At 41.3% G+C, this 72,089-nt stretch overlaps 1 protein-coding gene across 1 annotated transcript; it reads right to left on the bottom strand.

Annotated features, from left to right (window-relative positions):
• Window positions 1-38,751: 38,751 nt before the first annotated feature.
• Window positions 38,752-42,423, bottom strand: SNAI2 (snail family transcriptional repressor 2). Its single transcript, XM_079796374.1, has 3 exons — window positions 42,178-42,423; window positions 40,851-41,396; window positions 38,752-39,961 (listed from the first exon to the last, which is right to left on the bottom strand). Exons 1-3 carry the CDS (start codon window positions 42,254-42,256, stop codon window positions 39,780-39,782), a joined length of 807 nt encoding a protein of 268 aa, XP_079652500.1. The 5' UTR covers window positions 42,257-42,423; the 3' UTR covers window positions 38,752-39,779.
• Between the last annotated feature and the right edge of the window lie 29,666 nt (window positions 42,424-72,089).

Here is a 72,089-nt window from a genome sequence, read left to right as displayed (position 1 = left end):
TAATGAGCTTTTTCATATTTGAGTTAAATGTTTCCCCTTATTCAACTTTTATTGTCACTTTTAAATGATTGTCCCGCTTAACACTGTCAAAACTGTAAATTTAGAACTTTGCCATCATATTATTCTATTTTCTAACTAATCTTCATTTCAGCAAGCTGTAGACTTTCAGGTCATGTGCTTATAGTTCTTGAAGATTTTTAACCCCTAAGTTATTCTTTCTAACACAAAAGCAGTCATCAAGACTGTTGGTTTCAGAATCCATATAGATGGTGACTCAGATATTCTAGTTTCTCAGCTCTTCCAGTGATTCTGTTTCCACTCTTAATATGCCACTGGCACCCATATCTAGATACAGGCCTTGTCAATACCTCCCATTATCTCAAGTTCCATTATTTACTTTGCATCTACCTGTTAAACCATTCTAGTACATGATGCCTACAAATCCCCATTCTGACAATTCTTTGATCTCACTAGGATCTAAAATTCATTGATCTTTTCTTTCACTTTAACTCACTTTCCTAATGCCTTATCCTCCTTTCATACCAGCTAAAATGCAATAATCCATCATTATAATTCCTCATTTTTATCATCTATTATCCCCCCTTGCTTTTCTTTGCCATTTTCATACACCTTTGATAAAACTCTAAGCCTGGTCATATCCAACTCATACCAGGGCATCTGAGTATGGCAGGATAAAAACATACAGTCAACAACTTTAGGCGGGCCTTACTAACTAGAAATCATATTACATTTATTCAGATTAATATTTTCACCTTTTTCTCTTTCTTCAAATTCTCAATAACTCAGTCTCAGATGATGTCTTTTTTTATTGTACCAAGAAAACTTCCTATTCTTCAAACACTATATCTACCAATCTACCTACACATTTGTCCATCTTCCCACCTTGCCTTCTTGTTACTATAAATGAATGACCTTATGTAACAATAACCCTTCTGCTTCTGCACTAGATCATGTCCCTTCTCACAAACTCAATAAAATAATTCCAATTTTCCCCACTAACATGTTAAGAACATCTTAAAAGTCAAACCCTCCCTTGACTTTATATCACCTTTTGGCTGCTGTTTAGCTCCCTTTTTCTGTGTGTGTGTGTGTGTGTGTGTGTGTGTGTGTGTGTGTGTGTGTTAAGAAAAGTTATTGACAGAGTTGTCCAATTTCTCTCCTCTTATGACTTCTTTTGGCTATTCCTCTAAGTTACCAAAAACATCACTCAGCAAATTTCAATAATTAAGTCTCAATTACCTCTGAGCAAGCCTAACAGTGACATTTAACACAGGTGATTATTGCCTCCTACTTGAGACTCATTCTTTCCTTAGCTTTCTGAAAAATACTCATGACAGACTAAATTTTCCAAAGGTACCAACACAATATTTTCCCAACTTATGGACTATTTCATAATGTAACCTTGACACTTTCTATTGAGAGATGGGGGTCTATGTTCCCTCTTTGTGAATCTGGGCAAGCTTGAGATTGTTCTGACCATGGCATAAGATTGAAGTGGCACTATGTAAATTCTTAAGATAGATCATAAAAGGTCATGCAGCTGTGACCTAGCCATTGGAAGAATGGAGGGAAAAACTAGGCATGGACCACAGAGTTTTTCCCTTTAGGTAGCTATTGCATGCTTACCCTTCCTGACACAAAACTATTACTTTTACTACTCTGGGATGTACCGTTATTTTCCCTACCAATTAAATGTAGATTGGACTTTTAAGCACCCAAAATCAAATGCTTTTTTGATGCTATACTGCTTTTTTATTGAGGCAATGGAAATATACAGTAGAAGATAAATAAAGCAAAACTACTTTCAAAGAATACATTGAAGATAAGTGATTATAAATGAAGCCATTTTGTCTTACTACTGTGCTCCTTCTCATTTTCCATCTCTTCTCTTATTTTTCCCACGTTTCCAAATTTTATAGTCAATTCTGTGCCTTTTCACTCTGGATCTGAATATTGGTGCACATATATCCTCTCCCTTCTATGCTCTTTTCTATTTACTCCTTAATCTTAAAAGCTCACTAGTTATCTTCCAGGAACTTAGACATATTCAGGTACTTAGAAAAAAATTAATATCTGTTTTTTTACCATTTTCCTCAAAGAGTTTATAATCTAGTTGCAGGGAAAAGATGGATGTAGATGAAGCAATTGAAGGACATAGACGCTCTTCTTCATCATTCTCCTGTGTAGTCTTTACTCTCAAATACAGTGTATCAAGCAAACTATGAACTTCATCAAGTTGAAAGCAAGAGTCAGATAAAATGTCCTGGTGGGAGAACAAAACCATCACAAAGTACATTGGCCCACCAAAGTCTTGTCAGAATATTATTAGTGAGGAGCAGATTTTTAGTTAGAAGGGACTAGAGTACAAAGGCAAGAAACTAGCTAATCAAGGGAAAGAGTACATTTATTTAAAATCTATGCTTCTGAGATTTGGAAACAGCCTAGGTGCCCATCAGCAGATGACTGGATCAGAAAACTGTGGTACATCTACACAATGGAATACTATGCTGCCATAAAAAAGGAATTCTCATCATTTGCAGCAACCTGGATGGAATTGGAGAACATTATGTTAAGTGAAATAAGCCAGTCAATGAAAGAAAAATACCACATGATCTCACTCATTTATGGATAATAAAGAACATTATAAACTTGAACAAAAAGATAGATACAGAGACAGTAAAGCATCAAACAGACTGTCAAATTACAGGGGGAAGGTTAGGGAGAGGTGTGGGAGATAAGAGATCAATCAAAGGACTTGTATGCATGCATATAAGCATAACCAATGGATGCAAAACTCGGGGGGGTGAGGGCATATATGGGAGTGGGGTGGGGGGAGCAATGGTAAGATATGTACACATATAATACCTTAATAAAAAAATTGAAAAAAAATCTATGCTTCTGGGGAAATATGATAAATATATGTATAAAATCTAAAATTTGAGAACCAAGATGGTAGTAGAGATTAACGCTGATACTCGCTGCCTCCCACAACCATATCAAGATTAAAACTAAAAGACAGAACAACCATCATTCAGAACTTTCTGACATCTGGCTGAATGGAAGTCCTACAACGAGAGAAGTAAAGAAGAAAGTACATCGAGACTGGTAGGAGGGGCAGAGGCTCAGAACAGACTGGTCCTACACCTATGTGTGACTTTTTTTTTTTAATTGGGAGGGATATCTCTGCTGCAGAAGCCTTCTTTGAGAAGCAAGGGGTCCCAGCCCCACACCAGACTCCTAGCCCAGGGTTCCAGAGCTAGGAAGAGATGTCTCAGCAACTTTTGGCCATAAAATCCAGCGGGGATTGTGGCTGAATGACAGGGAGGGTGCTAGAGACCCAGGCAGTCCATCTTAAAGGGCTGGCACAAGAACTTACATGGTCCCGCACTTTCTGAGCTCCAGCACTGGGTAGCAGCTTTGGGGGAACTAGGGACATATGAGGAGAAATTGGATTGTCAGGCATCGGGGCAGGAACTTGAGGGCAGCTTTCTCCCAGATGGAGTTGCTCACAGGGCTCATTGTTCCTGTGCTGTGACCTCTCCTGTCACAGAGCTGACTGGCAACCATATCTGAATATCCATCAGCCTGGCTCACACTGTTTGCTCCATTCTGGTGATTCCCTGAGACCCTGCAGCCCCACCCAAGCAGTTTGCAGCAGCTTTTCCATATGAATGGCCTGTCCTGACAGAGTCTTCAGAGTTTCCTAAAATATCTCAAACAAGCAGTATCTGGACTCAGTGTGCCCCATACCTATCAATAAAAGACCAAGACCCAGCACTAGCACTAGCCTGCCTTGCTTCACAGATTGGCCTTGCCTGGGCATTTCCAAGCCCAATACAAATAGTGGCCATCTGCAAATCACTCAGCAGCAATCAACTCTTCCCAGTGATGCCAACAGCAATCAAGACTCAATTACAACAAGACTGTGCACACAGCCCCCACAGGGGCACACCTAGAATGCCCAGCTCAGGTGACTGGGAAGGCTGAGCCACTGGGCCCTACAAGACACCTACTACACAAGGTCACTCTCCTAATTCCAGGAGACATAGAAGCTCTACCTAATATATAGAAGCAAACCTAGGAAAGCAGCCAAATTATGGAGACAAAGAAACATGTCACCAATGAAAGAACAGAAGAAAGAACAGCTGAGATTGAATAAGGCAATGCTCTGTCTTCTATTGCCTACTTTCATTATGCAAACAACCATCGTTTTTGCAGTCTACTCAGTACCACATTTTTAACATTTTTGTGGGTTTTTTGTTGTTGAAGATTTTGATTTTTAATATGGCCCACAACCATACCAGTGTTAAAGTGCTGTCTAAGGTCCCTAAAAGAACAGCTGTGAAGTGCCTTGTGCAGAAAAAACATGTATTAGGTAAGCTTTGTTTGTGCATGAGTTATAGTGCTGTGGGCCAGGAGTTTAATGTTAATGAGTCAATAATATCTACACTAATAAAAGAGAATCATGCAAATTGACCATCACTTTGCTATGCCCACAAGCCAATCAGGAGTGAGTATGCAAATTAACCCAACAAAGCTGGCAGTGGCCCCACCTGCTGCTCTGGGCCTCTGTGCAGCATGCATGCAGGCTCAGAGTGGCCGGGAGGGGCAGGATGCCTGCTATGAGTGGGAGGGCAGGGGGTGAAGAGAGCTACAGGAGGGGTGCTCCGCCTGGAGCGAAGACTGAAGGCAGCAACCAGAGCGAAGCCTGGGTCTGGGTGCTGGAGGAAAACCAGTGCTGGCAGCCAGGGGAAGAAAGGCCTATTGCACGAATCTCTTTGTGCAATGGGCCTCTAGTATATTCAATAAGTTGTTTAAACAGAAACACATAAAACAGTTATATGTTAATTGGTTGAGAAAATATTGTGACCAGAGACTCAAAGAACCCTAATCCTGTATTTTCCCTAGAAGCAAGGGTTCAGTATTCACTATTTTAGTGTTCACCATGTTTTTATACAACACAACTACTACAAATAACAAAAACATTACACACACACTAGAGGCTTGGTGCACAAATTCATGCATGGGTGGGGTCTCTCAGCCTGGCTGGCGATCGGGGCCAATCGGGGCCATCTCACCCAGTCCTGATTGGGGCTGATTGGAGCTGGCTGGCTGGGGGAGGAACCTCGGGAGGTTGGCTGTGGGAGTGCACTGACCACCAGGGGGCAGCTCCTACATTGAGCGTCATAGCTACTGGCCGGTCGTCCGGTCATCCAATCGTCCGGTCAACCTGTCGTAATGGTCGCTTAGGCTTTTATATATATAGATAATATATATAATATTTATTTAAAATTCGGGTTTATAATAAACTGTTTTACTGTACACTGTATTCAGCACCCAGGGTCACTTTCAGAACTTAGTCTGGTGCTTAGCAGTGTCTTTACTTGCCTATATAAGTGGTTGTGTGGAACTTCAAAGTAAGTTATAACTAGAAAGAATGATCACTTTCTTGATCTAGTTTAGGTTTCTTCATTGACTAATACTTTAGATAACTGATAAGTGCAGTTTTTGATGTCTGTAAGCAAAGCACGGGTTATAGCTGTAATCTGTATCTTTATTTCTCAGTCTTTTAAACAGACCTGAACTTTACTCCAAGAGGATGCATAAAAATTAGTCTTATACAAGTGCCCACGTCTCAAGTGTTTCCCTGGATGTCCTCCTAACTCTGCTGAAAATTCATGCTCTCCATCTGCCTCCTGGACTCTTTGATCACGCAATTTTGACTTCTGTTGCCATGGTCCACTCAGATGTTTCCCTTGAGTCTTCTGTCCCCTGGGGAATATTGCTCTGGATTGACAGTCCTCCTGCACCACTTCTCACTGGGGATGCCCTTTAGTGTTCCTGCACCCAGATTTTTGGGTGAGGGATCTATGTGCTCCCAGACCCTGCCCTTCAGTTCCCTCCTGATCTCCTAAAAAATCACCACATTGCATTAATTACCAATGCTTAAATGTCATTCTAAAAATTCTTACAGTCATTTTAATGACTGGCCACGTAGCACATTTGCTCTTGGTCATTTGATTTCAAAATTGGGGAAGGAGTCATCACAGTGAGGATTCAACATTACGTCTGTTCTCCGTGTAACCTTTATCACCAGAGATGTTTCATATACCTGTATGGCTGAGAAAAATATGTCAAGGCTTTTCCTGTAAACACTTGTCTCTCACAGGTGGAAGTATGAACAATAAATCAAGTTTTTGGAAAGAGTTGGACCTGTGTTTACACCAAATGTATAATTACTAGTATAGAAGCACTTCAAGTGCATTCCTTACTTAAGAGTATTTTACTCCCACTTATTTGCTGCCAAATAGAAGTTTCAGTTGCTAAAGGAATGATGCTAACAAGGCTCATGAACTCACATAGTATGACAAGGTGAATCATAAGTAGTCACATGTTTTATGGAACAGAGTTTTCCCAGAATAATATGCTTCACCTTCATTTTCTCAGAAGGTAGGAAGAACACACCGGTGTTCTAATTATGCTCAGCTCTGCATCGTGTGCAGATCCTTCCAATGCCCTGGGCTTGCCCAGAGCCTTAATGAGGAAAGACAAGTGACCATTCCATGGCCACATGCAGTATCATGTGCCAGGTTCTCTGAGTGCATGATCTGTTTATACAGAGAGAATTTTGACCTTTTAATTACAAGGATTCTAGCAAAGAACTGAGACATTGTACTGCGAATGGTATAGACTCCTAATGTCTTGTGTAATATAGAGTGGCTTCCACAAGTTCTCAATTTCCAACTCCTGCAGCATCTTTCCGGGAAAAGCTTGTTTACTAAAATGACTTTATTTGCCATTCTTTTTGCAGGTTGTCACCTTAATTTTTCCTTCCCCCATGTCATGTACCTGAACAATTGAAATCTTTCGTGATGGCACTAAAGCATTCAGTCTATAAGTAATGTTTGTTATTGAAATAGAAAAGATTCTGCTACCCTTCCTGAAGGTGAGGACAATTGATTTTACATCATCCAGAATATAGATCACCAGAGACATGAAAATAATGTTACTATACAGCATCTCATTAAAAATAGTAATAATGGTAATACTTTTTATTGTATGCAAGTCACTTTACACACATCTCTGATTCTTAAAACTCTGCAAAAATGGTCACTTTTATGCTTATTATACAAATACGGAAACAATGTTTAAGGGAGATTTAATTGTTTGATAGCTAATGAGTGTTTAAAACTAGAATTCAAATGCATGCATTTCTGACTCAACTTTCCACTATTCAACACCCAAATTAGCTCCTTCAATTCCTTTTTCTTCTTACATTCCCTCTTTTCCATCAAATCAATCAAAATTCTTTTTATTAAACTGTTAATGTGATCCAAACACCATGACACACTCTTGAGATAAAAACAATGAATACAACTTCATTTTATCTCTCTATAAACTTCTACTCCAATAGAGGACACAGGCATGAAATATAATAATTTGATTAAAATATACAATTTTAAAAAGGTAAGTATAAAGCACAGTGGTGGCCCAAAGAGGGTCCAAGATGTATAAAATAGGACCTTGAGAAGGATGCCAGTGGGAATGCCTGCCAGGAGAAGAACTAAAATGTGCACAGGTTGAAGCGAGGGACAGAGTAGGAAGTCTGGAAGCCCGATAACAAAGCATAGCTGCCGAGTGCTAGGAGGGCAGAGCGGTGGGACAGGCAGACATATGGTAACTGAAAGCCGGGCCCCAGAATCCAATGGGCTGGGTATGCCCTCCTGCAGGTGTGACGGAAAGCAAGGCATTTCCTCCTTGTATTTTAATTTTCTCATCTGTAAAAAAATGTGTGTATAAATAATGGGGCCTATCTCACTTAACAAAGATTAAGTGAGATAATATTTGTAACTCAGAAGAGTGCCAGGCACATAGCATTTTATACAGTGAACTTTGGATAAAAACAGTCTTGGCTATGCATGTGGAAGACAAGTTGTAGAGGTTTTGAGGGCTGGGCAAATGTGCTCAGACTTGGACCTGGATGAAGGGAAGCCATTGAAAGGCTTTATCCAGTGGAGTAATGGGATTCGCTTTGCTTTTTAGAAGATCACTGTGGTGGCTGCGTGGCGGGTGCTTGGAAGGTGGAGAGGTGAGCTGCAGGGAGGTGTTTGAGGCCAGCCATTCCCAGTCCTCGCATGGGGACAGTACATGCCACATCGTTTAACTGATGCTCTCCTCCTTTTGTAAATGCCCAAGTTTCCCAAAGTGGCCAGTTTAAAGGAACAGCAATCATTTGGATATGTAAACTTAAGTTGAGTCTCATTACCAAAGTCATATCTCATACTAATGTGGTTTTAATTATTTCTCTGAAACTTGAGAAAAGAAAGTTTGCCATAAAACATAATTTGCTCTATAAGAAACCTCTCAAGGACTTTCGAGTTTAGCAGAGAATTCAATTGCACCCACATTGTGAAACTAGAAAATTCTGTTTATAAAATATCTTTTTTAGTGATACATTTCAATGAGAAACTATATTAGGGAATAAAATTTTGTTTCTTAAGTTAATTACTCTCATATTAGGTTCTTAAGTAAGCTACTCTCAAGTTATATATCTGGCTCTGTGTGTCTGTAAGCCATGAGTTGCTCAGCATTTTACCTTTGAATAGGGGCCACTTGGGGTAAAAGTTTGGCATTACTTACAAAAACTCAGAAATGTCTTTCTTTGGCACATGTACCCCAGAGCAATGCACACATGCGGCACTAAGAGATCTGTTCAAGAATATCCATAGCAACATTATTCATAATAGCTCCCAATTGGAAATGACTCAAATGTCCATTAGAGCAAAATGGGTATGTATTTCATGGTGCATGCATGCAATGAGTTCTAAAAAGCATTCAATAAAATGAACAAGAGGTACATTCAGCAGTAGGATGACTCACAAACTTAATGTTGAAATAAAGAAGCCAAACAAAAGAGAATATATACAGTATGATTCTATTTAAATAAAGTTTTAAAGAAGCAAATAAACTGGTGTTATAAATCTGCATTGTGGTTACTTTCCTTGAGAAGGGAGTTCATAATGATTGGGAAAATCATAATGGGTGTGTCTGGGCTCTTAGCATTTTACTGGTTCTTGATTTAGGTAGTGGTTGCATAGATTTTCATTCTGCTGTTCGTTCTCTCTCTCTCTCTCTCTCTCTCTCTCTCTCTCTCTCTCTCTTTCTCTCTCTTTCTGTCCCCAGCTTCATTTTCATCTTCACCTCCACATTCATATCTGTATCTATATCTATCTGTGTTTTCACTTATCTGTGCTTTGTTTCAACATGTTAAAAATAATATTCTAGTGTTTCATGCATATTTTGAGGTCATAAAGACACAACCTGTATATAAAATGTTAGACTTACAAGTTTAGAAAAATAATCATAATTATTGAGTTAAAAGAATCTTTTAACATCATAGTGTAATAGGAATTTTTAGTTCTAGAATTGGTCATAATGTTCTATAATTATACTAGAATTTTAGACTTATAATACTAGAGTATTAACTCCCACCTCTTTTATTTCTTAGGCAACATTCCTTAAATAGAAAGTAAATATAGTTAACTGCTAGTGAATTAAATTTTAAGTAAACAGACTTGGAAAAATTTCAGTGTTCAGAGCTGAGTCAGACTGAACTCTTTCAATGTATGAAAGTCCTAAATGACATGTTAACATAGATGTCTATGATGCATACAATGTGATAACAAGGTCAATGTTTTGTGCTGCTCAAGTAATAATTATATCAATGATGCATGCTTATCAGCAAGTTTTGGTTTAGCCTATAAGGTTGTGGTTGAGGCCAAGTTAGTCATATCTAGAAAAGGATATGCTTTTTTGTGTGCCCAGTTTTACATACACACACATGAATATAATCTCCAAATAAATGCACACATGATTTAAACATGAACATTTGTCAAGACATGCAAAATTTTAGGCTGTGGAATACATAATAAACCCATAGTTTCTATCCAGTTCATGTTTGAAAAAATGTAGGCTCGCTATAAAGAACGTTGGTCTTCTAATCTGATTTTGTTTTGTTTGAGAGTTCTCAGAGCTCCACGTCCTAGATCCACTACAGTTGGTTTCCTCAGTCTTTTTATAGCCATTCTGATGGTGGTTAATAGTATCTCATTGAGTGGTTAGGGTTTTTGTTTTGTTTTGTGTTTTTTATTTGTAAAATATTCATTATGGAATTCTTTAAACATACACAAAAGTAGAGAGGATAGTATAATGAACCCGATTTTCCCAACATGTAGCTTTAACAATCTTTAATACATGGCAGATTGTATGTCCCCACTTACTTGCCTCTCCTTCTTCCCCTGTGCAGGTTATTGGAAGCATATCCCAGACATCAGAAATGGCACCCTTTTGTTATGGTGTACAAGTACTATATATGGGCTGGAGGGTGTGTTTTTGTTATATTTCCTAAACAATCAAATTTTCTTTGAAAATTCTCCAATGTAAACAATTTCATATCTCTAGCCATTTATAGAAAAAATAAATTATAAAACTTTAGACACCTTTAAAAATATTGGGTTCTTAATTTTTTTCATACTAATAAAAATATTTTTTAAATTTTGCTTGGTAACTTCAGTGCTAAATTCAGAATGTTACTTGTAATGCCATAATGTCATTTATAATGGAATTTGTATATATCACATATAGCTGATATATTTTTAAAGTTTACTTTCTTCCCTAGTACAAAGGTAAAAAAGTAAACTTATAGCATGAACATTAACATGGCTCCCTCTGGAAATATCCAATGTTAAATATTAATTATGTTTATTTTCATTTTTTATGTGGATCTATTTTATATAGTTAAGTTCACGCCTGGTGTTCTAATATTTTTAAAAACTTTTATAATATCCAACTTTTTAAAAAAATAAAAATGTGAGCAACCTATGGTTTGCCAACCCACTAGGTACCAGGAACACAATGACTTGGAAAAAAACAAATTTGACAGCAATTTGCTTACAACTAAATTTTTATTCTATAAATTTATCTTTCAAGTTAAAATCTAACTATGACAGGAAAGTTTTTATAACATAAAATATTTTTTTAGATTATAACCAAAAGTGAAATACATTAAAGTGTTCCAGAACTCACAGTTCCTAGGGATCAACAAAGCCCATTTCATAAAACAGTAAATTACCCAATTGATCATTCATAATCACAGATAATTAAAGTTACTTCAAACTTGAATTTAACCTTCTTCTCAAGTAAACTCTAACCAGAAGCTTTCCCAGGGCAGAAAGATCTTTCTTAGCAGCCTGTGGTGGTCGTACCCCTCTTCCTGTTTTTTCGTTTGTTTGTTTGTTTTTCTTTTCAGTCAGAGGAGTCTCAGGGCTCCCTAAGCCCAGCTGGCTGTTCTCTGTTGAGGCATTACCACAGGTGCACAGCTTATACGAGGGCAGCTCTGCATGCGGTGGGGCGGGCAAAGGAGACAGCTACTCTCTGGCCTTCTCTCAGGTGGTTGGATTTGCCCGGGGAAGGCAGAGCAGTGTGTCCAGCCCTTTCTGTGAACACGTTCCTTTTTGGTAAAGATCCCAGCTTCACACCCAGCCAGATGCTGCTGTGGCCTCTGAGGGCCCCACTCTCTTCTGCCTGTCATGGGACCCCAAGAGCTTTATTTTTGGTCGTTTCTTAACGTTGCACCTGCTTTTACAAGTCAAACATGAAGACCAGGAGAGAGGAAAGTGCCTGGGTGTACCTGGGTCTGGTGAGGAAAGGTGAAAGCGGGAGATGCTGGCACTGAACAGCCAGCCTCTCTCCACGGGGCTCACAGCAGCAGGTAAGAAGGAAGCTCTGGCCAGAATTCCTGTGTCTCCCAAGGTCATGAAGCAAGCGGGGCTCTAGCTCTGCTACTTCTGTCTGTCCTAGCTCTAATGACCTGGCAAATGATTTAGTCTATGCTCAGTTTCCCCCTCTGTATAATGGAAATAATAGCAGCTCCATATCTTAGGACTCTCATGAGGATAATAAAACAGATTGTTGGGTTAAAGTGTTTTGAACAGTGTTTGACAATCGATGCATTTAATTCTTTATTATTATGTAGCCACTTGACACATACTTGTTGGATAAGTATTTGATGAATAGGTGAATAACTGAGTAAATGATAGAAACATGGTGTCAAGTTACAGTTTGCATACGGCTTAGTTATGGTCCATAACTGCCCAGGCTGGCACACCTTATCGCTACATGGCATAGAGACAGACACGCACTCTCACCCCCACACACACACACCACGTGCACTTACACCACACACAGACTCACAATCAATGCACACACTCTCTCACACACACATCCTGCTAGAAGCGATGAGATTACTAACCTGGTGGATAATTGAGCGTTCTGCCTCTTTCTGACTGCTGTTATTTGCTGCCCTGTGCCTTTGTTCCTACGTTGAGTTCATGATGGGGATGCTCCCAGCGTTACTCCTCACTATGAAAAGTGCTGGTACAGACCACGTACAGTACTCACGCAAGGTCGATTTGGAGAGTCCTGAGGATTGTAGAGATTGGTTTCAGTCACATAAACCTGGCATGTGTGCATCTGGGGGGGGGGGGGGATAGAGTCAGATTTGCTTATCATACATGCATCTTGTGGTTGAATAAATTGAGATCTGTCTGTGTAGAATGTCCTGCTGGCACTGGGTTGCGGATGTGGCCTGCTTCCCAGCCACGGTCCCTTAAGGCAAGATGCTTGAGAGTCAATACACAGGTAAGCACTCAGGAAAACAGGTGTTTGGCGTGTAAACTCAGAAAAAGAAAAGCTTCCAATGACCCTAAGGACAGTGACTGTGCCTGGGCTGAGGGGAGGGGCAGGGAGGGGGCCAGGGCAGAGCTCTCCCCTTTGAGGCAGGTTACTATAGCACTTCTAAATGAGGCAGGGGCCGCATCCGGGCCTGCCACGTGTAGGGCTGAAGAATGAGCAGTTTACTTTATGCAACTAGATTACCACATCATGTAGAGAGTTAGGCCCTTCATCATTGCTGGGCTTTGGGATCCAGCAATGAGTTCTCCTATCACTGGCGCTGGAGACAGGTTTCTTCATCTCTCAGGGGAACAAAAGTCCTAGTTTGAACACCGAATTTCTAATTATATTCAAGGTGTTTGCCTTTGGAGACTTTAAAAAGACCTTCTGTGAGATTATCTGGGTAATTTGATGTAAACATGGCGTAACTAGAATCAGTAGGGTGGCTTCATTCTCTCCATGAGTAGCTCTCCTAAAGGGAGTGAAAGAAGAACCTGGAAAACAAGGTGGTCATTGTAAGCAGGGCCTCCTTCAGGGCCCGCTGGGACCGCACAGTGGGAGAGGAGAGGACTGTGGTCACAGGATGGTATTGCATTAGTTCCACTCGCTGGTCACAGTGGCACATGCTGGTAATCATGCTCCAGCCAGCAGACCCTGGAAGTTCCTCCTCCTTTTCTCCACACCCATACCAGCACTTGTTATCTCGTCTTTTTGATAATGGTCATTCTAACAGTGGGGTTAGAAATTGGTGCTGTGAAAAACAATATGAAGGATCCTCACACAATTGAAAATAGAATTGCCATATGATCCAGCACTTTCACTTTTGAGAATATATCCAAAGGAAACAAAAACACTAACTCAGAAAGATATCTGAACATTTACAGTAGCATTATTTCCAACAGTCAAGACGGGAAAACAACCTAAGTGTTCATCAATTGTTGAATGGATAAGGAAAGAGTAATATATATGTGTGTGTGTGTGTGTGTGTGTGTGTGTGTGTGTGTGTGTGTGTGTGTAATGTCATACAACCATAAAAGAGGAAATAATACCATTTGAAACAACATAGATGGATCTTGAAGGCATTATGCTAAGTGAAATAAAGCAGACAGAGAAGGACAAATACTGTACTTACATGTGGAATCTAAAAAACAAACAAAAAAACTAATAGAAAAAGAGATGAGATTGCGGACACCAGAGATAGAGGATGGGAGAGGGAATTGGAGGAAATGATCAAAAGGTACACGTTTCCAGTTATAAATAAGTACTAAGGATGGAGTGCACAACATGGCGACTATAGCTAACATTAACACTGCTCTGATATATAGGAGAGTTGTTAAGAGAGTAAACCCTGAGAATGCTCATAACAAGGAGAAAATCTTTTTTTAAAATATATTTTCATTGATTTCAGAGAGGAAAGAAGAGGAAGAGAGAGACAGAAACATCAATAATGAGAGAGAATCATCAATCGGCTGCCTCCTGCACGCCCCACACTGGGGCTCAAGCCCACAACCTGGGCATGTGCCCTCACCGAGAATCAAACTGTGACTTCCTGGTTCATAGCTCAATGCTCCACCCCTGAGCCATGCTGGCCCGGCTCTTTTCTTTTTATTGTATCTACATGGGTGTTAGCTAAACCTATTTTGGTAATGATTTCACAATATATGTAAATTAAACCATCATGTATACCTTAAACTTATACAGAAATGTTTGCCAATTACTAATCAGTAAAACTGGAGAGAAAAAAGAACCCCTGTATCATAAAATCTCTGAGATGACATGTGGTGAGCAAAGGCACAACCATCTTGGAGATACTACACATGCCACAGCCCTCGGATTTCCACAGCACCCACTGTCAAGTATGTATGGTGTGGGACAGAAAATAGCGTTCTCTGCCCTCAAGGCTCTTTGGATTGGCTTAATAATTAAAAGACATGAGACAGATTAGCAAGATAAAATAACCAAATATGGGAACCCCACATAAATGAAAGTTTCAGAGACAGAACAGAAAATTGAGGTATATAAGACATTCTGAGCTAGGGATGGTCAGTAATTATTAGCTTCCCTACCATATACTTAGGTAAAAAGTCATTTCTGGTTTTAGTTCTTATTGTGGGCCAGGCTTCTAATATAAATTATTGTAGATAGTTAAGGAGCTGGGGTGGGGGGTGGTTAAGGACAACAGAGATCCTGCTGGTGGGGTCTCTGTTGCCGTTAGCTCAAAATAATCCGCACATCTTGGGGTGGCTCCTCCTGAGCCTCTGCAGGTGGAAAGAAGGGCTCTTCTGATGTTTCAGTCCATCACGGTTGAGAAGAAAACAAGGCCCGCAGAATACAAGCACAGATTCGATCTAGATTGCAGAATCTAGTCAGGGAAATCTCTGGAGACTTGGATGTTATTATCAGAAAAAATCTTTTATACAGAGGTATTATGTGAAGGCATTTAATGCTTACAAATGTATGATCTTATGTAATCCCATCTGGGTTTTTTTGTTTGTTTGTTTGTTTGTGTTTTGTTTTGTGTTGTTTTTTGTCAATAAAGAGGTTTAAGCTGCTTGTTATTTGAGATGTATAACTCAAAATTAAATGAAAAAGACAAAGTATAAGAACAGGTTCTCTATTTTTTGGTATCTGTGTGCAAAGGAACTTCACTACCAAATATTATTTTTTTAAGTATTTATATTAAAATGAACATTATAAAGAATAAAATTAGCCATGACAAATTTTTTTTTCTATTAGGTAAATGGTAAGTCACATTTAGAGTGAAAATGTCAGGATGGACATAGTGGTCCGTTTTTATAGAAAAAAATAATAATTTACAGATACAGAAATCCAATTGTTACATTGTTATATTAAGTTTTGATGGTATGATTGCTTGGGGAGTTATGAATTAATCCAGGTTACATGTGACTCCACGTAGGAAAAATGACAGGCTCTTGAAGCACTTCGGCACAGCAGGCTCACACTGCCAGGGTTTCAGACAGAGCCCACTCTGAAGATGATAAATAAGATGGAGGACAGCCTCTAAGCTCCTAATGGCTGGTGAAAATTACATTAGTAAAACTTTCAGGGAATTACTTAAATGTTTTCTCACAATTAGAATGTAGAAAGGAGAAAGGGGTGTGGTGATAACGATGATAGATTATTTCTGAAGTTCAGTTTTGCTGTTTTGGATATGAAGTTGGCTATAGGCACATTCTCAAGCAAGCTCTACGTGGTTTCCACATTAACATGTTAATAACAGGAGTTCCTGTCAAAGTTAAGGGTTACAGAGATAATTGTACCCCCCTTCTACTCTGTTAATATAGATAGCTGGGAAGATAGTAAGGTTAGTCTATTTCATGACTAACAATTTCTTAAAAGAAAGGAGCTGTATTAGTGTGTAAGAACAGTGACCCCATTCAAAATAGTGATAGCAACAGGAATTTTCAGAAAATAAATTGTAATTTTGTCAAATAGCTGTGAGCGGCTGTAAGTACATCATTCATTTTTGAACACTTTTCTCAAAATAAAATTTAGACTCTAAAGAAGGTATCTACTAGATTTGAGGGGTATTGAACGGATTCTGGAAATTCCCCATTACACATAAGTTTGAAACAGTAGTGGTAAACCTCCTATGAAGGACATCATTAAAATATGAATATAAATTCATATTTTAGCATGTTTATATCTGGCTCAGATGTTTTGTTTTGTGTTGGTTTTTTTTTTGTTTGTTTGCTTGTTTTTAGAGAGTAAAAATACATTCCTTAAGTGAATCCAAGTGCAGGGGTACACAGTTGTTCCTCTGGAAAAAGACTTGCAAGTTGTGGTTATTACAATAGCCTTATTAACTCACAAGAATGTTACTCATAACTATAAGCCTACTTTCGCCCACCCTTGTATGCACCAGTATATTTCTAGTTCTAAAATGTTATCAGATTTCTTATATACTTATAAATATAAGCATATACTGAAATTATTTATTCATCTTTTTATCGTTTACCTTCCATAAACAATACCCGATGAGCAAAGGAAATGGTTAGTGAAGCCATCTCCATCTGCATCTGAGGAAAAGCTTTGGTGCATAATTCCTTTCCCTTTAAGAGTTTCTCAGAGGCAGTTGCTCATCCTCCAGCCCAGCTTGTGCGGAGGGCAGCCATGCCTCCGGACTCACGTCCTCCCTCCAGCTCTGTGCTGCCCGGGACAGGAGCCAGGAGACTCCAGGCAGGTGTCGGGCTCACTCCCTGTCTTCGGTGGTGTCCCAAACTCCACAGGGTACAGAGGTTCAGCAGGAAAATGTGCAATTAGCCACCCAAGTCAAATGGAAAATTTCAAGATGTTAGAAAATATGGGGACAGCTGATGGCTGAGGTCATGGCTCGAAATGATTTTCTGGTTTACCTGTTTACCCAAAGCATTTCACCCATTCCTTAAAAAAAATAATAATAAATAAATAAAAAGAGAACTCACAAGAAGAAGGAAAAACACAGTTGTTAATCTTTTTTGACAAGCAGGGTAAAAAGTATCATTTAAGTTGATATTCATAGATTTAGCATGATCTGTGTGTGCTATATGACAAAATTCTTTAGGCATTTTTTTACTCCTTGTTCTTGGTGTCATTTCTCAGAACTCATTTAAGTATACATATTTACAAGGAAATAGAAGCCATTGTAGAACTAGAAATAGACTAATGGGTGAGGTGAATATTTAGATTTACTTGGGAATTTTTGTTTTCCTGAGAGAAAGACAATCCCATCATTTGGTTGTGTCTATGCTTTAGGGTTTTAAAAGAGGCTGAGGAGGGATTCTGGAAGAAATGGAAGAATGTTAGGAGAGGGTGCTCCATGGGATTCTTGGTCTATATAGAAAGAAAGAGGATATGCTATTTACTCAACTGACTTTATTGTTGGAAACTTGACCCAATATAAATGCTGGCCCTTGTGTTCTTTACAGTCTCCACTACCCATACGTGGGCCCCACTGAATTACTTACATTTCTCATCACCTTCCCAGTCCCTGCTCAGCACTCCTTTCCCTACAGCAAGTAATCAAATAGGTGAGGTAAATGTTCTCCCCAAGGGGCTTTCCCTTGTGTGTTTGGGGGGGCACGTGGGGAAATGCAAGGGGCTGATAATCTACAGAATATATGGCAGTGTTTATGACCTACAAATTCCATGGGATATTGAATTCTTTAGTTTAAGAACTTCCAGGACTCTTCCAATATGTTAAAGTAAACTTTGAAACAAAGTTTGCAAAAACAAAACAAAACAGGGTATGCAGCATGTGACAGACTTCTAACCAGAGGGCTCTTTGCAAAACATCTGAAAAGACTCACATTTTCTGGAGCACATTTTGGGAACCGCACACTGGTTTTCAACCTCCCTCAGTGAGCTCCTTGCAGGAGCTTTGAAAGGATTCAGAGAGGCAGGATTCAGGCCTATTTCAAGAAGAGTCTTTCTTACTCATTTCTTTTCATATCTGGCTCTCTCAATGACTAAGCTTTTCTTTGAAGAAATTTTTCCTTGACCAGAGAAAGGATTCTAGAAATATTTGTGGATGCTGAAGACTGGATCTCAATGTCAGCTATTTCCCCCCCCTGGCTTTGCTACTCCTTAGACTTTCTGATGATATTTTTGGAATGAAACCACATTCAAACTAGAGTATGAAATCCAAAAGCCAAAAATGTCTGATATTTTTTCCCACAAGTGCGTTAGAACCATGAGCAAATAAAATGACTCCCTCTTAGTGGGAGATCACTGATGAGCTGAACAGAAAGTAAGAAAGATGAAGGCAATTTGATGGATTTATGTATAAATTCTCCATGTAATTTATTAGCTGGAAACTCAAGTGAGCACCAGGTCGTCCTGGACAAAGGTCATGAGTCACCGAGTCAAGGGCAATGGGTGCCTTCAGGATAGAGGGTTGCACACCAGAGGCCTGCTCCAGTTAGATGGATGCCACAGAAATGTATCACTGTCTCTTGATAAGGGGACAAATTAAAAATTGTGGGTTTTAATCACAGGCTTGAAGAAAAAACAAAAATGTGTGAAATAGAAAAGATGATTCTTAAACATCAACCTGAGATATTTTGTTTATACTGCATTTTCCTAAATGTCAATATACATGCATTATTAGGCATGAGTCTAAATTATTTTTTAAAGTGAGAAGATGAAATTCAACAAAGGCTGATAAAGGCAATTGTTTAGTGTCCTACGGCTACGCTGGACCCTACTGTCTACAGCTCAAGTTGTCCCAGGAGCCCACTCATTGGGATGAAGCAAGCATATTTAGGGGGATAGTTAAGGAAACCCCTGGTAGATGCTACAAAATCAGTTTTCTAACCTCTTGGGTTTTTTCTTTCTTTTTAATTTAATTTTTTTGTTTTTAGTTACATACTTAATAACTTGTTCTGGACAAAATCCTCTCATCAGGCTGTGGGATAAGTTAAAAATGAGTAGCAGAAATGACAACTTATCTTTATTTCAACATGGAAATGTGGTTTCTCCAGATGTTTCTAATGTTCCCAATAGGGTTTTCAAAGAATGAACATTGAATCAAGGCTGCCAGCCTAAAAGACTCTATACAATGATGGTGCTTCTGTAACACACACACACACACACACACACGCACACACACACAACACACACACACACACACACACACACACACACACACACACACACACCAGAAATGTTGCCAGTGTCTTAAATTGATGCACAAGTAAAAATTATTTGAGGTGAAGACCAATTTTTCTACCTCAACAGAATGACAGATGACGGTTAGACAGATAGTAGGCAACTGCTATTTGTAGAACCGTTAAAGGTACAAAAGATTCTTAAACAGTCCAGAGGATTGAGTGAAGGGTGAATCATTCTGAAGGCTGGTTTTGAAGACCACAAGAATCAGGGACATAACTTATAAGAAACATCAAGAGCACAGACCACACCATTAGAAAATCACATATATTGCTCCTCCTTAACATATAAGGAGAAAGCAAAAGAGATGGCGAGAATAGTTTGTTTATTAGTTTCCACATATGAGTGAAATCAGATGGCACTTGTCTTTCTCTGGCTGATTGTTTCACTTAGCATAATGTTCTAACAAACAAAAGAGAGACAGACTCGTAGATAGAAACCAGGCTGATAGCTTTGGGGGCCGGGGGTGGGGTTGGGTAGTGGTGGAGGGATTGAGCAACAAAGAAAAAAAGAGAAAGAACTCATGGACATGGACAACAGTGTGGTGATTGTTTGGGAAGGAGGTGGAGGAAGGTATGGGGGATAAATGGTGATAGAAAAAAAAGAAAAGAAAATAGAGAAAAAATAGATGGTGCGAGAGAGACAAAAACAGAGACAAAGAAGTCTCACAAAGTTGAAAATATGGCTTTTGTTAGAATTGTTGCTTTCTCATCAGGTCTTTAAGTTTTCTATGAGGGAAATATGGAAATGGTGGTTAGAACACAAGGATTTGAGAAATGCATTAATGTAGTGAAAGCTTGCTTAGGTATTGCTGCATGAAGAAACAATTATTTGATTATTCATAGGTGTATGTCTGTGCTTTGTATTATTTCAGCTTTAAGGTGTTTTATGATATCATTAAAGTTTGACATTGAGAAGTTAAGTCATTCCCACAATCAACTAGATTATGTCTACTTTATGACAAAGTTATTATTCATGCAATAAAAAATTTCTGCTCATCTCTTAGGTCCCAGGAATATATAAGTATTGGGAAGTAAAAATGTGATCTCAGTCTCTACTCTTAAAGAATTCATAGTCTAGTGAGGAGATAGGCACATAGGCAAATGATTATAACATAAATTATGTATGATGCATAGTAGCAATATAGATAAGAAACCATATGTAGGTCTGGGAAAGTCAGGGTAGGTTTCTTAGAGGAGGCAACAGTTGAACTAAGATTCCAAGGGAATATAGAAATCATTCAGCTACAGAAAAGTAGAATGGGTGCTAGGAATGGTAGGCACATGATGTATAAGAGTTTAGTTTGTTTAGAAAATTATAAATGTTCAATATTTCTGGAGTGTGCAAATATATAAAATAAAACAAATTAGATATTTTTGAAGGATCAACAAAAGCTTGTAACAGCAATTTTCAACCGGTATGCCACAAGAATTTTTAAAACATGCAATGCCTAACTGTGTAGTCAGGGGCACTGACCTCTTTTCCCTTAGATTGTCAAGTTTAAAAAATGACAACAGCTAAGACAACAATAGCCAGCCAGAGTGAATGCCCTGTCTTGAACCATATATATATATGTAGGTCATATAATAGAATAGTATCTTCTTGGTCATATCATATAATAAGGTTGCAGCTGATTGGTTAATTCTTGGTACCAGAAATCCTTATATACAGTATAGGCATCTGAATTTTTAAAGTCACTCTGGAGCAAAAAGGGTAGGTAATTGCTATTATTATTTTGTAAATCATAAAAATTATACCCATTTTTTTCAGATCAGCAAAAATTATAATATAGTTTGTATGATACAGAATTTTAGTAATTAGTTTGTGTGTGCCATGAGATTAAAAAGGAAGAAAATCACTGGCATATACTAGGTTTGGGTAATGTCTTAATACGTATAAAAGTTGCCTTTGGAATCATGTGCTAAGAAAATATTTTTTCTTAAATTGCTTTAGTTAGGAAGCCAAAACTCTGCTTTATGTTATCTACCATCTTTTATCTTGGTTACAAGACTGGGATAATTCCATGAAAGAACTGCAAAGCACTGCACATTACTGCTTATCCAATAACCTTATGTTTCCCTTGAAACTTGAACCAGTGGGTCAGAAATTCTCTCCTACTAATTTTTCCTTATTCATCAAGGACTGAGCCTAGAGCCACAGCTATAGAAGATATTCCTATTTACAGAGGTCTAGCTTGAAACCAAAGTTATTTGAATTTATTTTCATGATCCCCAAAATAAGCATTTTCTGAATTTTCTAAGAGAGTTCCAATCCTCCAATACAGCCTCTCTCATCCTTTCTCCATGTGCTGGTCTTTGAGTGGCCTAGCAATATGACTAATAAATTATTATTAATATTCAATATGGCTAATAAATTGGCCATGCTGTTTTTGTGGTAACAAAAGTCAAGTTCCTGGATTTTTCTTACATATATGTAGGGAAAAGATTGTTTAAATATGTTTTTATTGATCTCAGAGAGGATGGGAGAGGGAGAGAGAAATAGAAACATCAATGAGAATCATTGATCAACTGACTCCTGCACGACCCCTACTGGGGATTGAGCCCACAACCCAGGCATGTGTCCTTGACCGAAATCGAACCCGGGACCCTTCAGTCCACAGCTGACGCTCTATCCACTGAGCCAAACCGGCTAAGGCAAAATATTTTTTTATGATAGGAAGTGAATTATACAGAAATATCAGATCTTAACAACTTTGTAGCCTTCTGAGTGTTTACTTATTACTTGACAAAATATAATTTTGTGATTACTAGATATTAAAAAGCTCTTTTGGCCAATAAAAATGTTAAAATTTTGATATGATTTACTGAGTTTTCTTTTTTATCTGATGATCTCCATAGATGAGTTAGCTGAGTTAAGTTGGGGTTTGAATCCCACTCCGTTTGGTGGGATCCATGGTTGATAATGTTGAGCAGTGGTTAACCTAAATCTAAAAACCCAATGATTGCTTAATTTTTTTCTTTTTATATTTTTACTTGTATGGGAAAGAGTAAAACAAGGTACCTGATTAAGTACTAGTTAAATTTTTCTCTTGCTTTTTGTAAATGATAAGGATGGGTACTTTGTTACTTCACTGAATGAACCGAGTTAACTTGTAGGAAAGAGCCAAGGTGGACATTGAGGGTCATTGGATGTCAGACTTTCCGTGGGTTTTCTGTCAATATTCAGCTCACTTTTTTAAAGATTTTTATTTTAGTTTTAGTGTATCTTTAATTTCTTATTTTAAGTTGAGTTAATTTGAAGGCATTGGAGAGTTGTCTTGGTTTAAAAACAAATTTGATTACTGTTCTTTCTTTGGAGAGTTGTAACACCTGTGTGGTTGAGTCATTCACACAGGTGGTAAAGAACTTTCATAATAAAAACTATATGCTCAACACCAATAAAACACCAGCTTCCGAACCCAGCTTCCACTCAGGTTGTTCAACCTGAAAACTATCTATAGTCTATTTGAATATTAAATAGTATTTCAAGAAAATACTATATTTTGTTTTAGAACTTATATTTTTCAACTTCCTAGATTAAAAGTTACTAATTTAGAATTGTAAGTGCTGTGATTCATATAGGGGTAAGAATATGCTTATGAAAAACAAAGTCTATCATTGTATCTTAAAAGGTCTTAATTGTGACCTTTTGATTTTAAATGACCTTAAATGTTCTGGTTTTGAAGTGTATGGGTGACTTGGGAGAAAGTTAGAGTAAATCACGTGGTGTATTGGTGGCATATAATTCTTTCTCAGGAAAGCAAGTACCTCCTAGCGGCAGGCAGAGGCCAGTCCCACCATCTAAGCCTTCTCCTTCTCGGGGCTTGGGTTCTCAGGCCCCTAAATAAATAATGATTCTATGATTATTGTGAAGGACCCAGGGAGTCATTTATCAGTGCACTTACTTCACTTTCAACAAAAGGCTTGATCTGTCCTGGTGACGTATTGTCTGTGTTAGTATCCAGTCAGTGGTGAGAGTTTTGACAGGCAGAATGCATTGCATGGGTGTCAATGGCAATCCTACCTTATAAAAGACAAATATGCAAATTGACCGCACCTTCACTACGCCCAAGCCACGCCCACCAACCACTCCCACCAGGAAACCGTTGCAGGGACGTTGGGGTGCGGCAGAGCCCAAGGCCGGGAAAGCCTGGGGCGGAGGCTTTCCCTGGCCTTGGGCACCAGCGGGGAGCCTGCTTGGATCGCAGGCAACCACGGGGGTCGGCTCCTACGATCCATTGCAGGGAGGCTGGGGTGCAGCAGAGCCAAGGCCGCAGCCCAGGGCCAAGCCCTGACCCTGAAAGAAGGCAGAAGGCAGGCGGTGGCCACAGCCAAGGCCTGGGTCCCCGGTGCCAGCAGAAAACTGGTGCAGGCAGCCAGGTGAATGAAGGTCTATTGCACGAATCTTCGTGCAAACGGGCTACTAGTTGTGTTTATAAAAAATGTAAGTGAAAAACCTATTTCTAATTTTCTCTTTCAACTCTGCTTCACAATACTTTTCATCTGCATATCATGTTAATCTTCCTAATGAAATGAAATCACTTTGTTTTTTAAATTATTTTATCTTTGACATAGACTCACATAACAAGTTGTGTACATAGGGAAAGAACACAACAGTATGAGTCAAAGTTTGAGCAGGAAGTGGAAGATATACAAAGTGCTCTGGTTTTATTTTTTTAAATACTTCTTTCAGAAGTAATATATGCTTTCATAGAATCTTGCAGGTTATATAAATACATTATATAGAAGGTGAAATATGTCACAAGGCTGTCCCAACTCATTGGATGCTGGAGAGCTTTTTGTATATTTTGGTGGTTTGTAAGTCTGAGGAACATCATTCTAACTTTTTCAGCTTTTGTAACTATCCTTGAAAAGACAGTGAAAGTTATGGGCCTACTGTCCATATACTTTAATCCACTAAGGTAACCTGATTAACTCTGTGTTCATATGCATCTTAACTGATTTTATGTTAAATAGTGAGTGACAAGTAGGTGAGAAAGACTTCTGGAGAAAGGAGGATGCCTCTTTCTAATAAATAGAATAAAATAATGTTTTGATTGAAAACCAGTTTCTGCTGTAAGAAAAATATATAGGTTGAGCTCCACTGTGTGACCCTGAGGCAAGTGCTTGTCAGAGATTCATGCAATATCTTTATCTTCACCCACCTGGATTCTCCACTATGTAGGTGATGAGACTGAGTACAGCTCACCACCGTGTATCCCAGGTGGTAAAACTGCAACTTGGGTCCTGGTCAGTGTGATCCCAGAGCCCTGCGCTTCCTATTACACTCTGTGCTGATACCACAAGACCCGAGTAGCTTGGATTAGAATGTGACTACATTGAATAGTTTGTTTGTTTTTAATTAGTTTCGTAGATGGTTTTTATTACCCACCATTATTTCAAATGGCCTACCCGCAATTTCTTAGGACAAATGAAAATGAAGCCCCATTTGAAATTGAAAAAAAAAAAAGTGGTTGCCTTTAAAATCAATTAGGACACCTCCATGGAAAATTACCTGGGCTGTTTCACGGTTGGCAAGAGCAGAGGAGGGAGCTGGCATCTGAAGAGGCACAGGCCTGGCTTTGGGTCTAGCCAGCACCCACTGGCAGCAGCTCAGCCCTGGAGCTGACAAGATTTTCCTAAATTGTAAAAATCTGAAAGTTACATTTTAGAATCGTCTTTTCTTCTAATTCCTTATTATTGCCTTTTTACTGCCTCAGGAAAGTAGTAACACAAAAGATCCTTTTACATCTTTTGATTTAAAACGCAGAATCCAAGAGGGATTTGTCTGGCGAGGTTCATGAAGGAAAATCTGTAGCTGATCAGTGTTCATCCTACCAGTAAAAGTCCAATCACAGCAAACCAGTTCATTCATTTTAGCTTATAAACTCAAGAAAATGATTTTAAATTATGGGGAAAAGAAGCCTGGATTCTCACCCATTTTAATTTTATAAAGAAATCATTATCACTCTGGAAGCTATAATTTCTTGTTCTTTCATTCTGTAAGATAGAATTTTATTGTGCTAAATTCCCACCATTTACCCCTCTATAATTACAGTATATTTCAGCTTAATTTCAAACTCTGTCAAAGTCCTTGTACTGCAAACTATTTTTTTAATGTTTGTACTTCTATAAAAATATTTTTGACCAAGAGATCTTTATTCAATACTTCTTCCCACTGAGTGCCTGATGCAGGAATTGCCTGGAAAATAGCAGTATACAATGAATAACAAAGAGAAAGTGAAGGGGTTCTAAACATGTGGTTTACAGCACATGATTAACAAGGACAGCAGAGTCTGGGCCCCCTACCCAACCTCCCATCGCTGTCTCCAGACCAGCTGTGTCTGCCTCACCTGGGAGATGTTAGAAATGTAATTTCTTAGGTCCCCTACAACCTTCTAATTCAGAAACTCTGGGGGTTGGACCCAGCAATTGGTGTTTTAACCAACCCTCTAGCTGAGTCTGATGCTCTCTGAAGTCTGAGAGCCATTGACGCAATGCTGTTCTTGCAACGTTGTTGGTTCTTTTTCCCCCTCACCGATGGCCTCTGGAGCCTCCTTCTCCTGCTCTCTGCTGGCAATAAGGTTGCTTTCGTCCACTTGATCCCTAGACCTGGAGAGGGACGGGCTCGGCTTCTCTATGTCTGCTTGTCTTCAGAACTGGAGGAGGCTGGAAGAGTCTTGATTTCCCGCTGGGCTAGGGCAGATGCAGGGCATTCTCCTCGTTCCGGCTGCAGGAGACGGAGAAGGGGACCATTAGTCACTCATGCTTCAGTGAGGGACCCGAAGTGTGCTTTAGGCCTGTATCAGAAGACTGTCTTTGTCCATAAACACCTAGAACGAATACTTATAACCAGTGCATCGGCGCAAACCCAAAGCACACCTGGGACAACTCCGGCGGGAAGAGGGCGGACACACGCAGCAGATGCTGTCGGTGCTCTCACTGCTTCTGCTGCCTTCAATCCAGCCATGCTCTGCTCTGCTCTCAAGTGGGATGTTCCTCCTAATAAAGATCCAGAATATTGGGTACCATGTCCAAATAAAGCATCGGGTTAAGGAAGATCGGGTTAAGGAAGATCGGGTTAATTGGAACTGATGGAGGGCAGCGCTGAAAAGGAAGTCCACACTCATCTAATCTTCACACATAGAAACAGATGCTAAAGTGATGATTTAGGTCATTTTGTGCTTTATTGCCCCCAAAGACCTTACATTATTTCTTGCCTATTTCTTTAGGAAATTCCTGCTGAATTGCCTTATAATTCAAACCTTTACTTCATTCAGATTGTGTGGGCATTGGATGTAGGGATCTCCATTATATTTTGTTGTAAGAAACATGGTTTCATTTATTTATTTTAATTTTCTGATTTATTTTTACATTTTTAAAATTCTTTTCAGTTACATTATATTATTATTTTGTATTAGTTTCAGGTGTACATCACAGTGGTTAAACAATTTTATACTTTAGAAAGTGTCCCCCTGATATTTCCAGTAGCCAACTGGCATCATACATAGTTATTACAATATTATTGACTATATTCCCTGAGCTGTACTTTATATCCCATGACTATTTTGTAACTACCAACCTGCACTTCTCAATCCTTTCACCTTTTTCAAACAGCCCCCCAAAACCTCCTTCCCTCTGGCAACCATTAGTATGTTGTCTGTATCTATGAGTCTATTTCTATTTTGTTTGTTCATTTATATTGTTCTTTAGACTCTACATATAAGTGAAATCAATCATATGGTATTTGTCTCTCTCTGACTGACTTCTTTCACTTAGCACAGTGGTTGGCAAATTCATTAGTCAACAGAGCCAAATATTAACAGCACAATGATTGAAATTTCTTTTGAGAGCCGAAAACCAACTTCTGTGCATGGGCCACGAAGTTTCAATCGCACCGTTCGTGCACGCCCGCACATGGTATTTTGTGGAAGAGCCACACTCAAGGGGCCAAAGAGCCGCATGTAGCTGCAAGCTACAGTTTTCCGACCACTGACTTGGCATAATACCCTCTAGTTCCATCCGTGCTGTTGCAAATGGTAAGATTTTGTTCTTTTTTTATGGCTGAGTAGTATTACATTTTATATACTATGTACCATGGCTTTTTTATACACCCATCTATTGAGGGGCACTTGGATTGCTTTCATAGCTTGGGTATTGGAAATAATGCTGCAATGAACATGGGAATGCAAATATTCTTTCAAATTAGTGTGTGTGTTTTTCAGCTATATTCTCAGAAGTGGAATCACTGGGTCATAAGGCAGTTCCATTTTTAATTTTTTGAGAAAACTCCAATTTTCCACAGTGACAGCACTGGTTTGCTTTCCACCAACAGTTTATCAGGGTTCTCTATTCTTCATATCCTTGCCAACACTTGCTGATTGTTGATTTATTGATGACTAGAGGCCTGATACATGAATTTGTGCATGGGTGGGGTCCCTCAGCCTGGCCGGCAATTGGGGTCCATGGGGGCAGGCCAGGGGGAAGGACTGCGGGAGGTTGGCTGGCCGCAAGAGGTTGGCTGTGGGAGCGCACTGACTACCAGGGGGCAGCTCCTGCATTGAGCATCTGCCCCTTGGTGGTCAGTGTGTGTCATAGCGACCATTTGACTGGTCGTTCAGTCCCTTAGGCATATATATATATATATATATATATATATATATATATATATACACACACACACACACACACACACACACACACACACACACACACACACACTAGAGGCCCGGTGCATGAAATTCATGCACAGGGTGTGTCCCTCAGCCCAGCCTGCACCCTCTCCAATCTGGACCCCTCGAGGGCAGTCGGACATCCCTCTCACAATCCAGGACTGCTGGCTCCCAACTGCTCACCTGCCTGCCTGCCTGATTGTCCCTAAATGCTTCGGCCTGCCAGCCTGGTCACCCCCTAACCACTCCCCTGCCAGCCTGATAGATGCCTAACTGCTCCCCTGCCAGCCCAATTGCCCCTAACTGCTCTCCCCTGCTGACCTGGTCACCCCTAACTGCCCTCCCTTGCCAGCCTGGTCACTTCCAACTGCCCTCTCCTGCAGGCCTAGTCCCCCCCAACTGCCCTCCCCTGCTGGCCTGATTGCCCACAACTGCCCTCCCTTGCAGGCCTGGTCCCCCTTAACTGCCCTCCCCTGCTGGCCTGGTCCCTCCCAACTGACCTCCCCTGCTGGCCCGTCCACCCCTAACTGCCCTCCCCTGCAGGCCTGGTTCCCCCCAACTGCCCTCCCCTGCAGGCCTGGTCCCCCCCAACTGCCCTCCCCTGCTAACCTGATTGCCCACAACTGACCTCCCCTGCTGGCCATCTTGTGGCGGCCATCTTGTGTCCATATGGGGGCGGCCATCTTGTGTGTTGGAGTGATGGTCAATTTGCATATTGCCTCTTTATTATATAGGGTAGATAGCCATTCTGACTGGTGTGAGGTGATATTTAATTGTGGTTTTAATTTGCATTTCTCTAATTAATGACGTTGAGCATCTTTTCATATGTCTATTGGCCATCTGAATACCCTATTTGGATAAGTTTCTATTCAAGTCCTTTGCCCAATTTTTTTTCTTTTAATTTTTAAATGCCTATCTTTATTAAAGGTTCAGAGGATTTTTAAAAAAATGTAATTCTTTATTGTTTAAAGTATTACATATAGTATTACATATGTCTCTTTTCCCCCCCATTGACCTCTCCCTGGCCACCTCCCACCCCCCAGCACATGCTCTCACCCCCCTAGTGTCTGGTTTTGGGTTTGTTTGTTTGGTTGGTTTGGTTTTGAGTAGTAAAAGTTCTTTATTAATGTTGGATATTAACCACTTATCAAATGTATTATTGGCAAACTAGAGGCCCGGTGCACGAAATTCGTGCACGGAGGGGGGTTGTCCCTCAGCCCAGCCTGTACCCTCGCCAATATGGGACCCCTCAAGGGATGTCTGACTGCCCGTTTAGGCCCGATCCCGGATCGGGCCTAAACGGGCAGTCGGACATCCCTCTCACAATCCAGGACTGCTGGCTCCCAACTGCTTGCCTGCCTGCCTTCCTGATTGCCCCTAACCACTTCTGCCTGCCAGCCTGATCACCCCCTAACCACTCTGCTGCCAGCCTGTTTGCCCCCAACTTCCCTCCTCTGCCGGCCTGGTCACCCCTAACTGCCCTCTCCTGCAGGGTTAATCACCTCCAAGTGCCCTCCCTTGCAGGCCTGGTCCTTCTCAACTGCCCTCCCTTGCAGGCCGGGTGCCTCCCAACTGCCCTCTCCTGCTGGCCATCTTGTGGTGGCCATCTTGTGTCCACATGGGGGCAGGATCTTTGACCACATGGGGGCAGCTATATTGTGTGTTGCAGTGATGATCAATCTGCATATTACTCTTTTATTACATAGGATAGAGGCCTGGTACAGGGGTGGGGGCCAGCTGGTTTGCCCTAAAGGGTGTCCCGGATCAGGTGGGGGTTCCCTTGGGGCATGGGGCGGCCTGAGTGAGGGGCCTGTGGTGGTTTGCAGGCCGGCCACGCCCCCTGGCAACGCAAGTGGAGGCCCTGGTATCTGGAATTTATTTTCCTTCTACAATTGAAACTTTGTAGCCTGGAGGGGAGCCAAGCCTGGGGCTCCCTCCGAGGCCAGCAGCCATTTCTGTTGGGGTTATAATTGAAACTTTGTTGCCTTAAGCGGGTGGGCCCAGCCAGGGTGTGCGGAAAGCTTTGCTTCCCCTGTTGCCAGTGGCAACCCTGGCCTGCTCTCTCAAGCTCCATTCTGCCGCCATTTGTTTGAATTTGTTTACCTTCTATAATTGAAACTTTGTAGCTTGAGTGGAGGCTTAGGCCTGGCAAGGGCAGGCGGAAAGCTTGGCTTCCTCTGTTACCTAGGAAACCTTGCTCTCTGTGGCTGTAGCCATCTTGGTTTGGGTTAATTTGCATACTCGCTCTGATTGGATGGTGGGCGTGACTTGTGGGTGTGTTGGAGGTATGGTCAATTTGCATATTTGTCTATTATTAGGTAGGATATTTTCTCCCATTAGGTGGGTTGACTTTTCATTTTGTTGATGGTTTCCTTTGATGTGAAAAAAATTTTTAGTTTGATGTAGTCCTATTTGTTTGTTTGTTTTTTCTTTTGTTTTCCTTGCCTGAGGAGATACATCAGAAAAATATATTACTAAGACAAATGTCTGAGATTTTACTGCCTATATTTTCTTCCAGGGTTTTTATGTATCCCGTCTTACATTTAACTCTTTAATCTATTCTTAGTTTATTCTTACATATGGTGCAAGGAGGTGGTCTAGTTTCTTTTTATTCCATGTATGTGTCCAATTTTCCCATTTATTGAAGAGACTGTCATTACCCCATTTTATGTTTTTGGCTCCTTTATCAAATATTAATTGACCATAGTATAGGTTTATTTGTGGACTCCCTATTCTTTTCCATTGACCTACATGTCTGTTCTTATGCCAGTATGAGGCTACTTTGATTACTGTGGCCTTGTGGTATAGTTTGATATCAGGTAGCATCATTCCTCCAACTCTGTTTTTTTTTCTCAAGATTGTTGTGGCTATTTGAAGTCATTTGTGGTTCCATATAAATTTTTAGGTATTTATTAAAGTTCTGTGAAATACACCATTGGTATTTTGATAAGAATTGTGTTGAATTTATAGATTTCTTTGGGTAGCATTAACATTTTAACAATGTTAATTCTTCCTATCCATGAGCATGGTATATGTTTCCATTTATTTTTATCTACTTCAAGTTCGTTTTTCAGTATCTTATCATTTCACAAGTATAGGTCTTTCACCTCCTTGGTTAAATTTATTCCTAGATATTTTATTTATAATTTGATGCAATTTTAAATGGGGTTGTTTTCTTAAGTTTCCCTTTCTGATAGTTCATTATTGGCATATAAAAATGCAACTGACGCCCTAGCTGGTTTGGCTCAGTGGATAGAGCGTCAGACTCTGGACTGAAGGGTCCCAGGTTCGATTCCAGTCAAGGGCACATGCCCAGGTTGTGGGCTCGATCTCCATTAGGGGGCGTGCAAGAGGCAGCCGATCAGTGATTCTCATCATTGATGTTTCTGTCTCTTTCTCCCTCTCCCTTCCTCTCTGAAATCAATGAAATGTATTTTTAAAAATGCAACTGACGTATGGAGATTTATTTTGGTGGGATCTCATGGTTCTCTATATATAGTATCATGTCACCTGTGAATAATACAGTTTTACTTCTTTCTTTCCAACTTGGATGCCTTTTATTTCTTCTTCTTGTCTGACTGCTGTGGCTAGGACTTCCAGTACTATGCTGAATAAGAGTGGTAAAAGTGGACTTCCCTGTCTTTCTCCTGATCTTAATGGAAATGCTTTTAGTTTTCCCCCATTGAGTAGGATGTTAGCTGTGGGTTTGTCATATATGGCCTTTATTATGTTGAGATATGCTCCCTTTATTCCCACTTTGCTGAGAGTTTTTATCATAAATGATTGCTGGATATTTTCAAATGCTTTGTCTCCATCTATTTATATGATCATATGATTTTTATACTTCATTCTGTTTATGTGGTGTATCATGTTACTTGATTCATGGATATTTTACCAACCTTGCATCCCAGGAATAAATCCTACTTGTTCATGATATATAATCTTTTTAATGTATTGCTAGATTTGATTGTCTAAAATTTTGTTGAGAATTTTTGCATCTATGTTCATTGTGGATATTGGCCTATAATTCTCTTTCTTTGTAGTGTCTTTATCTGGTTTTGGAATTAGTATAATGCTGGCCTCCTAAAATGAGCTTGGAAGTCATTCCTCGTCTTGAATTTTGTTGAATAGTTTGAGAAGGATAGGTGTTAGTTCATCTCTGAATGTTTGGTAAAATTTACCTGTGACGCCATCCCGTTCACAAATTTTGTTTGTTGGAGGTGTTTTTATTACTGCCTCAATTTCATAAGCTTTAATCGGTCTGTTCAGATTTTGTTTCTCTTGAAACCGTTTTTGAAAGATTGTATGTTTCTAGGAATGTATCCATTTCTTCCAGAATGTCCAATTTGTTGACATATTATTGTTTGTAATATTTTGTTATAAGCTTTTCTATTTCTTTGGTGTCAGTTCTTACTTCTCCTCTTTCATTTCTGATTTTATTTATTTGGGCCTCCCTTTTTTCTTGATGGATCTGGTTAAAAGTTTATCAATCTTGTTTATGTTTTCAAAGACCCAGCTCTTGGTTTCATTGATCTTTTGTATTGTTTTTTAGACTCTACTATACTTATTTCTGCTCTGGTTTTTATTATTTCCTTTCTTCTACTCACTTTGGGCTTTGTTTGTGTGTGTTTTTCTAGTTCCTTTAAGTGTAAGGTTAGCTTGTTTTTGTGTTTTTTTTTCTTGCTTCTTGAGGTAGGCTTGTAATGCTATAAATTTCTCTCTTAGGACTGGTTTCATTGTCCCTTTTAGATTTTAGGTTGTTGTGTGCTCATTTTCATTGTAACAAACATGGTTTTAAAATAAGCTCACTTTATCTGAGAATACCATGTGTCAGTGTGTGGTTAATCATGTGAAACGTGCCCTGCCAGTGTGCCTAAAGTTGGTAGGGCGTCATCCTGTGCACCAAAAGGTATGGCTAGGCACATGCCCAGGTTGTGAGCTTGATCCTCAGTAGGGGGCATGCAGGAGGCGGCTGATCAATGTTTCATTTTCACATCGATCTTTCTCCTTCTCTCTCTCCCTCTCCCTTTCTCTTTTTTTAAAAATCAATAAAAATACTTTTAAAAATAACGTTTGCCAAATTGTTCTGTAATATAAGAAATAGGGCAGTCCTTTGCTATATAAATTTATTCAATAATACATTTTAGAAGTAAAATGATATTCAATTTAATTACCTATTATCTTTTTATTGTGTTTTGGATAAGTTTAGGTATTATGAAATAAAAATATTTAAAAGAGATGGAAGAGTTGCTTGTCATCCATTCTGAGATAATAATTTTCCCTGAGAATGCCTATTTTCAATTTTACATGAATGTTAATAAATAATAATTTATTAAATTGAAATGACATGAGTAAAAGTAAGCAGAGAATTGGAGAATAAATACATCAAATAAAGTACACTTGACAAAACGTCAAATATATTTAAAAGATAACAGTGCAGGAAGAGCCTAAGCATCTTGCTTATGCAAGGTGGCCATGAATATGATTGGAAGAAGCCCATGAGCTATTCAGGTAGGAATTTACCTGACACCGTCAATGGAAGCCACCAGATCCTGAGGGGTGACCGGCTGGTGGAGCCAGAGGCCTGTCAGCAGGACTCCCCTCAGTTCATCAATGTGGGTAGTCCTTTCAGCTTGGAGAGAAGTCGCATTGAGAAGGTTCTCTGAAAAGAGCCAGTTCCCGTCTCCGTGGTGTGAGTAGACTAAAAAGAGCCAGTATGTGTTTCTGGGCTCTAAACATGTACGTGAGGACTGGCAAGACGAGACACATACACAGGAGATTCAAATGGAAATCTGAAAATCAAAGCAGAGGCCAAGTCATGTTACTGTGTAGAACCGTGTGACTTGTGGGGGAGCAGAGAAGTCGGGTGGGGGGTGGGGGAGGGGGTAGGGAAGGGGGGAATAAACTGGCTTTGGTGGAAATCTCACCGCCCCTGCCCTCAACACGGGCACACCTGGAGTGCGGAAATATTCCAGACCCCACCTGCTGGTGAACCCGGTGCTGCTATCCTGCTTCTTATTCTGACATTGTGGATGGCATTAGATGAGGAACTCAGCTCAGGTGGGAAAAGAGGCCTGGGCTAGGAGCTGAATGTAAGGTTAAAGCTTGGCTACTGGGAGTAAGGTATAAGGGTCAGCAACGCGGACAGGGCCTGTGAGCTGCCTAGAGTTGCAGACTCTCCGGCCTTGCCCCAGTCCCACCAAACTAAGATGTCAAGGAGACCCACAGGTGACACTTTACACATTGAGATTTGACAAGCCCAGCACTGTGACAGGACCTCAGAGCCTATAGCTCAGAGCGTTTGCACATGGCTGAAGGTGACAGCCCTTTTTACTGTCCTCTCTGCCAAATCTAAATAAGAGCATTAACAGAACACAGGAAAATTTTAAACCTCTATTCATGTGATGGATATGTAGGCAGAAGTTGGAACTCCTAAGAAATATAATCCCCATTCATTTTCTTTGTTAAGAGACTGTATCACTATTTTATTCACTCTGAATCTTTCCTTCCCATTCCTCAGCATCAACTATCACTACCTCTTAACTCTGTAGTAGAAGAAATATAACAATCAGGGTGCTTACTTGGGGAGGAGAGGAGTAAATCCCAGCCCAGAATACATTTGAGCAGAAAGGCAACCATCCTTCTCTACCATCTTAACCACTGAAATGGGTGAGTGACAGGCCCGTTTCCCTGGCGATTGTCTAGGAACATTGCTTAGTGATGTTCGAAGGGCTTGCCAATGCCCTCTACAGATTTCCAGAGAAGCTGGCTGAACGGATTCCACTGACCATTATAACCAGGGGAGCTTAATTAAATGAGCGAGTGTGCAAACTATATAAACACACCCGTCTTTATTCACAGCAGCTCTCCCACTCACTGCTATAAATACCTCACCAGCCCCTTTGCAGTTTGTGGACATGGATATGCTGCCATTTCCTCTGCTAATCTCCAATTGTTTGGGGGTCTGGCCAAGTGCCACAACGGAAAAGTTGCCATGCTTGTTGCTTTTTTACATGCATGCCTTCCACAAAGTAATTATTACTTCCTGGAGGGCTGAGGGGCTAAATTTAACTTTAGCCATAGATTTACTCCTGGGGTCACATTTATACATATTTACCACTGCAAATTAAAGGAACGGTGTGTTTTTTTCCCCCTCCATATGTGTCTATCTCAGGTAAAGGGAAAACTTTTGTTCCTCATCTGCCTCTCAGGAGAACACAAGAATGATAGAAAGTCACCTTATTTGAGAATTGTTGCTTCCCTAGATGACAGAACACTCAATTCTCAAATTAATTTTGCTCAGAATCTTTCCCATGTCGCACGGGGACCATTTCTTGTGTGTGGACCTTAGCCAGAGAAGCCTATGACTTTTCAAAATTATAATTGCCTCATTACACCAGAGTGTCCACATTTTAGTGGTGAAAGAAATGACTGTTTAGCTTGGAAGACTTTTTAGTCTAGAAAGATAAAAGCCTGGGTGAAAAGTGTGGGTGTGCGAGGGAGTAACAGTGGCCTTCAGAAGAGGAAGTGTTAATGTACAGAGGATGGAGACCAGCTGCTTTGCCTCTCCACTGAGAACAGACTGGAGGAAATGGGCCCACATGCTCCCGGAGGACGTAGGGAAGCTGCTTAAGAAAGAGTGTCCTTTCTTACAGGGCCAATGCTGGAGGAAACAGCCAACAGGCTTTCTAGAAAGAAATTGGGAAGTGGCTCTGAGGGAGTTATATGTTACTGTAAAATCCCCGAACTAAGAAAGTCTCTAAATACACCCTTAAATTATTTAATTTTCAGGGCACATTATCATCATCCCTTTCAACAAATCACTATTACATGCTTACAAAATGTAAGTCCGTGTACTGAGAGTAGCTCAGCAGTCTCTTCGTTTCTGGGTTTGGATTTCCATTTTGCGATTTACTGACTTCATTACCTTGGTTTCGTTATCCAGCCTCTCTGAGTTTACTATCCTTATCTGTACACTAGCATATCTATGACATTTTCCATAGAGAAATGGTTACCATCGAAGATAACATATGTAAGTTTTCTAGTACAAAAACAGGTACATATTAAACATGTAATAATAACATTGGGTATTTGATATTATGATCTGCAAGGCCCACAAGTGCAAGGGGCTGTTCAGTACTTAATTACAATACTAATAGTTTGTTCCTAATTTATGCTTTAGGAAACTGAGACACTTAATAGGTTGAGCCAAGTTGCACTAGGGCATAAAGCCAATAACACACATGTTGAATTTAAAAGCTGGTGCTCTTCCTACCATACCACACTTTCTCATATTATATGAAACAAATGAAGGATATGGAGATTGCTTATTAGCATATGCACCTATTATTAAAATCCGTAGTTTTCAAAACTCAAGCTCTCGGAGTGTCTATGAAGCCCGGTCCATGTGCACGATATGGAGCATCTCATCTATTGGCAGGGCATTAGGCGATAGAGCAGTTAATTTGCTTGGAAGATCTCTCAAAAATTAGGAAGTCTTTGCAATAAAGGGAGGTATGTTGAATTTATTTTAGATCTGCAAACTATTTTTCTTCAATTTCTATTATCTCATCTATTTATCCAATCAACAATTTGTTCATGTCTGTGTTTCAGAGGATGTGCTTGGGACTAGGAATTTATGATTTAAGGATGCTCTTCTACTGAAAAAGAAAAATAGCAACAAGTACTTGCTATAGAGTGAGGTAAGTACTATATTATGAATGACATAAAGCTTTCAAAAAAAGCAAATTTGGAAAAGTGTTTCAAAGGAACTAATATTTGAGCCAGGTCTTATGTGTGGTAGGAGAGCAGACATCTAGTCAAAGACCCTGGTAAAATGCTAAAAATTCCAAAAAATTACTGAATGTATAAAACATCTTAATATCTTATGTATAGTAATTCAGACTCATATTACCTTAATGACAGTAAAATATTTGAACCAAGAATGAAGTTACAATGATGAGGACAAAGTTGAAATACAATGCAAAAAATATTACCACTAATTCTTCACTAAAAAATTATACCAATAAACAGACTTTTCCTTTTAGAATATTATTTGTTTTGGACACCAAGAAACCACTTGCTTATAGAGCTACAAATAAGGGAAGGAAACATGTAGATGTGGTTCCTGGTATAGCCAATCAGATATACCTGGACTAACGCCTAAGATATTTCTACACATATCCTAGCCAGTTTTGCTCAGTGGTCAGAGCATCAGCCTGCAGGCTGAAGGGTCTTGGGTTCAATTCCAGTCAAGGGCATGTACCTTGGTTGTAGCTCGATCCCTGGACCCAGTCGGGATGGGTGTGGGAGGAAAACAATCGATGTGTCTCTCTCACATTAAGGTTTCTTTCTCTGTCTCTTCCCCACCCTTCCCCTCTCTCTAAAAATCAATGGAAAAAATATCCTTGTGTGAGGATTAACAATAACAGCAAGAGATATTTATACACATTAGCTGGCCTGGATACTTTCAAGCAATCATTTCTACACCAAATACACTAACTAAAGTGGTATTTTGATGACTTTAGAATGCCCCAGTCAAGCTATCCGCCATTTATTTTACATTTATAAATTGCTGTTCTAAATAATTTTACCTTTGTGATATATGTTCTGAGATATGAAAACAATAAAAGTCAAATATTAAATTGAAGGGCTTTAGTTAAATGCACACCCCTTTAATATACTGACTAAATATTTAAATGTATTATACAGTAGAATGTGTATGAACATTAAGGGAATAGTTTGGCATTTTAGGTCTCTTGTTAATGGCCTGTAACTGGTATCTTTGAGATACTAATTTTGTCTTTTATTTGGACATTACAAGAAAAAATAATTCTACAAGTTCTGAGCATACCAGAGAGAATTATAGCAGCAAGAATCATCTTTATAAAGGGTCAAAAGTTTGAATTCAAATACCGAGTTTGGTGACTGTTAAAGTGACTATGATGGTTAGCCTCTTTACATGAATTTGGAAGGCATGTGCTTGTATATGGAGTGGTGGTCATGCTATATTTTATCAAGTACATATTGTGTTTGGATCAAAATACCATAAGGGAAACCTTAAGTTTCTACTATGTAAGACTACTCCCATAAAACCTATTACATATTTTATGTTACTAGATGTGGGGGTTTTTTTCTTTGTTTTTGTGGGTTTTGGTTTTTTTTGGTATGATCTACTTTTCCAACTGGTGTGATTTGTGATAAACCCATTTTTTCCTGTTCTTTCCATGCAGATTTCTTATTTTTCCTCTGATATCTCAGTAAATAATATTTCTTTTAAAAATCTTAAACTGTTTCAGTAGTTAATATGATAAAGTTTATAATTTGATTTCAGAAAGCAAACATAATAAAGTCATCATAAATAAAGACTTAAAATATTCTTGACTATCAATAATGTAAATATTTTTAGCATTCATAAAGTGTTCTATTTTTAAAAAGGCTCTATTAACAAGCTACCATCATGATGATGTCTTTCTAATGGTTATCTTAAGAGTAAAGAAAAAGTCTAAGCGAACATGTAAAATATCACTTAACATTCATAAAAAACACTTCACTTTTTTTGTTATTAACAAAAGAAACAATTCTTTGTGTAGCAGTTTGGTACTAATCATGAAGTAAGTAAAGTCCCTGAAAATAGTATACACACATTAGATTTTAAATCAAAAATGTTTATTGTAAAAAAGGACCTTGAAAATTGTTTTTTAAAAAAGAGACAATTTCACAAGTCTCAACATTAGCTATAGAAAACATCTCATTTTCATACAAAATTCATTCAATCATATAAAAATAAACACAAATTTACATTAACTCAGCAACTATACAATTAAGGCACTTGGAAAGGGTGTTGTATAGATTGCATTTGTTGTATGCATTTAAAATAGTTTAAGTACATTACTGAGTTTCTAAGAATCCTTTCTTGCACTTATTCCCATCTTTAATTAATTTTAGAAAATCATTAAAAATTATCTTAAAAGTAAGACATGGAGCATGCACCAGGAATGTTCAAAGCTAGTCTTTCCCTCCTCCCCAAGGCACATACTGTTTATTGGCAAAACAAACACAACAACAAAAACAAAAACACTTTTAATACAGTCTCCTGTGTTTTGTTCTTGTTCTTTTTCTTCCTCTCTCCCCTAAAAATACAGTTTAAAGCATTACAGGCGATCAAAAAAAGCTTTAGTTCAACAACGGTAACCAGACATTAGACATGTAATGAAGTAAACTTGGAATAGTTTATAAGGCACCTGAGATAGTGTCTGGCAAATTCTCTTCCTATAAGAAATTCTATTACAAACTCTTATTACAAAACAATACTGTTCTTTTCCGTTGAAATGATTTGGCAGCAATGTAAATCTTTGCATTCTTTCTTAGTAAGAAAAGATACAATGTGCTTTTTGCTTCACCTTTGAAGAGAAAGATCCTTGTCTTTTATTCTCTCTATCTAGCTGTCAGTAAATATATAGTACTTTTAAACTTCACATGGAAAGGATTAACTTTAAACACATGGATTCCATGCTCTTGCAGCTTTTAGTGTGTGTGTGTGTGTGTGTGTGTGTGTGTGTGTGTGTGTGTGTCTATACATATTATTTGGTCGATATGCACAAGAGAAAATGCCTTTGGACTTTTCTTTATCATTTGGTCGGAGTGAAGAAATGCGTTCTGTTCGAGTAAACATTGATTGCGTCACTCAGTGTGCTACACAGCAGCCAGATTCCTCATGTTTGTGCAGAAGAGACATTCTGGAGAAGGTTTTGGAGCAGTTTTTGCACTGGTATTTCTTTACATCAGAGTGGGTCTGCAGATGAGCCCTCAGATTTGATCTGTCTGCAAATGCTCTGTTGCAGTGAGGACAAGAAAAAGGCTTCTCCCCTGGGGTGGAGGTGGAGTGGGGGGAAAAGAAAGACAGTCAGTGTTTTTAGAGGAAACGTAAAGACAGATAACGTTCATGAATAATCACATTTTGCCAAAAGAATGAGAAGCAGCAAAACTTGATTAAAATTCCCCATAATACATACTTATTTTAATATATAACCCTTTAAGATAAATTTGAATGTTGCATTAAAAAAAATCACATTAAGCATCTTGTTGCTGCTGCCAGTATGTAGAAATAACTCATGTATTTTCAGGACTTTCACTAATTAAAACTTTCTGCTTCAGCAGGTGAAGCTAATGTTTAGCTCCTCCCAACATTTCCCAATATCTCCCCTTTTCCCTCTTTCTGTATTATGACTAAGTCTGGATAAATGCCTTGACTCCCTGCAGAATGTGCTAGGAATAAAAAAAAAATCAGCAGCAAATAACAAAGCAACTGAAAGCAAATTCAGTTCTAATTACTGCAACTTGCTATAGGGTGATATATATTACAGCAAAAAGATGACTAACAGAAAACTATAGGAGGAAAACCATCTATCTATCAAATACTTTGCGATAGCAACATTTATATTTGCTGATTATTGGAAACAGTTTCACAGAACAAACATTCAAGTACCTCTTTCCTGATTTTCTAACTGATCTTTGAGACCAAACCTTCTGAATCTACTTTCCAAAGTCTCAATCCTATTTGCAGTCTCTGGAGCAGAGGCTGTTAAAAAAGAAACGAAGCAGTGTGTGCTCCAAGGACTTTTTGAGTCATCAGGAAGTAGCTATAAATGATCATCCATCATTAAAAGCACTGTGTCACTACTCAATGCAAACCCCAATGCCAACCCAGAGCTTCAATCTGTGAGAGAGCAACGTTCCTGTCTACGTTTTCTCTTACCAGTGTGAGTTCGAATGTGTCCTTGGAGTAACCAGGGCCTGGAAAACGCCTTGCCGCAGATCTTGCAGACACAAGGTAAGGTGTGGGTCCGAATGTGCATCTTAAGGGCGCCCAGGCTCACGTATTCCTTGTCACAGTATTTACAGCTGAAGGATTTCCTCGACTGGGCGTCACAGTGCAACTGCTTATGCTTGGCCAGCCCAGAAAAAGTTGAATAGGTCTTACTGCATAAACTGCACTGAAACTTTTCAGCTTCAATGGCATGGGGGTCTGAAAGCTTGGACTGTAGTCTTTCCTCTTCATCACTAATGGGGCTTTCTGAGCCACTGTGGTCCTTGGAGGAGGTGTCGGATGGAGAAGGGGGACTCACTCGACCCAAGGATGAGGCATATCCAGAAAGAGAAGAGAGGCCACTGGGTAGCGGGGCGTGGAATGGAGCTGCCGTAGTCCACATGGTGATGGGGCTGTAGGCTCCGGAGCTGAGGATCTCTGGTTGTGGTATGACAGGCATGGGGTAACTCTCATAGAGATACGGGGAAATGATCACTAGGGGAAGAAATGGAAAGAAGAGGAGGTTAAGGTAAAGCATTAACCATACACCGAGAGGCTACTTGGCAGCACGCACGGTGCTCTATAATGAAGACTTCACTTGACTCCACCCTGGCTGCTATGTGGTGGTTACCGTGCTGCATGCACAGCTGTGCCTCCTGCGTAGAGTGTGACAGGAGCGAGGCCAGCGCTCAGGGAGCGAGGAGCACAGCCAGGCCAGTGCCTTCGCCGTCCCCGGCGGAGGAGGGAACACTTAGATTTTATTTTTAAAGATACATAAAAGTTGTTTTTCATTTTGTGCATGCGTTACTTGCAGGCTTATGACTCTAGGTACAAAGACGTGTGTACACCGAGCTGCTTTCTAAAGGAAAGGCGCCTTATTACATGAAAAAAAGCAATACTTCAACAGCTACGTGTTGTGTTACTCATCTTGCATATATTCATTATGCATGTACACACAGGCTTTAGAAAATGAAGCTGCAGAGAGTTGAATGAAGTTTTCCTTGTCAGTTAGACGTTTTAAAAGTTTTCAATTAAAATTTATCCTGAATGATCAAAATAATCTGAACTCTCTTTTAGGACACGACTTAAAAGGAAAACAACCTAGTATTTAGTTCTTTTGTAATAGTATTTGAGTTGTAATATCTATTTATATATTTTGGATGTATAGAAGTATAATTTATTTTTTTTAATTTCTCTCCCTCCCTCCCTTCTTCCTTCCTTCCCTTCCTCCCTCCCTTCCTTCCTTTTTTTTAATTATTATTATTATTATTTTTACCTGTGTGTGTGTCCAGTTCGCTGTAGTTTGGCTTTTTGGAGGCGTTGAAATGCTTCTTGACCAGGAAAGAGCGCGGCATCTTGCCGGCGGGTCTGGCGGGCGCCGGCGGATAACGGTCCGGCGGGAGGACGCGGCCGGTCCCTAGAGCATCGTGGCCGGCGGGGCTGGGCCGCCGCTCAGGTGCGCGGAGGGAGGGCGCGCGCCTCCGCAGTGGCCGGGCTCCGGCGGGGACTGAGCCGTTTTTTCGGCCGGGTGGGTTTTTGCCTCGCTCCTGCCGGCGGGAGCCAATCGCCGCGCGGAGGTTCGGGTTTCAGCTCCTCCCTCTGGGACAGCTGTGAACAGAGGAAGAATCTGTTGTCAGACTAAATTATTCTGCTGCAAAATGGGCAGTTCTTCGGGATTTCAGTGGGGAGAGGGGGAAAAAAGTGCTTAAGTATTTTCAAGAGAGGTAATTTCACTCCTTTAGCTCTGCCAGTTATCCGTGCTCTCTGAGCGCTGGATCGTCCTAGGATCTGTGATTTCTAAAAAAAAAAAACTAAAAAAAAGGGCCTGGCTTCGGGATGTCAGGTAGAACCAACGCACTGGGACCACACGTTCGCGGGGCTGGAGGGGTGCCAGCAGGGTCCCAGGTCGGCTCCGGTGGGAAGAAAGCCTGTATTTGGAAGTGACATTGGGAGAGGTTCGGCTGGTACCGAAGCAAACCAATGCACTCTGGGCTTTTGAGAAAGGAAGGCGGCGGCGAGGAACAAAAGCCCCCGAAGTGAGCAGGGCGCCTCCGCGGCGGGGCTTCCCGGGTCTGCGGAGCCGCCGGGCCTCCCGGGGCGCTGGTCCCGAGGCCGGGAAGGCACTGCGGGCCTCGGGGCCCGGAGCGGAGGCTGCGCTTCCTCGGGGAAATGAAGTCATCGTGCCCCCTGTCAGCCGGGCTGGCTGCAGAGCCGTGCTCTTTGGCCCGTGAAGGACCTGCTGATGGAAGAACGGGGGAACTGCTTCGGGGCTGGAGGGGCGTGGGGGGCAGGAACAATAGGAAAAGTGTCCTTCGGAGCCATGAAAAATTCCCCCCAACGCATGTGACAAGACTGTATCTCTTCACGTGTCACTGTCACGGGGGAAAGATGTGAACGGGCCTTTAGAGACAATTATTTCATTTCCAATACATATCTGCTCTTAAAGGGTGCTATTTTCTTTAAAGCCATCAATATTCATCTGAGTAGCTGCTGGTTTCCTGGACTGTGTTTTTAAACAAAGGATACCATTATGAGTACTGCTTGGTTCAAGTTTGAAGAAGCTAGCCTAGTAACCAATAAAAATACTTTAATTGTGTATACAGTATTAAATCTAAAAATATTAAAGATGGCTCATTTGAAACTTAATTAGAAGTAAAATTTCAACTGTGTTTTCAAGCATCTCTGTCCATTCCTGACTGTTCTCCCCACCGTTTACTTACAATATTAAAGAAAAAACAAATCTGCAATAGGACCACTTCACCTTGTTTCTAACAGGTGTTGGGAGAGAGGAAGGAAAAGAGCGGCGGAAAGCGGGACTTAGAGGAAAGGGCATTGTCAGAATGCTCGGCTTCTTCATCCCGGGATGGGAAACCCAGCCTGGGTGCTGGGGGTGGGTGCTCACAGGTTTTCTGAGCTATTTCAATGGTCCCTTTGTTCTTCCAACAGTCACTAATTTAAATATTGGAGAAAGGAATTTAGATGAATCTTTATGTTAAAAAAAAACCCCACACACAGTATTTGTAGGAGACAGGAAAATATGAATATGCATTAGATTCCTCCACAAACTGTCAACTGGAATAGAATTCAGAGCAAGTTTTCTGAGCTTGCTACCTTCTCTAAGGGTTTGCTCAGACCCGGGCGCCTGGTTCATTGCCGCGGGAGTCCTCCTTGCCCTCGCCGCCGCATTCCCGCGAAAGGCCCATTTTGGTAGAGATATCATAGAGAAAGCACAAGCTGCCATGTCTGACTTCCTCCTCTCACTGGAGGCAGTCTATTCGCCACGGTGGTGAGTGTTATTTTGTTATTTACTTGTTGGTAGTTACAACACGAGAAAACCGGCTAAAGCGTGTATTTAAAAAAAATCTATTTAAAATGTTTAACAGTGATTCCCTACACTTAGAAAAGAGAAGCAAACCTGAATTTGGATGACAGATGCGTTACTGAGCCAAGTGTTCCACTGCACGTCCAGGGAGGCTCAGCACAAGACACAAATCAGAGGCAGGAAATGTGCCCCACCCACTGGGACGAGCGGACAGTGCTCAGGATCGTGTATGAGGCATGTCATTACACAGGTCTGCGTGGTAACGAGTCACACGCAGCCCTGCATGAGGTCTGGTCTGCTGTCAGGAGAGGGAGAGCCTGCGAGCTGATGGCGTGAGTCAGACAGGTGCTCTGCTCAGACACAGCAGAGAGCAGTTGGCACCAGAATGGTCTGAGGGAAGTGAAGCCCTCACTCAAAGGCGTCCTGCTAGGACTCTCCTAAGACAAGGTGGAAAGTTCTCGTCCTGCGGGCGGGGGGGGGGGGGGGGGGGGGGAGGGTAAATCATCTGGAAAAGTTGGCATTAACCACTGACTAAAAGACACTCTTGCCCAGGAACAAAAATCTTTGCTAAGACATCAACAAGACACCAGGTTTAAATGTTTCATTTGGGCCAAACCAACCCAAGTGGGTTAGGTAATGCAAGAAATTAGTGTTAGGCTGACACACTTAGGGTCATTGGAACAGAGAGGAAATGGGGCTTATCCTGAGATGTTACTGTGTACTCGGCCCGGACAGGGTGAAGCTGGTAGGCAGTAAGGGAGGCTCCTCCCCAGCCTCCTGACAGTTACATGTGGGGTACCGGGTACCGAGAAACGAAAAGAGGAGGGGAAGTAGTGCCCCTGGGTAATGTCCCTGGGGCCCTGGCTCCCAAAAGAACTTGGTTAACATGGGGGATGAAGGGGATTAACATGTAACCCTCCCTATAGCTGCACCACACTGGAGGGTCTTGTCTTTTACCTGTTTTCTGTGGGGTACGTGGGACAGAAGCCCATGCCATGTAATTCCTTAATTGTCAGGAATTTTATTAGGATGTGACTTGATGTGACTCATGTGCTAGTCTCTTATTTTCTCTGTTGTATGAAGAACCTGACAAAGATAATTTGTGGAAAACTTTGTAAATGAAAGGTCTGGGACCTGGTGGGAGGACCAAGCCCCCCCCCCCCCCCAGGCTCTCCTGCACTGGTGGGGTTTCTCCTGGACCCAGTCTTTTTCATGAAAGACACAGTCTTGCCTTGCCAAGTAGGGAAATAAATTATATTCATGAGAGTCGAGAATGCAGCTTTGGTTTACTTACCTTGCACAGAGATTTGTGTACCTGTAGATGTTAGGGGAGGTTAAAAGCCGTGCAGATATTGACTGCTAAGTTTGGGGAATGGAGTAAATCTAGCAGCAGAGAAACGACGGTTGGCAGAGGCAGGAAATCCCATCTTGTGCTATGCCCTGTCTTCTAACAGGCAAGGCCTCTCTTTCTAGCGTTAGTTTGCGGCATGACCAGCCTGGAGCGGGCTGGGAAGAAGGGCCTCCCTTGAACGATACGGAGTTACGGAACGCTGTTAGTTTGACTGTGATGTCTGGAGAATACCATAATGCATTACTAATGTTTAAATTGCATAGTAACCAAGTGTTTATTATACGTAACTCTGAAATTTGAATGACAAAGATGTGATGTCATCTCATGGTTTTGTATATATTTATATTTGTATACAGGTGTGTACGTTTGTATCTGTATTCATAATTCTTAATTTAATTCAGTCTCAGACAAGGTTAACCAACCCCTGAAAGAGAAATAAATGTTTCCTTTTAGTACATGAGTTTCTCTATCTGTAAGTTATACTTTAAACGTTTCCCTCATTTCTTTTAAGATGATTTAGAGGTAAATATTCCTCAATGTAAAAGGGAAAATAATCAGAGTGAGCATAGAATTCTGCTCATATATTTTGAGCTTCATAACAAGGAGAACCCCATTTCTCTGGGGACATACGTGGAACTACATACACACCCAACATACATAAGTGTATCTACTTAGTGCTGTTAACTGAGATAAATGTGATCGCGTGTGCGCACGTGTGTGTGTGTGTGTGTGTGTGTGTGTGTGTGTGTGTGTGATTTTTAGTGAAATACAATAGCAAACAAATGATGTCAGGATGTCCCTCTGCTCTTTAGGAATGTCTATTATTTCCGGTGTGTTCCCAGGGCCATTTTCACCAGGCAAATAGTCACTAGCAGTGTGTGTCTATCTGGAGTTATTCTCATACTGTTAATTCAATAAATACTATCACACAGGATTAATAGATAGTTAAGATCACTTCAAACAGAAAACCTTATTGAACATGGGAACAACATTTAATGAGATTCATTTTGTGACAAATGCTTGTGTTTAGAAATCACTTGTATTCAGAACTGTATTCCTAGTTAAAGGTTTTATAACCTCACTTCCTGTTGTGTGGCTATAATATGGTTAACATATCATGCAAGATAGAAGATATTTATCTCTTCAATGTTATATTTGCACCTTGTAGACAATGTTGATGATCTTATCTATGAGATGAGCAAGAAAGACTGTTGAAAATGTTGAATTTATCCTTTATACAACAGCTCAGGCATATGTGGTTGCAAAGAGACATCTACAGGTCAGTTTTGGAAGACTCACTTGCTTTTTCTGTAACTTTTTAACAAGGTCTGCCACCTAGTGGAAATGGATGATTTGACTAGAGACTGAGAGCATCCACCTGACCTCATTTCGTAATTGCCCCAATTTCAGAACATTCTTTTAATCTTATAAATTTTTAATTGATTCTTAATTTAAAATGATGTATTTGTGTTTGTAGAAATGCAGGTGATATTTATACAACAAATTATGTTGGATTTATAAGAGGAAGGGAAATTTATGATGTTCATCAATCTGCATAGTCAATTACTAAAAAGAAAGTAGGCAAAAATAGTAGCATTTAAAACTTATTTAGTACCTCAAATGACTTATTCCCTATCCTATATAATAATAGGCTAATATGCAAATCGACCAAATGGTGGAATGACCAGTCACTATGATGTGCACTGACCACCAGGGGGCAGACGCTCAGTGCATGAGCTGCCCCCTGGTTGTCAGTGCGCTCCCACAGGGGGAGCGCCACTCAGCCAGAAGCTGGGCTCATGGCTGGCAGAAAGTGAGCCTAAGCTACCAGTCAGACATCCCCCAAGGGCTCCCAGACTACGAGAGGGCGCAGGCCAGGCTGAGGGACCCCTCCCCCCAAGTGCACGAATGTTGTGCACCAGGCCTCTAGTATCTCCATAATGACCTATAAGATAGAGATGTTTTAAAGGCAGGGAACAAAGCCTGAGCCCAGTTTTCCAGGGACATTCATAATGAAAAGTGATGGAACCAAGATTTCTCCTCAGTCTGGGCCTCCAGGGTTATGCACTTTGTTGTAGGCTCTGCTATAGCCCTGCAATTCGCTAAGGTAGGCAGTTTGTGCTATATTGGTAGTGATACAAGCTACCATTCTTAAGTATTTAATATAAGCTAGCCACTGCATTAAGCACTTTACATGTATTTAAAAAATACCCCCAATGTAGTTGCTTCAAAGTAGATATTATCAATATTTATAGATGAGGAAATGAAGACACAAAGAAATGAAATACCTTGGTCAAATCACACTCCTAGTGTGGAGTGAGTGGAGGTGGGATTTGACTCTGGACCAGTTTAATATCAAATCATCCTTATTTGATCACTGCTATAACTAGAATTTTACATCATGAGAGTGAGTTAGACTCATGACCAATTGCAGAACATGACCACTTTGAAAATTTGCCTTCTTCCTTTCTCCCCTCAGAGAATACTTACATGTGAACTTTGTAATCTGTAGTGTGTGGAGTTTTTGTTTACATCCCCATCCCACTCAACATGATTTCTGCAGTGAGTCTATCTTGCATCCTAAGTAACACACTGGGCATTGTTGCTTGATTTTTAGACTTGATACCATTTTCCATCAAGATCTGGGTGTGACTTCTGGGAAGATACTTGGACTAGAATCCTAAGTACTTAACTAGATAGCGACCATGGTCCTTTGGTCTGACAGCCTGTCATCATTAATTCTTATCCTATAAGCATCATGTGCTTTTTCAAAATGCAAGTGATGATCTTTGTCACCTCACTCTGTAATGGGATTATGTGGGAGGAAATAAACCCATCAATAAAAGTCAATGTTTTCAAGGGAGGCACAAGTGACAGGAAATACTCATAGACACAGACAGCAATATCAGAGGGAAGCGGGGAGGGGAGAGGTAGAGGAGGGTAAAGGGAGGCATAAATGGTGATGAGTGGTGAGCACACAATACAATATCCAGATGATGTATCATAGAATTGTATACTTGAAACGTACATAATTTTATTAACCAATGCTACCCCAGTAATTTCAATAAAAATGTAAAAAGAAGAAGGTTTTCAAGTATAAGGGAGGAGTTCTATGATCTGGAGCTGTCTCTTTTTCCACAGACATGGGTATGCATGGGTGTACATGGGTGGTGTGCCTGCATTGGGCCTAGCATGAGCATCTATTGGTTCATGTATGAGGATGCATGTTTGGTAAACTTGTGGGGTAGATTGGTCTGCATTGATTTACAAGAGGGCCTTGAGGGAGCTTGATCCCTAAGTATCAGAGAGGATAGCACAGTGCCTGTTGCTTCGCTGTGTCTTTTTCTGAGCACCCCAAAATGTCGTGGGGAAGCAGGGGTAGAGCCTACTAAATGACCTGAAGCATGAATTTACTATAACACTGTGAGGCTTTAGAGGGTAGACAGTACTGCTTTAGAGGGAAGCAGGAGTAGAGCCTACTAAATGAACCTGAAGCATGAATTTACTATAACACTGTGAAGCTTTAGAGGGTAGACAGTACTGCTTTGGAACCTCTGAGGCAGAGGTCATTAAGAAAAGGGGGGGCGGATATGGCTTGTGAGAGCACTTCCCATGTCTCACCATGAAACACGACAAAATGTGCACACCTGGAGGAGTCCAGGGCATCGGCTTTGGTGGCAGTCATGCCAACAGGTACTGGAAGTGCCTAAGAAATATGGGGGTACCCAGTGGGAGTGGAGGAACTGCCCAGTGAGAAATGAGGGCCTGCCTGACACTCTGGTTCTCAGCAAACTAACAGGAGTGTCCTAGCAGAAAAAGAGGAACCCATGAAACATGGCAACTTGTATGAGAGCGATACTGACGTAGGAGGAGGAAGAACACTACATATTCTAAGTGAAAACTGAACACTTGCCCTGTACCCCCTGAAGAGCAGCTTTGTGGGACTCCCAGGATGACTTTCCGGGGTACTGAGGCCCCAAGTCAGTGGGAAGGAAAGCACAGATGTCTGCTACATACTGAACAGAGAGCAGTGAGGATGAGTGCCCAGTTCGCAGGAGTGAACCGATAGCACTGCTCACAGGGACCCCTGCGTCAGAAATGTCTTCACTTAGCATTTTGCCTCTTCCTTTGCCTCCAATCTGAATCATCAGCACGTATATCTGGACATTAAAATTGAAATCCTTTAAAACAGCAGACTGTGAAACCCCCCAAGACAATTCAGAGCAGAGTCTAAATAATGCGATGCTTATGATTGCCTCCCTAATTTAGATCTTGGTTCACCAACTTGGTGAGTAATTCTCCAAAAGCACTTCAATCAGAGAACACAAGCTTTGTGAGAGTTTCCCAGGGATTTGGTTCCTTTTCTCTGCTCCAGAGACATTGGCCATCACCAACCAGTCAAACTCAGACCACTTGGTAGCCCCCAGAGAACAGATCAAAAGCACGGTAGCCCTAGCTGGTTTGTCTCGGTGGATAAAGGTTGGCCTGCAGACTGAAGGTCCCGGGTTCAATTCCAGTCAAGGGCACATGCTCAGGTTGTAGGCTCAGTCCCCAGCAGGGGGCTTGCAGGAGGCAGCCGATCAATGATTCTCTCTCATCATTGATGTTTCTTTCTCTCCCTTTCCCTTCCTCTCTGAAATCAATAGAAATATATATTTAAAAAAAGCAGGGTAGAGCAGAAAGACCCTTGTTGCTGCTCTGATTCACCACTGATAAACTGTTTTGCCTGGATAGAAATATCATTTTGTATGCTGTGAGTTTTCAAAATAAGTGTTTTTAAATTATATTAGGGCTGTTTAAAAAGAAATACACACACCCACAGGTAGAATGATCTTTTCTAAAATTGCTCTTTGGCCTGCATTTAAACATAAGAGTTCTCTTAAAGCCAGTATGATGATTGAAATGTAAAAAGAAGAATGTTTTCAAGTATAAGGGAGGAGTTCTATAATCTGGAGCTGTCTCGTTTTCTACAGACATGGGTGTGCATGGGTGTACATGGGTGGTGTGCCTGCATTGGGCCTAACATGAGCATCCATTGGTTCATGTATGAGGATGCATGTTTGGTAAACTTGTGGGGTAGATTGGTCTGAATGATTACCTCCCTAATGCTCACCTATCCCTTTTGGACTTTAAATGCTTGGTCCTTGAATATAAACCTTTCACTGGTACTAAGGGGCACGCTCCTATTGCCCAATTGACACGTGAGAAGGCAATCCAGTTTAACTGGCAGCAGAGAACAGGCTAGAAGAGGTCAATGAGGGGTGGGGGGGACATATGTAATACTTTCAACAATAAAGATTTTTCAAAAATCTAACATTGAAGTCACTTTCAATATAACTCTTTCCAGTAATTAGAGACGATGGGCCGATTGCAGAAGTGTAAGCCAGGTGGTGGGTCCCTTTGTCATTGTGTGTTCCCAGACACAGGCAGAGACTCCTTTTTTCCCTCCCCACACAGTCACACAGACCTACACCCGCCTGAGGGATAGAATTCATTATTGTTCTTCCAAAGAGAGGGCTGGACACAGACACTAAGGAACCGTTTAAAGGTGATTATGGATGAAAGTTAAGGGCATGAGAATAATCCTGAATCTTCAAGTTCTCGTGAATGTTTGGAATTACATTGTTCATGAGTGAATAATGATCCGGAATTGGCAATTGTACTTCAGAAAAGTGTAAAGGGAATTTGTGTCTTAAAAGAAAACTGTGATGGAATAAAATCCCTGAATGTTAGACCTGGGGACTTTAGCAATCTAGTGCAACACTTTCCCTCTATTTGATGGCCAGGGAGTGTGAGAAGAGTCTTGCTCAAGAGTGTGGACCTTCTTATCATGACAGAGGATTAGATGCGAAATATGCTGACTTGCAATACAAGGCACTAGCAGATAGCTAGTGCCCCGTGATAGGCCACTTTTTTTTTTAAATGTAATTGATCAGCTTCTGCAAACTCTCCTTGAAGGCCTTTAAAGAAATCAAAATAGAAACAAGGAATAGTTCTCTATTTCATAACTGGTGAATTTAGTACCCTATGCTACTCTGCCCTCCTCCACCCATGAAGTGGTCCAGTATTGCCTACAGAGTTTATTCTGCTCAGCCCCTCAGCCCTGCACATTTACCATAATGTTGGTTTTTATTCTGACACATCTTCACCTGGTTCAGAAGCATTGGAACAGATGCCAGCATGCTAGGTTGAAGATGGTTGAAAACAGTAGATATTGCTTAAAATGCCAACTGCCAACTGTACTTCCACCTTAGGTGATATCACCTTATTGATAGAAAGTCAATAACAGAAGGTGCAATATGTCTTGGTTTGAACAATTTTAGATCAAACTTCAAAGGGAGATTTTTAACCCACAAACCCCAAATGGAATATTCCTCCATATAAGGGAGTGCACTGACCACCAGGAGGCAGCTCCTGAATTGAGCGTCTGCCCCCTTGATGGTCAGTGCATGTCATAGCGACCAGTTGACCAGTCGTTCAGTCGCTTAGGCATCCTATATAATAAAGAGATAATATGCAAATTGACCCTCACGCCCTCACACTAGATGGCCACCCCCATGTGGTCAAAGATGGCTGCCCCCATTTGGTCAAAGATGGCCACCACAAGATGGCCGGCAGGGGAGGGTAGTTGTGGGCGATCAGGCCAGGAGGGGAGGGCAGTTGGAGGTGACCAGGCCTTCAGGGGAGGGCAGTTAGGGGTAATCAGGCCTGCAGGGGAGGGCAGTTGGGGGCGACCAGGCCTGAAGGGGAGGGCAGTTGGGGGCAATTGGGCGAGCAGGGGAGCAGTTAGGTGTCGATCAGGCTGGCAGAGGAGTAGTTAGGGTGATCAGGCTGGCAGGCAGGCAAGCGGTTGGGAGCCAGCAGTCCCAGATTGTGAGAGGGAAGTCCAACTGCTGATTTAGGCCTGATCCCTGGGATTGGGCCTAAACCGGAAGTTGGACATCCCCCCAGGGGTCCCAGATTGGACAGGGTGCAGGCTGGACTGAGGAACACCCCCCTCCCAGTGCACAAATTTCATGCACCGGGCCTCTAGTTTATATATATTAGTATACACTAGAGGCCCAATGCATGAAATTGGTGCCAGAGTAGGCCTTCCTTCCCCTGGAGGCACTGGCTTCCCTCTGGCATCTGGGACCCAGGCTTCCCTCACAGCCCTGAATTCGTCCATAAGGTCGTCCAGAAGGATGTCTGGTCTAATTAGCATATTATGCTTTTATTATTATAGATAGGTACATATACCACATTAAAAAATATTTATTGATATTATAGAAACATCAATGAGGAGAGAGAATCATTGATGGGCTGCCTCCTTGAACACGCCACACTGTGATAGCACTTCAGACCTGTTAGAATTGCTATTATCAAGCTTGCAACACCAGCATGTGCCCTTGACCAGAATGGAACCTGGGACCCTTCAGTCCACAGGCCAACGCTCTATCCACTGAGCCAAACAGGCTAGGGCAGTGTACCACATTTTTTAACTCACTCATCCATCAAAGGATGCATAGGTTGTTTCTATATCTTGGTTATAGTAAATAATAATGCAATAAACTTAAATCTTTTTAAATTAGTGTTTTCATCTTATTTTGAATATATACCCAGAAGTAGAATTGGTGGATCATATGACAGTTCCCTTTTTAATTTTTTTGACTAACCACCACAATGTGTACATAGAGGCTGTACCAATTTACATTCCCATCAAAATGCACAGAAGTTTCCTTTTCTCCACATCCTTTCCAGCACTTCTTATTTCTTTGTTCTTTTGGTAATAGCCGAAAGAGAAGGGAGATAAAGAAACCAGGGAGCACTTTCTCTGTCCCAGGAAAGGGCTATGTGATCTGTATGAACATTGTCTCATTCTGTAAAGTATATGTAATTGCGCATAGCTTGGAATGATTCTGTGAATATGTATGTGTAATTTGAAGTGGAGGAAACTAAAACTGAGTTGTAGTAAATATTTGTCCAAGATCATGTTCTCAGAAAGCAGGCTAACCTAAAACTTTCAAATCCAGGCAGCCCATTCTTTAAATTACACTCCTTCTCAATTGTTCTCTAATAACTTTATCACTCTAAATAGGAGGATTAAGTCTCAGTCCATTTCAGTGGATGTAATCCATTAGAATGATTGTTAAATATATTGTACATCTTGGTGATATGCCTGATTTTATAATTATACAAAATATATTAAAAGTTAATATATGAAAATATATTAAATAAAAAATAAAAGTACACGAAATAAAATGTTTTAATATATATGTAATTTAAGAACAGTTCTTTCATGTCAAATGTTTTATTATTTTAACTTCATATCAGCGGTATTTTGATAAAATATATGTCCTAAGAAACATACTAACTATTATTTTTAAGTAACTAGCCCTGCTTAAAAATTAAATAAATAATAAAGACACCTTAAAATTTGAATACTTTGTTTATTGGAAAACAAGTGCCCTAATAGGCTATAATTAACTTATAATTAACTTAGCAAAAAGAGTTTATTTTCTAAAGACTATTGTTCTTGAAACATCCTGTGGTTTCACCTCCTGTTATGTGACAGGCACACAATAATAGCCACCAGACAGCTGTATGGGCTTATAAGCAGGACAAATCTGTAAAAAGAAAACGTCTTACTTTCTTAATCCAAAAATCTATGCTGTAGTAGTGAAATATTTACAAGTATTTGTATTTGTAAAGATCTTCTCCTGTTTGGTTGGTTGCCCTTTTGTTTTGTTGATTTTTTTTTCTGTGTAGAAACTCTAGTTTGATGTAGTCCCATTTACTGATTTCTGCTGTTACTTCCATTGTCTTTTGGGTTAAGTTCACAAAGACCCTTCTGTGACCAAGATCCCTAAATTTAATGCTAATGTTCTCTTCTATGTATCTTATTGTTTCCCGTCTTATGTGCAAGTTTTTAAACCATTTTAAGTTAATGTCTGTGTATGGTGTCAGATAGCTTCTGGTTTCATTCTTTTGCATGTGCACCATTTATTGAAAAGACTTTCCTTTTACCATTGTAAATGTTTGGCTCCTCTGTCGAAAATTGGTTGCCCACACATGTGTGGGTTTATCTCTGGCCTTTCAATTCTGTTCCATTGGTCTGTTTCTGTTTTTCTGCCGATACCACACTGCTTTAATTGTATAGTAGTATAGTTTGAAGTCAGGGAGTGAAATACCTCTGGATTTGATTTTTCCCCTCTGTTATAGTACCATACAAACTTGAGATTTTTGTTCTATTTTTAGATATTGATGGGAATTGCATTAAATCTGTATATTGCTTTAAGTAAGATGGCCATTTAACAATATTAATTCTTCCAGTCTATGAACACAGAATACCTTTCCATTTATTTGTGTCTTCTTTAATTTCTTTCAACAATGTCTTGTAGTTTTCTATGTATAGGTCCTCTATGTCCGTGGTGAAGTTTATTCCTAGTTATTTTATCCTTTTTGTTGCAAATGTAAGTGGAATTATTTTCTCCATGTCTCTTTCTGATATTCTGTTGTTAGTATATAGAAACACAACTGATTTTTGTATACTGATTTTGTACCTTGCAAGTTTATTGTATTCGTTTATTGTTTTGAATAATCTTTTGGTGTAGGGGATATGTACAAAATATACAAAGAATTCATATAACTCGATAATAAAAATATAAATAATCTGATTAAAAAATAGGCAGAGAAGCCCTGTCCAGTGGCTCAGTTGGTTGGAGCTTGGTTCCATGCACCAAAAAGGTTGCAGGTTTGAATCCCGGTCAGGTTACATATATGGGTTGAGGGTTAGATTCCCAGTCAGGGCACATATGGGAGGCAACAGATGGGTGTTGCTCTCTCACACTGATATTTCTCTCTCTCTCTCTCTCTCTCTCTCTCTCTCTCTCTCTCTCTCTCTCTTTCTTTCTCCCTCCCTCCCTCCCTCCCTCCCTCCCTCCTTCCCTCCCTCTCCCTCCCTCCCTTCTTCCTGCTTCGTCTGTCTCTAAAATCAATAAAAACATGTCCTTGGGTAAGGATCAAAAAATTATTTTTAAAAATGGGCAGAGGATTGAATACCATACACTTTTCCAAGGAAGATATACAGATGGCCAACAAATATTTGAAAAAAATGCTCTACATCATTAGTTATGAGAGAAATGTAAATCAAAACCACACCTCTCAGAATGGCTATTACCAATGAGATGAGAAACAGCTAATGTTGGAGAGGTTGTAGAGAAATGGGAACCCTCATACACTGCTGGTGGGAATGTAAATTGATGCAGTGAGTATGGACATTCCTCAAAATATTAAGAATAGAGCTACCATATGACCCAGCAAATCCTCCTTCTGGGTATGTAACTAAAAAATTTGAAAACACTTATTGATAAAGATATATGTACCCCCTATGATCATTGCAGCAATACTTACAATAGCCATGAATACAATCCACAAAACCTTCAGTAGATGACTAGGTAAAGAAGATGTGGTATTTATATACAATGGAATACTACTTGGCTATAAAAAAGATGAAAATACTATTTGTAACAACATGAATGGAGTTTGAGAGTATTACACTAAGTGAAATAAGTGAGAGGAAAAAGTTCAAGAACTGTATGATTTCTCTTGTGTGGTATATATAACGAAAAGCAATAACTGAACTAACAAACAAAACAATTATGAGAAACAAACTCATAGATACAGACAAGAAAATCGTGGTTACCAGAGGAGAAGGCAGGTAGGGGAAATGAAGAGGAAAAGGAGTCAAATACAAGGTGATTGAAGGAGACTAGGCTTTGGGTGGGGAGTACATAATAGATGTGATAAAGTTATACACCTGAAATTTATATAATACTAGAAGCCCGTTGCACGAAGTTTCGTGCAATAGACTTTTCCTTCACCTGGCTGCTGGCACCAGTTTTCCGCCAGCAGCAGTTTTCCTCTGGCCACCCACCGATCAGAGCGCCTCCGATCGGCGGGTGGCCAGAGAAAAACTGCTGCTGGCGGAAAACTGATGCCGGCAGGCACGCAATCGGCCACCCTGAGTTCTGCCACCAGAGTCTTCCGCCGGCCCCATGGGTCCTTCCGCAGCGCCAGCAATTTAGGCTGGTGGGAGGAGCGGGGGTCGGGGACTCACGAGTCCCCGCCCCCCGCTCCTACCGCCAGCCAATCGGCCACCCTGAGTCCCGCCCCCCGCGCCTCCAGCCGGCCCAATGGTGGGTGTAGTGGAGTGATGCAATTTGCATATTACCTTTTTATTATGTAGGATTATTAACCAACTAGAGGCCTGGTGCACGAAATTCGTGCACGGGGGTGGGGGGGTGGGCGGGGATCCCTCAGCCCAGCCTGCACCCTCTCCAATCTGGGACATCCCTCTCACAATCCAGGACTGCTGGCTCCCAACTGCTCGCCTGCCTGCCTTCCTGATTGCCCCTAACTGCTTCTGCCTGCCAGCCTTATCACCCCCTAACCACTCCCCTGCCAGCCTGATTGATGCCTAACTGCTCCCCTGCTAGCCTGTTTGCCCCTCACTGCCCTCCCTTGCAGGCCTGGTCCCCCCCAACTGCACTCCCCTGGTGGCCTAATAGCCCACAACTGCCCTCCCTTGCAGGCCTGGTCCCTCCCAACTGCCCTCCCCTGCTGGCCTAATCGCCCACAACTGCCCTCCCTTGCAGGCCTGTTCCCTCCCAACTGCCCTCCGCTGCTGGCCATCTTGTGGTGGCCATATCTTGTGTCCACATGGGGGCAGGATCTTTGACCACATTGGGGCAGCCATCTTGTGTGCAGCCTCCCTTCTAACAGCTGTCAGTCTGGTCTCTATCCATGAGTCTATCTCTATTTTGTTTGTTAGTTTATTCTGTCCATTAGAGTCCACATATGAGTGAGATCATATGGTACTGATTTATTTTACTGCACAGTATACTCTCCAGCTCCATCCACACTGTCACAAAAGTGCTGGGAAGCCAGCGGCAATAATAAATAAAGATTTCCTTCTTTATTTAAGGGTCAAGTAGTATTCCATTCTGTAAATGAACCATGGTTTTGGTCCACTCTTCTACTGATGGGCAATTGGACTGCTTCCACATTTTGACTGTTGTAAATAATGCTCCAATGAACATAGAGATGGGCATATTCTTTGAAATTAGTGTTTAGGATTTCTTCATATATATTCCCATAAATGGAACCCTTGAGTCATAAGGCAGTTGCATTTTTTACTTTTTAGGTAACTCCATGCTGCTTCCCACAGTGGCTGCACCGATCTTCTTTCCCAGTGCAGGAGGGTTCCCTTTTCCACACATCCTTATCAAGAGGTGTTTGTTGATTTTTTTTATGGTAGCCATTCTGACAGGTATGAAGTGATATTATTGTGGTTTTAATTTACATTTTTCTGATGATTAGTGATGTTGAGCATCTTTTCATAATTTTTTTTAAATTTTTAATACATTTTATTGATTTTTTACAGAGAGGAAGGGAGAGGGATAGAAAGTTAGAAACATCAATGAGAGAGAAACATTGATCAGCTGCCTCCTGCACACTCCCAACTGGGTATGTGCCTGCAACCAAGGTACATGCCCTTGACCAGAATTGAACCTGGGACCCTTGAGTCAACAGGCCGATGCTCTATCCACTGAGCCAAACTGGTTAGGGCATCTTTTCATAATTTGATTGGCCACCTGTATGTGCTCTTTGGAGAAGTGTCTATTTAGGTCCTTTGACCATTTTTAATTGGATTTTTTGTTTTTTTGGTGTTGAATTGTGTAAGTTCTTCATTAATTTTCGATATTAACCACTTATTAGATGTATCATTGGTGAATGTTCTCCCATTCAATGATCTTTTCATTTTGTCGATGGTTTCCTTTGCTGTGCAAAATCATTATAGTTTGATATAGTTCAATTTCTTTGTTTTTTCTTTTGTTTCCATTGCCCGAGGTGATACATCAGAAAAAAATATTGCTATGAGAAATGTCTGAGATTTTACTGCCTATGTTTTCTTATAAGATTTTTATGGTTTTGAATCCAGCATTTAAGTCTTTAATCAATTTTGAGCTTATTCCTATGTATAGTGGGAAAAGGTGGTCAGGTTTTGTTTTTTTGCATGTATCTGTCCAATACTGAATAAACTATATTTACCCTATTGTGTGTGTTCTTGCCTCCTTTTTCAAACACTAATTGACCATAAAGGCGTGGGCTTATTTCTGGGATCTCTTTTCTATTTCATTGGCCTATATGTCTGTTCTATGCCAGCACCCTGCTGTTTTGATTTCTATGGCTCTGTAGTATAGTTTGATATCAGGTGAGGTTGCTTTTCTAATCATTGCCTTTATGTCTAAAATTGGGAACAATGAGTTGAGTAGCTCTATCATGTGCCCGCGCCTCATTTAGTATCCACCATGGGCAGGCTGAAGAGTAGGCTCATGTCTTGTTTACATTGGTATTCACAGCACAGCACAGGGGCCTGCTTTGTAAAAGCTCCATGCTGTGGAGTGAATGAAAGAAGGCACCAAGTTTAACTGCAGAGTCAGTCTCCTCGGAGAGCTCTCCTCCCTCTGGACCAGGGAGCTCAGCCTGCTTGTTCTCCACAGCAGCCAACACCCCCCTACCCTCCCTTTACCATCCCCGCCCCGCCCTGCCCCACTTCACAGCCATGGACCCGGGCAGCCTCTCACTCCCCCGCTAGACTGGAAACTCCCTGAGAGAAGCCACCGCCTCTGCCAGGCACATCTGGAGTCACTTTGCTGAAAGCACGTGGGGCGTGGGGCGTGGGGCGTGGGGCGTGGCTGAGATCGCTCTTGGAAACGGAGTTGCTAGGCCTTCAGTCACTGCACTGAAACCAGGCAGGGGCCCTGCGCGGTGGCCTCGCTCACACTTCCTGCCTCCCTCCCGCTTGCACAGCCCAAGGCCCAGGCGGAGCTAGAAAGAAAAGAAGGGGAAGCGGAGGGGCCAGGGCGTCACTGGGACCACTGTCCTCAGAGCCCGTTTCATCGTGCGCAGGCCCTGAATGACTCGCCGGGAAACCGTTCCAGCAGCAAGGGTTTCCCTCCGCTGGACATGCGGAAAGATCACACACACGTTTTCTTTTCTTTTCTTTCTTTCTTTTTAAATGTATTTTACAGAGAGAAAGGGAGAGGGATAGAGAGTTAGAAACATCGATGAGAGAGAAACATCCATTAGCTGCCTCCTGCACACCCCCCACTGGGGATATGCCTGCAACCAAGGTACATGCCCCTGACCGGAATCGAACCTGGGACCCTTCAGTCCACAGGCCGATGCTCTATCCTCTGAGCCAAACCGGTCAGGGACACACACACACACACACACACACACACACCACACGTTTGCAATGAAATCACTGACAATCTTGGGAAGCCAGTGGCAACAGCTGGCGGGTCCGAGTGACCCGCGGACGATTTAATCTCTTGCCCTCCCATTGGGAAAGTAGTTTGAGGAAGGTACAGATTCCATTCGGAACAAAAAGAGAAATTAATTGTATGGCTTGAGGCAGCTGCTGCTGTTCCTAAAAATGAAGAAAGAAGGCAGGAGGGGCATCCCCCTGGATGACAGCGAGGCTATCATCAGCGGGGCGGCCAGGCCCAGCGCTCCTGGGCGGATAGCACTTCTTGAGATTCCAAAAGATTTCCAGCTCCCAGCAGCCCAGCCGGAGTCTGGGCGGGACTGGGGGCTCCTCTGATCTGGGGTGCCTGCACTCACTCATAAACAAGGTCAGCGTCACTCATGAGATGCGTAACCGAGAGGAACCATGAACAGGCCAGGGAAACTGGCAGCAGGGTGCAGGTCTTGAGAGCTGCAGGCAGCAGCCTGGGACAGCTGCTGAGCACATTAGTGAGGGCTTTGGGGGAGAAGGCCCTTCACTCCACGGAGGCCAGGAGTTCTCAGCCTGACTGCTTGCACCTCAGGCTCCATATCACACCCCAGGGACTCCTCCCAGAAGCAAAGCGAAAGAGAGGAGGATGGTGGAGGTCCCTGATCTCGCTTTTCCTGATAAACTTAGAGGTGTACATACTTAGCTAGAATTTCACAAAGTTAGTACATCAGCCCCTTAGAAGAGACCATCCGCCAAGAGAGAGCTTAGTTCCCCTGGAAACTCACAAGGAATGGCTGACCAGGAGCTAGGACACCTCTGTGACCATTCCTGAGATGGGAACTCTGCTATCATCATTTCCTGATCCGCTCCGAAAGCTTTTCTACACAACATTCACAAGATTTAAAAAAGTAATGTCCCCAACCTTGAGAAGCTCAGCAGTAACAAGGTGGAGAGTCACACAAACAGGTGATTACATTACAGCACAGTGTGTGTCACCATGGAGCTCTGTGCCTGCTCAAGCCTCCGCTGGGGCTTGGGTAGGGCCCCCCGGCTCCGATCAAGCCTGTGCCGCAGCTTGGGCAGGGCCTCCCCAGCTCTGTTCTGGCCCTGCTCAAGCCTCTGCCGCCCGCCCCTGGCCGCTCGACACCAAGGCCCATAGGCCAGGAGTGGCCAGGGGCATTCTGAGACCCCAGCCACTCAAGGCCTACGTGCGGGCCTACAGGCTCTGAGCGGCCTGGGTCCTGAGCATGTTCCCGGGACCCAGGCTGCTGGGTGCCTGCATATGCAAATTAACCCACCATCTTTGTCAAGTTAATTTGCATACTCACTCCTGATTGGCTGGTGGGTGTTGTGGCGGTATGGTCAATTTGCATCTTTCTCTTTTATTAGTGTAGATAGCCCTGGAAGTCCAAGCCAACCCTTCTTTAATTTGAGTCTAAAACAGGCCCTCTGTTAGCTATAGGTTTGGGAGGCCAGCAATTGTCGCAAAAGAGACACACATATATTTAGAAAAGGAAAAGTGGGCAGTGTCTCTGACTCTTATGAAGTGTAGAGGTTTAGAGGGATGGGCGGATTGAGTAAGAATCCACAACTGTAAAAGGCCTTTGAATAATTTCTCCCTCTATCAGGTAAGTAGCAGGAAACATGAAGCCAGTATCCCTGGTGGCAGGCCCCCCGCCACCCCCATGCTCTCCACCCAATGGCCCTTCAGTCACAAAACCACATTCTACACAGCACAGTGGAATCCATGGCTCTTTGCACCTAAAGAACAATTTTAATTTTTCCAGGCCAGCTGGGGCTTGTTTTTGCGTCTGTGGAAAGATAGGAAGCTCTCAAACAGGAAGTTAGAATAGGGTTACACTGACAAATCTGTAATTTTGCTCATGACTTTAGAGCAGAGGAATGTTCCATTGCAAAACTGCATTGCTGCAACCAAGCTTAAAATACAAATATTGGCACATATAGAGACTATAAATTGGCTTAAACATACACACAGATTTAAAATACATATACATTATGTTTCAGCCAATGTGGTTGCTTGAAGCTGGTTCTGATTCTTACAGTTTGAGTATTATCTTTGTTCTTTCCTAAGAAAAATTCTTTCCCTCATATAGGGAAGCTCTCCCCTTCTCTCTTCTTCCTGACTCAGCCGCTACCGCTACCTGTACAACTTTCTCCCACCTTGCTGCCGCTGTGACCCTAACCCAGACACAGACGGGATCAAGTCATTTCCCTGCTTAGATCATTTCTGGTGGGGTTCCTCCTCCTCAACCATGTCACTGAACGCGTAGTCCACAGTCAGGAGCCTGCCCAAGAATTGTTTCTGTCCATAACAAGGTAAGTTCAGAAGTTGAGAGCAAGCGTTTGGAAACTTTATAGCAAGCATGTTAAACTCAAAGGCTAACCCGGGCCAAATAAACAAGGTTTAAGTTTGTGTGGGCCGCAAAAAAAACAAAAGCTTCAATTTTCATAGAAACGAAGATTTATTTCCATAGAGACATGCTGAATACAAAGGGCTGAAATAAATGAGTCACTGTTAGCATAAAATAATAGAACATTTTAATAAAAGTAATATTTTTTCTTGAACATTAACTTACTGACAGTGAATAACTGCACAAATTAATAAGCGTAACACAAATAAACCTATTTTTCTTGTTCTCCAAAAGCGAAACATTTCCTGTTGCGCACACCAAACAAGTCAGTCCAAGACTAATGACGTGGCAATCGGCTGCTAAAATATTCGCTGCTAGTATTAGTGGAGAGAAATGGTGCGTTTGTGCGTAATGCGAGTAAGGGAAATGAATGCAACATGATTATAGTAGTCAGTCATTAGTGAACATTGTAGTTCGTTATTAATAATTATGTATAATAGGATATCGTAAAAATAAGTTACGAAATTTTTATTAAAACGTTTCTTACATACCGTTATATTGGCTGGGCCGCAAAAATATTTGTTGTGGGCCACATGTGGCCCACGTGCTGCGAGTTTGACATGCTTGCTTTATAGGCATTTGACGTTGCCATATTCCCAACTGTGTCCCCAAGCAGGGCCAATGCAGGGTGCTATGGAACTCACATTGTGAGGCACCTGCTTTACAAACTCCATACTCTTATTAGTCTGGGAAAGATTGGAGGATGAAAACCAGCATCCGGTCCTTCATCACAGCCAGCTGCAGAAGCACAGAGCTCCAGGATAAAGTCCAAAGACTTCCCCCCAAGTCCTTACTATCTGGTCTATGTCTGTGGTCCCTCCAACATCTTCTGGAACTCCTGCATCTTGCCCCCTCCATCAAGCTCCTTGACAGTTCTCCAAATACTGTGTATATATAATTCTCCTTTCTGAATGCCTTTATCTGCCTTGGCTGAATGGAGACTTTCTCTCATCCGCTAAAACAGCTTCTGTGAATCCACTTCTGATGCCATCACAAATCCCCAACACAGATATCCCCTCCTTTATCCTTCTGTGCTACTCAGTACATTCATTCAAGAAGCACTTTTTTTTTTTTTTTTGCAATGTCAAATAAGGATGAATAGAATAAGACAAGCTAAACCTGCCACCAAGTGATTCCTAGTCTCATGAATTTTCTATGTATTGTCTCCCCCCGGACAGCGGCCATGTCTTAAACACCTTTGTGTTCCCAAAGCCTCTGTATCATGAAAATGGTAGGGAAGGAAGGCACCTTTGGAATAGTGGGTGAAACACAGGTACTGGAAAATATTTTACCCCCTCAGTTAACCTGCCTTGGCTTTCGTTTCCCCTTTATCACATGTGGGATTTCAATACCTACAGTTACTTTCAAGCTCAAATATTTTCTGTGGAGCCAGGAAATTCATATTGTGGCAGGTAGTAAGAAGCTAGAAAAATTCCTGGGCAAGTGGAATAGGGAAACTGAGACAAGAAAATCAAACAAGGCCAAACAATTGGAAAAACTCACAGCCAGCTAGTGAATCTCAAGACCTTGTCTCTCCTAACCAAGGGCACTTGAAATAAGTGGTTTATACCTCCCCTCCCTAACCAGAGACTGCATAGCCTAAACCACCCTGGTTGGGGAGCTAGAGGACAGAGACCCAGTTAATGCCACTTGTGCCAGCCAAACCCAAGGACAGCTAATGTCAGTGGAACAAATAACAAAACCCCCATTAAAGCCAGACAGACCCAAGATAAAAGTAAAACAATAAAGCAGACAAAAGAATAATCCCAAACTCTCCTATACGCTCATTTTAATGCATCAGCATATTAAAAACACACCTGGAAAACTTTCCCTAAGATTCTCATCCACAGAAAAAAGATAAAAAACTCTCAGGACAAAGACCCAGCAGGGCTCACTCTAGAGCAGCAGTTTGCCGCTCTGTTGACTAATGAGTTTGCCGACCACTGACCTAGACTCTCCATTCCAATAATTACAGGCTGTTGTTGTTCCTTGTGATTAAGCCCCTATCCCAGTGGTCGGCAAACTCATTAGTCAACAGAGCGGCAAACCGCGGCTCGCGAGCCGCAGTTTGCCGACTACTGCTCTAGCTTTTTGCACTCGGATGTCGAGTGTGACTTGACACGGTTAGCATCGGTAGCAGCTCGAGAAAAAAGCAAGCGAGTGCAAAGGGCTAGAGCATGCCCATGCCCCTTCTCAGGCATGAACTTTTTTTTAACATTTTAAAAATATATTTTTATTGATTTCAGAGAGGAAGGGAGAGAGAGAGAGAGAGAGAGAGAGAGAGAGAGAGAGAGAGAGAGAGAGAAATATCAACGATGAGAGAGAATCATTAATCGGCTGCCTCCTGCACACCCCCTACAGAGGGTGGAGCCTGCACCCAGGCAGGTGCACTGACCAGGAATCGTGACCTCCTGGTTCATAGGTAGACGTTCAATCACTGAGCCGGCTGGGCAGACATGAACTTTTTCATCCTTCCTAAGCTCTAAGGAACCAGGGAAGCAGCAGGCAGCAGCAGCTCATCCTGGGCTATCTCCAAGGCCCCCTTTTTTGTCTGACTTCCCAGTGAGCTAACAGCAGCCCCTCTGGCTCACTTCTTTCCTATAACATTTCTAGAGAGCTAAAGCAGAGCACCACCCAGGCTTCCCCCTGTTGCTTCTTCTACCCTAAATCCTTCCTTTGTTTCACTATCAGCAGCTTTGATAAACCTACTTTCAAATCACCTGGACTTGCAGTGTGAAATCTTTCCTACATGAAGTCAAGAACCCACATACTACAGGCCCGCCTGAGGCAGACCCACTCCAGGCTGTCCCTGTCTAGCAACAATATCATTGAACCTACCTTCCTGCAGATTCCCCTAGAAGATGGCCCTTATTATCTCCCCACCTCTACCCCACACCAATTCCTCAGAGTAGAAACAGGAAAGCAGCAACCACAGGAGTGCATGCGGCTGTATTTTCCTGAGACTTTTCATCAGGTCTTTATCATCATCAATTCCTTTTGGTGACAGTGGCCTTCCAGTGGCTTGTAGACTATTCTCTAACCAGGTAATTAAAATAGAAACAAACAGGATTTTAAATTTGGAGTTTAATTTACTGGTGTTATCTCCAGGTATTGCTGGGAAATAGAGGTGATAATGCATGTTTCAACACAAACGTGGCACATGCCCCTAGGCGTGGAAATGAAAATCCAATAGTCATTCTATCTAATAAAGACAGAATATGCAAATTGACCATCACTTCATGACAAAATGGCAGTGCCCACAGCCAATAAGGAAGGAATATGCAAAATGACACAACAAAGATGGTGGCGCCTAGGCCGGGACATTTGCCATGGCAACGATGCAGGCGTTCTGCCCCGCCCCAGCTGCTCCAGGCCTCTGGGAAGAGCACAAAGGCGGAAGGCAGCTCTGGGCCAGAGTGAAGGCAGAAGGTGGCTCTGGGCTGGAGTGAAGGTGGAAGGCGGCAGCCAGAGCACAGGCCCGGGTCCCAGGTGCTGGCAGCCAGGGGAAGGAAGGCCTATTCTTGCACGAATCTTCATTCATCAGGCCTCTAGTTCACACATAAGACAACAGATATGGAACATCTCACATTAAAGCTATCAAGCCAGAAATGGGCTTGCATTGTGAGTAACTAAGTGAACATTGGTCCCCATTAAATCTACTGCATTGAGTGAGGTCAGTTCTTTCCTTCTCCCCACTGCCTCTCTCTAGATACAGATTTCACAAAAGTATAGGTTCAAATATATGCAGTCCACTGAATTCTCAGATCAGATCCAAGTCTCCTGTCCCCACAAGGTTTCAACACAATAGAAAATTCTTTCTAGTGTTGATCCAACATCCAATTCTTTACACACACACACACACACACACAGTAGGTCCTTGGGTTACATCGGAGATCTATTCCTATGGCGTGATATAACACGATTTTTGCTGTAAGTCGGAACCCACCTACATAAGCACCTACGTCACTCACATGGAGCACACACACAGCAGTGATGAAGTGAAACAGTAACAAAAATTTAAAAGAAAGATAACAATTCCTGACCTTTACTTGTGGTAAATAAATAATAAAAAACATAAAGCACATATGTACATACGTCAAAATGATGGAAAAATTTTTTTTATAAATAAATGGGAGATGACAACGTAACCACGAAATGACATACTTTGAGTCGGACGTAACCCAATGAGAGAGAAACTTGACTGGATGCCTCTTGCACACCCCCTACTGGGAATGGAGCCTGAAACCTGGACATGTGGCCTGACTATGAATTGAACCAGTGACCTCTTGGTACATGGGTCTATGCTCTACCACTGAGCCACAATGGCCGGGCCCAACATCCAATTCTTGATTAGGAATAAATAAATTCCACCTGACTAAAACCTTTCATTCCTCATATTTAATGTGAATGAGTTGATTTAATCCTTCCTGGAAAAGTCAACTACATGTTCCGAGAGCATGGACTACTACCTGAGCCTTCCTCTTGTCCAAAACACATATCCCAAACCTCTCCTCACCCGGCTAGATCTAGCTCACCTGCAAATCTCAAATCAGGTAACACTTCCATAGGCCCCTATGTGTTCCCCACGCTGGGCAAATGACATTCTTTCCTGTTCCCAAAGTCTCCTTGAAAACCTTCCTTTGAAAGTAATGTGATAGCAACTCCAATGTCAAATTACTCCTACCTAGGTAGTGAGCAGAGCAAACAGAATGCACTAAGTTCAATGTCTTCTCCCCCAGGTGATCTAATTCTAAAAAAAAAAAAATCAAATTAGCAAAGATTGAAGATCCTGACATTTTCATTTCCTCAGACAATTCTTCCCAGGAATACTTAATTGAGTAAGAAATCGCTAGTAAGATGGTCAAAGATGCCGCCAGTGGAATTTCTCCACAAATTTATCTCACTGGTAATGACGCAGTCAGATAAAAGCCTCACACCTCAAGGATGTTTTCTGAGGTTTCAGACATAAATCCATCCTATATATCACCCCCTTTTTATACTACCTCTCGCACCCCATACCCCCCAAAAAAACACCTCTCCATGAATTCAACACGCGAATCCTTGTAGGCAAGTGTTTAGTCAGAGACCACAGGAGGGAAAGATTCTGCTACTGTCTCTGGGGTGGGCCTGCAGAGATTCCCATCACCACAGAATGCCACTGCATCTGTGCTCATCTCTCAGAGCCCCTTCACTTCAACTGACAGGCGGCTTCCCTCTCCCTGTCCCTGGGGCCATACCTGGGGGCCTGCTACATGTATTAGTGTCAAAGCAGTATTCCCAGCCAGAGTTCCCAGGGGAGGCCACACACCCAGGAGGGAGCTAAAGGTCTGAAAACTCAGTTTTAATTGCATGTGGATTTGGGAAGCCTGTTTTGATTAACAAGTAATGCTGTAATGTCATATCCCTTACAGTGCAATAAGAGGTTTTTTTCCTCCTTAAAAAAGTGAAAGAGGGCACTTCCCTCAAGCCCCAAGCAATAACTGGATTTACACAGGCTGAGGAATTTGATTGCCAAGACCCTGACTGACAAAAATCAACTTTCAAGTGGCTCTGGCGCCCTCTGCTGGCAATTGGTGCTGACAGCTGTCATATAGGAAAGGATTCCTAGTCACCTAAGGTTAGACTTGATGTGTTCCACTTCATTCATTTAAAGATGAAGAAGCTAGAGTTGAAAAGCCTCCCTCAGTGATGTAGTTTAGCTTGTTAATGGGAATTGTGCTGTGGTCTGAGAAACACCCTACCATGTTAGAACACCCCATTTTTTAATGCTATGCATTTCCTTACTAGCTATGGCCTTGAGCAAGTCATTAACCTGTCTCCCATGACTAAAATAAAATGATCATGAAGAATAAATGGTTTGAAAAAAATGAAAAACATACCAATATTTGAAAGATATTATTTACCTGGTATTTTATAGCTTTCCATCATCAAGGTTGTCCGGATAATTAAGTTATAAAGGCTGATTGGGTTCCCCCTGCCTATTTTCTATTCTATGAGTTCGGTTAAGGAGAAGATGAATAGTAGATGACAGTTCTTTGGTTAAAGTTATATAAATAACTGTTCCTGTACATATATGATCTATGCCCATATTTATAGCAAACTACAATCCATATAACTTAAAACTAACTAAAGTTCAGATGTGGTGTTAATTACCAACCCTACTGCCCAATTCATCAGGACATCTACTTCCTCTGAAAAGCAGTGACGGAATGCCCTCTCTTCCCTTTCTTTTTTGTGTGCCTAATTTGGCATCTTCACACCCATACTCATATCAGCTCTCCCTCTTTCTTATCTCAGAGCTAACATGCTATCTACAGGAATTTCTTAGAATCTCTTCATGTAATTGTGCTTTTTTTCTTCTTTAATTGGCATTACTTTTAACAATGCAAAACCTGGGTGAATTCAGAAACTTTGAAAGGTATGGCAAGTTCTAGTGGGAACTTGATTTAACAAATCCTTCAGCCTGTGAAAGAGGGTATAAAAATGCTGGCCCGGGAAAAGCATTTTATAGGCTTACTTGGCCTTAGGCAGGAAGGTGCAATGGCTCCCTTGGTTGAAGAACGATTTCCCTGCTGTAGGGAGTTCTTTTTCTCAATTACACAGATACTAAGTACAAGCTATCTGTGGACCTAACATATTGTTCTTAATATTGGATATACAGAGAGCCAGTGACTGTCCATGCTCCACAAAGCCTGTAGTTCAGTAGAAATGATGGGTGTTGGTCAAATATCATTTACCTAATTCCTTTTTGCCACCATAACCTATTCTGCTCATTGCAATGGCTGTACTTAAAAGCTGGCTGTAAGCTGTTTCCCTGGGATTATGCTATCAAATTACTTTGAATATGTACAGACTTTTAAAAATGATTTTGAGTACACACACAAAAGCAAGTTGTAAACTACATAGAGTTGTCCCAGGGAGTGATACAATATGCCCGGGATATAGCAAGGTCCCAGTTATTTTGAGACCCAGCTCATAATCTTCTAACCATGTTGGCAGCTTCGAGCTTCAGTGTTCAGAACATTTGCCGTAGGATAGCCATGAGTATTCTGTGCCCCAATCTCTGCATTTCTGATCCAGGAGCTGTGAAGTCCAAGGTTCTTATGTGCGGGGCCCACAGATAAGAATTTAGGACATATGTGCTTCAGAATGCATATTTCTTTTCTATCAATTCAGTAATATTTTTTAAGCTGTGATTTTTGGAGACACGTGATTGGATGTCTTCTGTTATGCATGGTGCTTTCCCAGGAAATAGTTCAGAATAATGGTTAAGAGCAAAGAAGGAAGACCCCCTGGAGTTTATCTCACCTGCTTCATCTCTCTGTATCCACCTTCTCTGTGAAAGGAGGTTGGATTCCAGACTACCACAGTAAAGTGCATATTGCCATAAAGCAAATCACACACACTTTTTGGTTTCCCAGTGCATATAAAAGTTATGTTTACACTATACTGTAGTCTACTAAAGGCGCAAAATAGCATTGTGTCAAAAAAGTGTACATACATTAATTAAAAATGCTTTTTGCTAAAAAAAAAAATGCTAACCATCCTCAGAGCCTGTTGGAAAAAATGGCACCCATCCACTTGTTGGATGCAAGGTTGCCACAATCCTTCAATTTGTAAATAAAAGCAATATCTGTGAGGTGAGATAAAGTGGGGGTCAATAAGATGAGGTATGCCTGCATTTTCATTGTAGAGTGACGGTGATAATAAGACGGGTCGATGTATGTAAAGTGTTCAGCACAGCACGTAATCTATGAAGGCAGATGTTCCCATTACACATATGGAACAGAAGCTAAAGTGGTTAAATGGTTGGACCAAGCTCAGGCAGCCAGTAAGTTGTATGGCCAGGATCAAATTTCATTCACATAGACCTGAAGCCGGTTTAATAACATATGCAATCCACACTCCCTTCACCCCCAGCACGCTTTTGGACAAAGCAGGGCATTACTCATGAGAGTAACGGCGAAAGCATTTTGTGGTGCTTGCCAATGGATGTGGTAGACAATGAGACGTTCCATGTGAGTTTAGAAGAAACACCGCCATACAGACCTTGAAAGGTTTACCTACTGTCTCATGAATGGAAAGATGTCTAAGAGTTCGGGTTAGGTAGAAACCCACATTTCCAGATACCCTGGATTCAATGCGAATAAAATGGGAAGTGTGGGCTTCTTTCTAATAAGTTGGTCTGTAATGCATTGTTTTCTGGACTCCGTCAGGCAGTATGTAGAGCAAGTCCATTCTGCAATGTGTTCCCACACTTGAGTACAATCAACCTCACCTGGCCCAAAAGGTCTTTCCTGGAGGTAAAAGGAAAATCTCCCTGTTGCAGACTAAAATAATTTCATTCCCCACACCCCTATCACCACTAGAAATGAGACTTTCAAGTAAATAACAATACCACTGAAAACATACACATGTGTGTCTCAGCAGCAGTGAAGAAAACAATGCATAGTATAGCCATCCAATCAAGGGAATCAGAATCCAGAGGAATTGTCTTTATTTCAGAACCTTCTGTGTGTGCCATCTTTTGACAAGTGCTGAATTGGACAGATAATGGTTTGGATGTGGTAACATTTTCTTACCTTTTTGCATCTCATAGAGCATGTGTGTGTGTGTGTGTGTGTGCGCGCACACACACACACACACAGATACACTGATTCTCGTATGAATGGTCTATTTAAAACTACATCTCTAAATTATATACTCCATTGAATGGACCTTGAGATCATGTAGCAACAGTGATAAGACCTGCCATTCAATTGTGATGATGGGATATTGAAGTTTCTTTCTACACTTGAATATTTGAACTTGTTCCCCAAAACAATAAAGTCCTACCCAAGAATAGATGTCAAATCTCCCAACAATAGCTTTTCTCTAAAGGAAAGGGCTCTGTCCATTTCCATTCAGATTCAAATACACTATCACTCCCTCCAACACAATCTGCAGTGTTCTTGTCTGCTAGCTCTTTCCTAGAAGGCTTAATGCTCCTTCCTCTCCCACAATCTTCATTGTTTCCAGATGCCACAATCATGACTTGTTCAACCGTTAGCAATCAGAATGGCCGTGACTAAATTTAAGCAGTAATTGTGCAAAAGTTTGATATGCCAGTGTAAGCTAAAAGTTATCTAGTTTTATAGACAAAACTGCAAGACAAAGGATACCTTGACCAGCAAATATGAGGAAAGAAAGGACTTCTTTTGGGTTATTTTATAAGATGTAGTCAGGGTATCTCAGCTCTTTCAAGTCAGAGGACGAGAATCGGGCTCATATCCCAGTTGGTTAGAAGGAATTCCCTTAGATTTAGTTGACAAGAATGGAATGTGCTTTCTGGGAAACATGATACAGAGACGGGGTTTCTGGAAACAGAAAAATTTCATAGTTTTGCCTGCCAAATTAAATACACTCCTGTGGAGTTAAAGAAAGACTCAAGAACAGAGAAGCTGATTCCTCCATGCTTGCACTAGAGAGATGGATATGAGTGTAAGCATGTGTATGCTTGTGTTTTATAAAATACAATATTATGCTGTATATAAGAGACATATATGTATACAAAAAGATTCAGAAAGATAAAACATAAATGATAGTACACCCAGACAATAAAATAGTATTCAGCACTAAAAAGAAATGAGCTATCAAGCCATAAAATTATATGCAAGAAACTTAAATGCCTATTTCTAAATGAAAAAAGTCAATCTGAAAAGGCTGAGTACTATATGATTCCAACTGTATGACATTCTTTAAAACCAAAGTTATGCAGATAATAAGAGAATCAGTGGTTGTTAGAAGTTAGAGGGGATGG

This window comes from Cnephaeus nilssonii, assembly GCF_951640355.1.
Source record: "Cnephaeus nilssonii genome assembly, chromosome: 18".
Lineage (NCBI taxonomy): Eukaryota > Metazoa > Chordata > Mammalia > Chiroptera > Vespertilionidae > Cnephaeus > Cnephaeus nilssonii.
Note: the sequence above shows the minus strand (reverse complement) of the source record. Positions and strands in the feature narration are given on the sequence as shown.

Bases quoted from the DNA above. Each gene is read 5' to 3' on its own strand.
- SNAI2 (XM_079796374.1), bottom strand. From the start codon at position 42,256: ATGCCGCGCTCTTTCCTGGTCAAGAAGCATTTCAACGCCTCCAAAAAG. The intron at 41,397-42,177 runs GTAAAAATAATA...TTCTTCCCCTAG, and splicing joins CGAACTGGACACACACACAG to TGATCATTTCCCCGTATCTC. The intron at 39,962-40,850 runs GTAAGAGAAAAC...CCTCCACCCCAG, and splicing joins ACACATTCGAACTCACACTG to GGGAGAAGCCTTTTTCTTGT.